Genomic DNA, 71,821 nt, shown 5'->3' on the forward strand with positions numbered 1-71,821 from the left:
AATCCTTCATTCCCAAATAAAAGCAAGGCAGAGACCACTATTTATTCAATAAACAGGATACATTTGATTAACCATAGAAACAATTTGGCAGAACCATGATTTATGTAAAAAGTTATTGAAAGCACAACTAAATTTAAATTAAAAAGAACACATCATCACCACGGTTAATATTTTTCTGTAGCCTAGTTTTGAAAACCATTAGTAGTAATAAACTTTCCTCCCATAAAATTTCTGCCATTTTAATTTCCAATTAGAACTTGCAAAAGATATATACGTGGCAGTAAAAGTAAAGAAATTAAGTCTCAGCCCATGCTGCAGCCTGACACAATGATGCCCCAATGCTCATAAATCAGTTTCTGTTTGTTGTGAACCTCTTAAATCCACACTGGTAAGAGGTGTAGAGGTATTTGTCTCCCATGAAAACATTCTCCCACACCCTTTGTAATTAAAAGTAATCTTAAATTTCATCTAGTTCCATGAGAAAGAGCTTTCATACAGTAATTTGAGTTGGACTCCAGAACGATGGAATGCGAGTTGAAAGTTTAATGAATTTACTCTATAAATCTTATTCTCTGTTTTTCTTGTCAGTTGTATCAGGGCATTACACATATTTTTCCTTGCATTGCTAGCTGGGGAATTTTTTTAAGAGAACCTCAGCGCGTGTTTTTGTGCGGAGCCGCGTCTGCTGATGTTGGGTTTATTAATCCTGCAGCATGATTGCTGCTTTTGGGGATCAGGGCTGGATGCCATTCTTCCCATGAAACAAGACTGGGAAAGCTCCTCTTGGTTAAGTGATTTCATGAGTGTTGTTTTAGTTTATTGGCTCTGTAGCCTGATAGCACAGCAGAGCGTTGGTTGTGCTTTCAGCTGAGTTATTTATCCAGTGGGATTTACTGAGAGCAGGCCTTGAGCTCTTCCAGCTTCTAGAAAAGGCTTGAGAATGGAAACCTGCTCAGAAGGAGGTGCTGGATATTCTTTCTTTGCTCCTGGAAATCAGGAGGTGACCTCAATTGTGCTGGCAGGTGAGGGATGCTCAGGATAAAATACACCCAGAGCTGCAAGGGATACAAGGGATGGAGGGACAGACACAGGGAATGGCTTCCCAGAGGGATGGATGGATGGATGATGGATGGATGGATGGATGGATGATGGATGGATGGATGGATGATGATGGATGGATGGATGGATGGAAGGATGATGGATGGATGGATGGATGGATGGATGGATGGATGGATGGATGGATGGATGATGGATGGATGGATGGATGATGGATGGATGGATGATGGATGGATGGATGGATGATGGATGGATGATGGATGGATGGATGGATGGATGGATGATGGATGGATGATGGATGGATGGATGATGGATGGATGGATGGATGGATGGATGATGGATGGATGGATGGATGGATGGATGATGGATGGATGGATGGATGATGGATGGATGGATGGATGGATGGATGGATGGATGGATGGATGGATGATGGATGGATGGATGATGGATGATGGATGATGGATGATGGATGGATGGATAGATGATGGATGATGGATGGATGGATGGATGGATGGATGGATGGATGGATGGATGGGATATTGGGAAGGAATTGTTCCCTGTGAGGGTGAGGCTCTGGCACAGTTGTGGCTGCCCCTAGATCCCTGGCAGTGCCCAAGACCAAGCTGGACAGAGTTTGGAGCACCTGGGACAGTGGGAGTGTCCCTGCCATGGCAGAGGTGGCTCTGGTTGAGATTTAAGGTCTCTTCCAACACAAACCATTCTGGGGTTTAGGATTCTTTTCTGCTCAGACTTGCCATGTGCTTTTCTTTAAGGATTTCATTTTTGCTCTCGAAGTTGTCCTCACGTGTTTCCTTCCAGGTGCCCTGGAATTGGTGTTAAAATGAATAAAGGAACAACAGGAATGGTGACAGGATGGAGCAGGGAAGGGGAGCAGAGGGGTGAGGACAAGAAGAAGGTGGGAAAGATTGCCAAAGGAGTTTGGCAATTAGGCCTGAGCAGTGACCTCACCATTCTCCCACGCAGAACAATTTTCTGAAACAAGACAGATTTATAAGGATTATGGGAAAGTTTATTTTGCACTACCTACTGCATTTTGTTCTATGTATGTATATAAACAGAGCTGAGAGTTCCTTAAACATCTTTACAGAACTTAATTCAGCAGTGGCCAGAAAGATTAAAAGTATACAGGAGGACTTTGTGTAAATAAAAGAAAATGTTAAAAGGAAAGGGGATGAGCAAGGGAAAAGCCAGAGGGGGAGGAGAGAGTGCTGCTCCCTGTTACCCCATGTGTTACAGGGAATACAGATGAGTTGGAATCCTCTCTGTGGGAGAACTGGAAAGTGGATGAAGGAGATTTTCTGTTACCAGAAGCTGTCCCTTTTCTGGTGGTATCTGCAGGAGTGTGGAGGGAGGGTAAAAATCCACCTTTCTGCTATGACAGAAGCACAAACCATTTGTACCAGCACAGGTACCCCATAAAAAGTTACAGAGGGAAGTTAAATTTGAGCTTTCCATCACCTCAGCTGCTTCTTGAGTTTTTCAGGATCAAAATATGGAATATTAATTAATAATACATTGAATTCCCACATGCTGCTGGCTAAAGCAAGTAGAAGTGGCTCTTCTATGTTGACAGCTTGCAGAAGGAACTCCGAGCTTTGCATTTTTTAATAAAAAAAGTGATCACAAGTGATCAAAAAGAACATGTCAAAACACACAACCATAAAGGGCAATTGTGTGGTTAAACAGAGAGAGTCCCTGTTTTGTGCTGGCCTTTTGTGGGAGTGCTCCTGCTCCTCCAGCTCCCTGCAGCATGGATCGACAGCTTTATTTTCCTCCTTCATCTTTCACTTTGGAAGACCACAGTCTGTCACCTGTCAACAGCATCTTTATTATATTGGAGAAGCCAGGAGGAAAAAAACATGCCTTGAGGTGTTTCCATATCAGCAGCGTGGTCTTTGTAGCCAAAAATATGTTGAAATATCCCAGGTTTTTCTTAGTGCTGCTTTCCCTGTTCCATCTCCAGCAAGCTGCCTTCAGATGGGAGCAGCCTCTAAGTTTCATGATCTTGGAGGTCTTTTCCAGCCTTAGTGGTTCTATGACTCCCCAGGTTTGGATTTCTGCAGAGTTGCCCCCCACAAATAGAATGAGGCAAGTGCTGGAAGGTGGAACTCACCTGCTCTGGCACAAAGTTCTTCCAGATGTTTGTGCCACATCCAGTCCATCAGTGCAGCTGAATCTGGCAGTCACTAGAAAAAATGGGATGTATTTTGGGTTTGCAGGCAGAAACTTTACCAAATAATCCATTTTCTTGAAGGCTGCTGTACCCCAAATGTATAAAAATGGATTTGGGAAGTGCAGCCATGGAGAGCTGCTTTTCCATGCAGAACTGACAGTCACAAATGCTCTGTTGCTTTTTCCCAGGTGTTTTGCTCTGACAAGCTAAATTCTCCTCCTTTTCCATCCAAAAAAAAGGGTGGAAAAGTGCAGTAAGGTCCTGGTGAGGTTGGCCAACCAATTCACAGATCAAACTCCACTCAGATGTCCAGCAGTTCCATCTGTGCCATAAACAACTTGAGCAGCACTCAGTCCAAACCCACTATTTAGATTTCTTTTTAGTAATAAAAAATTAAAAAAAGAAAAAGAAAAAGCAGCAAATTGTGATGATTAATGTGGATGTCCCAGGGAAAGCAATGGGTATAAAGGCCTCTTCATTTTTGACAGGTGCATTGTGCATTCTGGGCTCCCAGCCAAGACACATTGTCATCAAATGTTAATCAAATCTGCAAATAATATACAAAGTATTAAATTGTGCTTATTCTTAGAGTAATTCGAGACATAAATTTATCAAGCTGTGCTATATGTTAAGGTCCCTTAAAATGAAGAAAATCAGGGCTATGAGGCAGATAAAGAGATTGTGACAACAAAGGGCTTTCAGTGAGCCCTGGTGCAGAGGAATGAAAACTGTGTGTGCCTGTTCAGAAAATGTTCTGCTGTAAACAAGTAAATCCACGAGTAAAGAGAAGCAGGCTGGGAGAGAACATGTGAAATCTCTCTACAGCTGCACACTGAAAATAGTAATTTCAGCTTTCTGCAGGTGGCTGTGCCCTTCCTCACCAGGACTGTGGCTACAGGTCCCACCCCCAGCAGTCGTTCTGCACCTGAGAAAAACACGTGCATGAGAATTAGAAACTCGGTTTTCAGGCTGCAGGACCTTGTGCAGCTGTGTTTTGTGTGCTTTTGGCTGCTCACCCTGCTTCCTGCCAGGATCCTGGTGCAGTTCTTTGGGATGCTCTTAATCTTCCTCTTTGGAACTCAGGTCTGTCTGTGTCTGTGTGACAGCATTCAGAAATCTTCTGGCTTTGGAAGCTCTTTAATGATTGTTTAAATTAAATGGTCTTTACTATGCAATTAAGAAATAGTCAAAATTAAATATAATGAGTGAATGAAATGCAGAGTGTGAAGATGCTCTAGGTCAGCCTGCAGCCACAGGAGGCCTTTCTGGCTGATCCAAGCTCTGTGCTGCTCTTCCCAAGCCTCCCAGCACAGGGATTTTCAATTGTATTTCCTTTCCCTGGAGAATCCTTCCCATTTTTTTTTTTGCTCTAAGCCTACCCAGAAGGGATTTTCCTGGATTAAGCTTTTTCCCCACTGGTGCCAGTGGGATGAATGGGTGGATAAGAGTGTAACTGTGGAAATGCAGGTGAGAACCAAACCCTCCCACAGAAGCTCTGCAGCGAGGCCATCAGCTCTCTAACGAGTCATTTCTTTTCTCTGATGAGTTTTGCAGGATGGAGTTGTCCTGTTTATATCCAGCAGGGAAATAAAGAGGGGCAGGCAAAGCCCTGAGCCCTGATCCTGCTCTGCAGTGCTGCCCTCCCTCCCTTCCCTGCCACATTCAGCACAGGGCAGCTCTCCCAGCCTCTCTGCACTCAAGAATGTAATTGCTTCAGTGCCTATCCCCTTAGCAAAGCAGAAATACAGCAAGCCAAACTCTTCCTCCTCAAGAATGTGCCTTGCCAATGGCCTTTGTCAGGGCCAGGTTGTTATCAGGGTAATGCCTGGTGTTTACTTTTCAGTGCCAGTAAATAAATCTCAGTCCTGCTTGACCCTTCGCTCTCTGGCCTCCCCCGAGCTGAAAACAAAAATGCTGTTCTGGATACAATCAACCAGTTTGGTTCAAGTCCTGCTTTTCAGGATCTGAGTCTGAAACTGGTGGTCTCTGAGTCTCTTAATGCCATTAAAGCTCAGATTTCAAAGATGTGTGCCTTGGAGCTTTTGGGTTTGATTTAAAGATAAGCCACTCAAGCTATGTTGATCAAGGGAGTGTCTTTATGTGAATTTTCCTTTTCAAATAAATCCAGGCCAAGATTTATCGGATCCTTCTAAAGGCATTTGTTACTGGAAAACATTCCTGCCTGCTTCCAGCTCATCTTTTTTCTTCCTTTAAGGAAGGATCCTGAGCTGGCCCTTTCCTTTCTCACAGCACCAGGAGCTCTGAGTGGATTTTAGGCAGTCCATAAAACAATGACATGTTCTCATATGCTGGGGCTCTGTGTGATTTGTGAAGCCTCCGTGACCATTCCTCACTTTCCTATTCCTTTTTTTAAAAAATTTCATTTAAATTTATGAGAGTCTTTCCACATCCAGCAAAGCAGTGGAAAGAGCCAGGAAAGTGAGACCTGGTGGGAATTAAAGGCTTCTCATCCACCAGCACGATGGGAATCAGGTGGAGCTGTGTCACCAAAGTGCCACAAGTTCCCCACGTACAGATAAAATTGTCACCTCTGAGCACCTGCAAATCACCCCTGCCTGAGCTGCTCTGAGCAGCACCAGGGTTGAAAAATTCTGCAGGAATGACCTGAGTGTGTGAAACATCTCAGACATTTATTTTCACTTTTTTATAGCATGTACTGTTTACATTTTCTGGTTATTTTGACTCTTCTCCACAAATTTCTACAAAATCAAGTTCAAGCCTTTCAGAATAGCAGCAGATTGTGTTATTTTGGTAGAAAATGTGCTTATTTGCAAATATTTTAGAGATTGTCCTAATAGCTGTAAAATATAGCTGTAAAATATTCCAAATATAGGTGCTAACATGGGCAGTGGAAAGGGTTCTGAGGAATTGCTGGATCTGAGGGCAAAGATGTCACTGCTGGGCTGTTGTTACATGGGCAGGACTGAATCTGTTTCCTCTTCTCATTATTCACTTGGTCATTTTCTTCTTTATCCCTATTTTTGCTCTTAGTTGGGTTTACGCTGCTGTTTTGCATTCTTTCATGTTTAAAACAATTCATATATTACATCATATATAATATAATATAATATAATATAATATAATATAATATAATATAATATAAATATAATATACTATAATATACTATTATATACTATACTATATTTAATGTATATACATAATATATACATATACACAATGTATAATATATAATGTATATGTATATATACACATAATATATCATATAATATAACAAATATAATATACTATTACACACTATACTATACTATACTATACTATATTTAATGTATATACATAATATATACATATACACAATGTATAATATATGTATAATATAAAATGTATATGTACTAATATAATATAATATAATAAATATAATATGATATAATATAATATAATAAATATAATATGATATAATATAATATAATATAATATAATATAATATAATATAATATAGTATCCTACTATAATATACTATTACACACTATACTATACTATATATAATGTAAATACATAATATATACATATACATGATGTATATATATAATATATATGTATAATATACAATGTATATGTATATATACACATTATTTATATAATATAATATAATATAATATAATATAATATAATATAATATAATATAATATAAAACACTATACTATACGATATATAATGTATATACATAATATATGCATATACATGATATATATGTATAATACAGAATGTATATGTATATATACACATAATATATAGTATAATAAATCTAATAAATATAATACTATTATACACTATACTATACTAAACTATACTATATATAATGTATATACATAATATATACACATCACAATATATACATTACTCTGTGTGTTGGCACAGCAGAGCCCTTGCTGGCCCCTCAAGCCCATGTCCCCAACAGGTGACAGTGACACAGCCGTGTCCCCTCAGTGTGTGCCATGTGCTCCCTGCCCCAGCAGGGTTTGTTCCTGCCCCTCTGTCCCTGATGGCCTCAGGGTGAGCTCAGGTGCTCCCTGCTCTCCAAACTGGGGTTTGCTCTTAACCAGGCCTCTGACCAAATGGGGGAAAGATGGAAATATCCAGAGAAATTCCATGGTTTGTGACCTTTCAGTGGAAAGTATTTCCAAAGCAAGCCATAAACACTTCATTTCTCTAGCAGTGGATATGGTTTCAGGCTAAGGGGGTTTCTGCAAAAGAGATTTTGGTCACAACCAGGCAGTAAGGGGCACTCCAGTTAGACACTGCCAGAAGGAATCTCTTCTCCCTGACCCTCCTGCCAGAGGAAATGCTGCTTTGTGCCTGCTCAGGAGCTGGGATGGGGCTGAGAGCAACGTGGGCAGGGTCCTGTCCTGGGGCAGGGCAGGACAGTGATCCCTGGGGTGATAGAGACATTCCCAGCCCCAAACCCCAGATAAAATCCAGCCTGATCTCATCCCCTTCCCTTCTGTCTCTGCCAGCCCCTAGACCTTCACCCCCCCCAAATGGGATGCTGTTTTCTAGCATGATATCTGATTTTGGGGGAAGATTTCTGAGCAATAGTGCAGCTACCTTTCATGATGAGCTGTTCCAGTATGTCATTACCCTCACAGCTACGAGATTACATCTCAATACAAGGTCGAATATGTCTAGTTGCAAGTTCCAGTCATTAGATCTCATTAAGCAAGGTTGAAAAGTCCCCCACTATCAGATCCCTTTTTGAAGTTCCTCTGTGTAGTAATAAAATTGTCTCTTAATTTTTTGGGAGACAGTCTTTGGAAAGAGGCCTAAACATAGCACTGAGCATAATAAAATGAAGTTTAAATTGGCAGAGAAACTAAAAAAAAAAAAAAGACAGCAAACCACCAACCACCCAAACCCAACCCTGAAGCCCATCCCTTCCCTCCAAGAACTTTAAGGAACTGAATTAAAAATGAAAGCTGGGAAATTTCAGGTTTGTGGTTGCACCCACCCACCTGGGCTGTCTGTGCTGCAGCTGCAGAGATACCCAGAGGTGGCCTGAGAAGTGGGTTTTAAATTTCCCAAATAAAGCTGCAGCTCTCTTATCTCACATGCCATGTGCCCTGAGTTCTGGTGGGGAGAACGCTGCCTTGGTTTGTGGGTTTCAGCTCTGTGGCTAATGTTAATTTAAAATAGATCTCTGTGGTTTCATACTTCTCCATTTGTGGTGTGGTTATCTGAAAAACACAATTCTGTCTCTCCAGGAAGACAGAGGATGGGAAAACAAAGCCTGAAAATGCTGTGCTGAAAGAGCTGCTGCCTTCAGACACCTCACAGAGCTCAAGGCTGGCTCTCCACGGCTTTAATGCTCCCTCATCCCTCCCAGCCAGAGCAGGGGTCTGTTCCTCCAGTTCCCCAGCTGGATTCCAGTTTGGATAATTACCCTCAGCCCACTGAAGTTTCTTCCTGCAGTTTCAACTGAATGTTGTTTTTTTGCTTCCTCCTTTGAAAAGAAACCCATTGTTAGCATAATTGGCACTGAGGTGGCAGCAGTGGTGGGGAGAGGGATCTGGTTATCTACCAGAAGGTGTTATTTAATATAATTAACTGGAGCATGGATCTGCTGCCTCCCTCTCTGGGTTCAGCTCCCAGCCCAGGCCCAGGCTCTGCTCCTCATTTTAAAGCTGGTTCTTCAGGAACTGGAGCAGTTTTCCAGCATACAGGTCTGATCCTGTACTGTGCCAGGCAGCCCCAGCTCTGAGTGATGGAATGGGAGCAGAGGTAACTCAGCATCTCCCAGAGGAGGGATTTGAATGGGAGATGAGTTGAGGGTATGGTTTTGGGATCAACGTTTGGTTCATGACACTGGGGTTAAGGGCCTAAAATAATTCTGCTATGAGCAGGTTTAGAGTTCAGCTACCTTAGAGCTAAATGTTGAAAACATGCCTCAGAGTAGGGATCCACCCTCATCAGTCTGTCTGAGACCTGACCACAAGTAACCAATGTCTGGAATAACCCCTCAATAACAGCCCCTGCACTGACCAGAATTCCAAATGGAGTCGTGTTAGACCAGCAGCAGCACTTCTGTGCTTCCCTCCTCATCCCTCTGATTCCCTGAATAACCCCAAGTGGCTCATTCATCCTTTTGGCTTTCATTTCTCTTTCCATCCTGTGCCACAGGGGCTGTTTCACCTGTGGCTGGATTTCACCAGCAGCAGAGTGACCAGAGCAAGAGAACCCTACCAGTATTTATACAAACTGTGCTGGATCTTCAGAAAGACTGTTTCACTTTCCATAATTTCCTCTGAATAACTTCCTGTTTAGGTGTCTGATTTAGTTCAAGCCCCTGATTTTATATCAGAAGCTCAGTGGCTATTTGTAATTGATTTGTCCACCTGAAGTGACATTGTCCCTACACCAGTGGAATGTCCCTCCTGATGGCCAGGCTCACCTTAGAGTCAGTGACAGTGGCAGCAATAACATCCTGACTCAAACAGTGAGCTAAAAACCGGTATTTATAGGATATTTTCATAAATACATTTTATTCCTACCAAAGCCTGGTATTGCTAGCAGGATCTGCAGAGAAGGATCCTCAGGAGATGCCACCCACAGATCTGCATGGGGTGAGCAAACCCCAGAGGGGGAGGAGGTTCTGGTTTGATATCCAGCCAAGAGCTGCTCCAGAAACAAGGCTAATAACAGTCTGCTGGGGATGGGCTTTTACTTGTGATGTCTTTGGTTCTCCCTGGCACTTCATGCAGAACCAGGAAATGGAGAAAGGTGCATCCAACATCAAACAGCTTTCAAGTAGGCATTTTTGCCTAATATCCTAAGGAAATGAGTCTCGTGTGATCACACTGCCTCTGGGGGTGTTTGTGTGTGTGTCTAAAAGCTTTTGAATTCACTGGCCAATTCCAGCCAGGTTTAGCAGAAGGGTGAAGATCTCAAAGAGGGATCTGTTCCTACAAGCTGGGGGAAAACAGGTGGCAGGGGAAGGAATGGGAGAGCCCCTGTTAGCACCTCACTGGGAGAGGAGGCCAAGCTCACCTTCCATCAAACCAGAGATTCACACAGGGAAAGGGGGTGAGGAAAGATTGGGAGTCAGACAAGTGGAAAACAAGCCTGTGTTAGTTTTGCTCATTATGGATGTGCTCTGTGAAATCCCAGAATTTATATTATTTATATTATTGTTATATTTGCTGCACTGTGCATCTTCAGGAATTCTGTGGAGCTGGATCACAACACCTCCCTGGGGAAGATGCTGGTTGCTCTGAGGAGGCAAAAATCCTGTGGGGAGCCTACAAATGCCCAAACCCTAATCTGGATAAGGATTGGTTCCATGTGAGATCCCCCAAATCACAGCAAAGCTGTTTATCCAAGGCTTTATATAAAATGCTCAATTTTTAGTCCTTGCTTTGCTGCCTCCAGGGAGATGCAGCCCTTAATCATAGGAGAACATATGGCATTTTAAAGGGCCCAAAGGCTTTTTGAATTATGTTTATAGAGACCAAAGCCTTTGAGCACAAATGTTTGATTCTAATAATCTGTCTGGCAGTGTCACTAATAAAGATTTATATGCAGAGTTTATCAGGGATGCCTAAGCTAACACTCTTCCCATAGGGAAAATCCTCTGGAGCAGAAATCTGCTGGACTGAAATTGAGAAGTACTTGCTGCTAGGATTTACCATCCAAAAGAAAAACATCCTAGGAACTCCTTCTTATTTCCTGGGTGAGCAGCTTTTGCAGTTGGTTTTGTAGATGGGGGCCAGATTCAGGCATGTCCAAGGAAAGAAAGCTTGGAGATGTATTTGAAATGTCAAGGAATGGGTAGAAAATACTCAGATATTTCTTGGACTTACTCAGACATTTCCTGGGTAACTCTGCACCCTCTTGGAGCAGAGTTCCTTCACACAGGCTCAGCATGAAATAAAACCATATATTGATAAAAGACGCCCATTGCCATGGTTGTGTTTAACAATTTCAGTCAGTGTGCAGTGCCTCAGGGCACTGAAGTGTAAAGCCCTGGGTTAAAGATGTAAGTGTTGGCAAAGTGAGTGGCAAATGGAGTTTGCAATTTTCTGGCTTAACTCATCCAGCTGCTCTCCTGAGAGCTGCTTTAATGAGCTTCCTTGAGTCACTGCCACAATGGGCAGATTTCAGAACCTGCCACTTCCTTAGAGGGAAAAATATTTGCTGCAGAATATTAGATTGGCCCATTCTGATTCAACTTTCAGCAAGTCCTGTGCTGAAATCACAGACGTGCCTCAGCTGGAGAGTTCACTTCCTTGTGGTCCTGCAGGTACACACAGGAACACATTGGGCTCCATTCATGCCTGTGGCAGCCACTTCTTTCTCTCTCTTTTTTTTTTTTTTTTTTTTTAAATGAGAAGTTAAATACCGAAAATGATGCTTGTGACATAGTGGGTGGGATTCCCACAGGGAAAATGCAGCAGGCAGGTTGGATTTCTCCTCAGAGTCTAACAGATATGGCATTCACACTTGTTAGAGTTGGAAAATCAGTACTGAGTAATGTCCATGGGGCTGCACAATCCGCTGTCAGTGTGGTGGCCACATGTGAGGAAGGAGTTTTGCAAAGCTGTACTCCCCAAACTTTAACTGAAGAGCAGCTTGGCCTTGATATCCAAAACACTTGGATGTGTAATTAATGCTAATTTTCTTTAAAAGGTCACATTTCTATCAAAAGAGTTTAATGCTAAGTGTACACTGCAATTCTTGCTGGGATTAAACCCTGGAGCTGGTGCCTCATTTCCTTTGGTGTAGCTGTGATTTTATGGTTTTCCTTCACCCTAAAAAAAAGCAAATAGCATCTGCCAGGGGATGCTTTTCACAAGGATACTGCAATTGGCTGAGAAATAGAATAAGAGGCCCCAAAGGAAAAAATGCAAAGTTGTCTCAGTTCTGCTCTCCACATTTGTAAAAAAATTGCCACAACAGTTCTGTTGAATGTATTGAACACCTATGGATGGGCAGTTCCCATCTATTGGCCTCTTTTCTATTTCCAACATTCAAGTAACTCTAATAAGGCAGATGAATGCAGAAAAGAAAAAGAGGAAAAAAAGAAAACAAGGCATAGGAAGTGATGAAGTTGGCAGTTAGATGTAATAGAAACAATGCCAGTTTTATTAAATGCCTTTCCAATAAGAAAACTCTTTTTTGGGGTGTTTCAGTGTCTGTAATAGGCCAGAGTAATCCCTCACCCTACAGAGTCATCTGAAAAACATCCCTACCTCTGTATAAAACAGTTTATCCCTGCTGCTCCAGGAAACAAGGGTGGAGCATGCAGAAAAGGAACATCTATAAATCACATCTTTGATGCCAGATGAATGAGATGTGAGCTATGAATCATGTGGAAGGATGAGCAGGCTCTGCCTTCCATTATCACAACTGACCAACATCTTTGTTTGCATCAACTGCTCTCATTCCATCAACACATTTTAAATTTAAAAGTCTGGAAATGTCACACTTTGAGGTTTCTGTGAAATACTTGAGGAGGAACCCAAAGGCTGAGCATTTTGTTGATGTCTGGAGGAAATTTATCCTGGAGTATCCCTTGGTTGGGAATGAGTGGTTGAGGGAAGGGTAAAGTAAGTAAATACTTCATCTCTTTCATTTTTCATCCAGGCATGCTTGGAATCCTCCCTCATCAATAGAGGTTTTGCTGGATGCTGGCAATGCCCCTCAGGCAATGCACAAGATTAATAGGACTCCCTATCTAATTACAGCTTTACTGACGGATATTACTGAGGCCCCAGCAATGCAAGTTCCCTACATTGCACTTTTCCCCCTGTCCAGAGCTCACAGAAACAAAAAGAGGCACAAAACCAAGTGCACTAAGGGAACAAGGCATGGCTTAAGTCTGTACCTGCTGCAGGAGAGGGCATTTTGCTCCTCAAGCATGCAGCTTTAGAGGTAACTTGTTTTTAAACAACCATCCAGGTTTGTGTGAGAATTGGATGGTTTGAGGCTGTAATAATAATGAGGAACAAAAGGATATTTTTGGCAGTTTGTGCATATGGCAAATCTTAGCAGATAATGCCCCATCAGAGATGCTCACAGGCAGAATTTCACTCCTTGCTTTAGCTGGGGCTTTTCTTATTTTCCTTAAAAATTGGGTAAAAACTTCAGGAATTAAACACAAAACCAAACATCCTCTAAATTTACCCCCAAACAAAACAAAACAGCCCCTTCTCCCTTTCAGATATCCGAATTAGGGGTAGGAAAATGCCATCTCTGCTCAGATTTGCAGCCTTGGCAGGTCCTGCTGATTGAAGTGTGAGATTTAATGGGATTTTGGGTCCTGAATCCAAAGGTAGAAATAAAAAAGGGGAAAATAGCAATAGAAATAGAAAATAGAATACAGAGGTTTGTTATGCTCTGCCATTTCCATCCCTGAAGGGCTGTGATCTCACAGGTTTATTATCTCCTTAATGCACAGGCAGTTTTGGGATGGCTGTTGTTGTGGGGGATGTATTTCCCTTCTAGGAACACACTAGAAATTTAAATTCTTTCAGCCAACTATCAAATCTCTGTAGGTGGTTTCCTTTCTAGGAAACAGCTTTCTTCTGACAACATGACAAGAAACAATGACTCAAGACTCCTTCCCACATTAAAAGGGTCCTAGAGGAACTTCTGATTGTTGTGGAAATGCCCATTCAAGGTTCCAGGATCATTTTTGCGGACTGGTTTCATGGAATTAATTTTCATTTTACATCTTTTCTTGCATAATTAATTGGGTTGAGGCAATGAGTGGAATTTACTGCTGGGAAGGGTTTCCACAGGCTGTGACAGGGACCCTGCCCAGGACCCTCCCAGCTCAGGGCTGTGTGTGGCTCTGCTGCCCAAGGAGAGAGCAAAGCCTCGCTCCACTGGACTTCTCACTTACTCTTTTCCTCCCCTTTCTGTGTGTTGTCTTCTAATAATCCCTTCTCTCTGAATTCATGGCCTGCAGCGCAGACATTAGATAAATAAAGCTCACACGGGCCCCGAGCCAGCCAGGATTGCATAAATACCCCGAGCTCTGGAGCACGGAGCTTTGCTGGCTGAGACACTGCAAGAGCTGCCTGGTACTGGTGTGGGGCTTCCTGACAACTGGAATGGCCAGGCAGGAGGAGGGAGGGGGTGATGGACCCTGTGGGATGTTCCTGTTTGTTCCTATTTGTTCCTATTTGCCTTTGCAGCAGCTAAAATTCCCTCCTCCCCAATTACAGCAATTTCACCATTATAAGCCGCACCATTTCAACTAAAATTTTGGACTGAACCCGAAGTGCGGCTTATAATCAGGTGTGGCTGATATATGGACAAAGAATGAAAAGTTGCTGTTTTAGTTTGGAGGACAGGTGTCTGCTGAGAAAGGCAGGAGCTTCTCTTTGAAATGGAGAATGTAAACCCCCTCCCTCCAAATTATTGTAATTTTGAAATCAAGGGGCTCTCAGGCAAAGATATGGGAATAGGAATAACAGTTCTGTACTAGGGAAATTAAAATAGAAATACAGTACTACAAAGAACAAACCCCAAACCCTGACACAGTCAGAGTACAGCCTGACACCCGTCAGGCAGGGTGTTGGCAGCAGTCCCATCCCATGGTGGCTGCATCCTCCTGCAGTGACAGATGTGGCTCAGCTGGAGCAGTGCTCCTGTACAAGGTGCAGTTTCCCTCCGGAGCTCCAGTGGGGATGTGGAGAAATCCGGTTTCCCTCTGGAGTCCAGTGGAGAAAGGGGCTCCCTTAGTGTCCCAAAACCTCTGTTTTTATCTTGGTAAGAAATGTTGGGCTCTTCCCCCTGGCTGGAGCAACTCCCAATGGGATGCAGTAATTTTATCAGTGCCACAGTGGGACTCAATGGCCATGAGCAGAAAATGACTGGCTGGAGGAAGGATGGGTTGTGAAAAGATAAAGAACACTGCCCTGCCTGGTTTCAATGGATGCCCATTAGCAGAATATCTCCCACAGAGGTAAGGATCACTGCCCCCACCCTGAACAGATGGTGATAGAACAGATACCTTTTATCACACTCTGTATTGTAATGTGCAGCTTATAATCAGGTGCGGATTATAATCGTGAAATTACTGTACATCTGGGCCTCTCTGAGGGGGATGCAGATTTCACCAATTCCCAGTTTCTGAAAAGCAGAAGTGCAAGGTCTCAGGAAGTAACAGAGCCCTAAAGCTCCATCCTCTCCCACCCTGGGGCACTCAGGCTTTCAGGGGCAGCTGTGGGATTTAAATGGGACAGGGATGAGAGAGGGAAGGGGAGAATTGAACTGCCTGGCACCACAGCCTGGGCTGGAGATGGGAAACCAGTTTGTCCAGCTTTGGCTTCACAAGGAGGTTCAGAGATGCCTTTTCTTGTAGTAAAACCCACACACACCACGAATCCCCCAGGCACACCCTGGGGCTGAGGGGAGAGAGCTGCTGCTCCACGTGCATCCCCTTCTTTCCAAGGGCTGCAGGTGAATTCTCTTCCCAGTTTATTCCAATCACTTCACCACCTTGTGCACGATTGCTCCAGGTCTTCCTGGTTTTCCCTGAGCTAGCACCATGAAATTTCTTTCATTTCAGAGGTCTGCCAGCATTAAAGTGCTCTCAGATGTTGTTATATTAATACATAATACATCATCCATGCCCCAGGGCTTTAGATGATCATGCTGGGGTGGATTTGCTGGGATGGGATTTGATTGGGCTGGGTTTACTGGGACAGGTTTGCTTGTGGATCTTGTAACTCCCAGCTAGAACACACCTCAAGGAGCTCAGGTATGGCCAGGCTCAATTGCCTCAAGGCTCCTTTCCAGCCTGTTTTCTGTTTGGAAACAGTTATTTGGAAACACTTGAATTGTGCTGTGTCTCCCCAAAAGGATGTTGAGGACCTGGCACCTTTATAAAGAGCTTTGTGCTGTTCTTCCTCTCTCTGCTGAGTGTGACAAGGCTCTGGTGCCTGTGGACCATGGTTCTGTAAAACATTTTGAAATGCCAATAAATCAGAGGCATGGTTTGGAAGCTGCCAGCTGGAATTTGCTACTTGAGCTTACACAAGTTGGGCATATCTGCTTACTCCTGTTTTATTTGCCTAGGTGAAGTGAGAGCAGTGCAGGGAGCGTGGCTGGGGGTTTTATTGGAAAATTTGGGAAAGAGGAATCTGGAAGGAGCCGTGCTCAGTTTGTCTCCTCATCCTCACTGCTAAAACACTCAGGTCATTTTATATCACGTTGTAGGGAGCTTGTAGGCAACCCTAATGATACTGGCATGGTGCTGGCTGGAAATGCCATCCTCCAGATCCACACAAAAGTGGCTCTTGCACTTTTTGGTTGTTTATTGGCTTCCAGCTGAAACCTGAACCCGAGCCTGTGAGCTCTGGAGGGCATTAAGGATCTCCAACAGCTTTTTGCAAATGTGAGGGTATTAAACCCAAAGGCTTGGCTGAATTCCAAATGAGCAAATCTTATTCTGAAACCTTTAGGTTTCCCCTCTACTTAAGGGAATTTAAGATGTTTTGCACTTCTTAGATCTCACATGATTGTAAGCGACTTGCCCAGGTCACACAGGAAATCTGCTGGGGAAAGGACCTATAGCTCAGTTTTCCTGACTTCCCAGAGAGCTCCTGGCCAGATTGAGGGATGTGCTGTGTGAGCAAGGGCTGGGGTTCATAAGTGATTCCCAAAGGGAACTTTGGGATTCTCAGGAAGGCACCTGTGAGAATCTGCAGCGGTGGAAGAGCTGTGAGCCACGCTCAGCCTCCCTCTCTTCCAAAGGGGAAACAAAAATCCCCTGTCCTCTTTACCTGGCAGCCTGTTTGCATGGAACTCGAAGAATTTAATCTCTGAGGCTGCTGAGTTTGGCCATTTCAGAGTGTGAGCCTGGGAATGCACCCAGGTTAAATAGGAAGCTGTGGTGCAGCGGGCACGGGGACGCTGCTGCTGCTGCATCCAAGAGTCAGAGCAGTGCCAGGGGTGAATCCCAGCAATTCCTGACAAGGCAGTCCCAAAGAGCAGACCCGGGCTGAATCCCAGCAATTCCTGACAAGGCAGTCCCAAAGAGCAGACCCAGGCTGAATCCCAGCAATTCCTGACAAGGCAGTCCCAAAGAGCAGACCCAGAGTCTCTCCCTGGGACAATGACACACGGGTGGCACCTTTGTCAAAGTCCTGATGCTGTGTGGGAAGTCTCTGGTTATGGTTCTGAGCTCTGCATTTCCACTCTGGCTTCTGGCTTGTCCAAAAACGCCTGGTTTGGCTAAACCCAAATCCTCAGAGGCTTCAAATCAGGCAGAGCTGCCTTTGACACTTTGAGCAGATCCAAGTCTTGCTGCTGCTGCTGTGTTTAAGAGGCAGGTGCCAAGAGCCTGTGCTGGCCCAGGAGCAGGGAGCAGATCCCTCTGGGAAGGGCTGCCCAGGGAGCTCCTGGGGAGTGGGAGTTTGTCTGAGCAGCCTGGAGCATCCCTGGCCACAGTGCTGTCAGTGGGCTCTGTACCTGTTGGGCTTTGTTTGCAGCCCTGCTAATTGCTTTGATTTGTAAAGTGAGGGGCTCAGCAAAGCAGGAGGAACACAGATGAAAACCAGACCTTGATGAAGTGTCTCATTAAGTCAAAAGGCAGAAATTTCGGGCATTAGCCACCCCCCAAGGCTGGTTATAATGTTGTGGCCAAGAGGGAATAAACAGATGGTCAGAGCACACCTTGGAGCAGATTGAGGTTTGTGCTGCTGGTGCTTTATTGGGGTGGAATTGCACAGGCACAGTGCAGGAGGGGATCCAGGCTCTTCTCCTGCCTCTCTCAGCCCTCTGCCTTTTCCTTCCCATGTGCTGAGCTCATTGTGAAGGAAATAAAAAGAGGTTCAACCTGAACCAGAGCAAAAAATCTTTTTCCAAGGGGAGCAGAGCTCAGAATGGGTCATCCTGCAGGCAGTGAGCATTGCCACATTTCTCTTTGCTTCCAGCTTTAGTCATTCCAAAGAGCAAATCAACCTGAGCAGAATGGACCTGGTGGAGTTTGGGTGCCTGGAGCTGACACCTAATGAGAGGCACTGGGATTCTCTTTGTTTTTGTTAACAGAAAGGAAAACAGAACAGCTACATATCATCCATCTGAAAAAAAAGCTGTAATTACCACTCCCAGAAATTATTTCTTATTTAATGAAATGTCTCTTTAGGCTGAACAAAGGAATTTCCAGAGAGGAGAGCACTGAAGGGCGGGACAGAGAGCACAGGCAAGAACACAGTTCAATTACAGGGAATAAAATCCTCTTGACATTCTGACACAGTTTATGGGAGCTCTCATTAGAACCCTTGCCAGGCCAGAGCAAAATCTGCTTTTTTCTACAGGTCTTCTGTATCTATTTATACTGACCCAGCCCTGGGAGCCACCATCCCCAGAGGCACGAGGGATGTGCAGCTTGAGAGGGCTCTGCTTGCTTTTCCCCCAGCAAAATTCCTGATCAGTTCTCAGAGCAGGGATGCTGCCAAGCCCAGGAACACCCTCTGTCCCTCTGGAAGGGAAACTGGCTGTGGATGAGCAGCTCTGGCACTGGGAAGGAGGGTGGAAGTAAAACAGAATTGTTAAGCTGGAAAAGACCTCTAAGGTCATTGAGTCCAAGTAGGGAGCAGGGAGCATTTTGGAGGTGTCTCCCTCCCCCTGGAGAGGACCAGGACACAGGGGACACAGGGCTGGGGTGGTGTTAGCCAGGAGGAGACACCCCAAAGCTCAGCTGGAGGGAGAGAAAAGCTGCAAAAGGGGAGAGGGAACCACAGGGTGCTGCAGGAGGTGAATCCATGTGGGAACCCCAGCCCTGTGTGTGACAGAGATTTATTGATCCCATCATGGTGGGGAAGGAGCTTTCCCCAACTTCAGGTGAAACTTAGCATCTCTCTTTTTCTCTCTTCTTTTACATTTAATTTATTGTTTTTACTTAAGGTCCTCTTTTGGAAAACTGTGGTGGTCTCTCTTTTATTGCTTGGATTAATTGACTACTGTGCACTGTAACTTACAGTAAAGTCAGGCTGGGTAGGAAATAACAGAGGATTTAACCTGTGGCACTGCTATAAAAGCAGCCTTGTCAAGTGTGAGGTAAATAATGCAGCTGTGGAAATCACCTTTCTCCAGTTTATGCTGGAGAAAAAAAAAATCTCCTGTATTTAAGTAAGATATTTAAGTGAGACCCTAAACCTTTGGTGTTAAGAGTCACAGGCAGGTTCAGGGATGGAACATGGGATCATTCTAAAAAAGGGATTTTTTTTTTGTCAGCAGGAACCCATAGACTTAATGAGGCTCAGGAAACTTCTGAAATCTATGGTTAAAGAGCAGATTCCAAACTACCCCTGCCCTCAGGCTGGTTTGAGAAGCTCTTTGCTCTGAGGATTGTTGCCTGCTGGCAATCACCCCAACATAATTAAACAGTTTATTCTGTCATGTTTTGATAAATTCCAACCTTCACCCGCTGGCTTACCTTGGGAAGGCTTGGTCTGTGTGCTGCCTAATGTTTGTGGTACACAGGGATTTGTTATGCTGCTCATTAATTCTTTCACATTAAATGGACTTGGGAAGGAAAAATATTGATGGAGAAATAAAGAGCAACTTTCTCACTGAGGGCTGCAGCACGTTCTGCCTGGAATCCTGATTCACACCAAGCCAAGTTTTTCCAGTCTCGTGAAACCATAGGTTTTCCTGCTACAAATTGATAAAACATACCTGTTTGCATTTAAAAACTGATATCCAGGTGCAGCACATTGCTGTGAAAAAAGCAGAGCATGACCTCAGCAGGATTCAGCTTTGGTTTTGGTAATGCCTCTTTGGCATTTGTTAGCCAAGGCAAATGCAAATCACATGCTGGAATGATTAAAGGGTTCAGCCCTCGCCTTAGCTAATGTTTTGACTCTGCAAAGTAGGTATAACTTGCACTTGATCCTCAGTTAAAAACAGTTTCCAGCAGCAATTCTGTGTAGAAGGATGCCAAAAATGAGTGGGAACTGAATATCCCATTGCTTACAGGCTGCTGGTTGGAGCCAGCCTTGGGGTGCCATGCTGGGGGTGACCACGGGGGATATTCACTCAACTGTAATTAACTTAATCAGCCACTGGGTATCAGTATTGTCTCACATCCATATATATAAAAAAAAAGGGGATTTTTATGGAGCTGAACATCTCTGTTTGGAGGCATTGCTGAGGGCTGGCCCTGCCTTGAGGGACGAGAGGGGGTGGTCACAGGGACAATCCCTGCAGGTGTGAGACACCTCTGACACACAGTGACCCCAAAGCAGCCCTGCACAGAGCCTGGCACTGGAGGAGAGGTGAGCAGCAGCACAGGGATGGGTGCAGGGTATTGCCAGGAATTGCATCCCAGGGAATTGCTCTGATCCTGCTCCTGCTCCTGCCTGACAGACTGGGAAGCTGCACACACTGCAGGCTGGGATGAGCTCTGCTCTCAGGAAAAGAGCTGTGCAGTGTTTGTGTGCATGGCTGAGTGTCAGGTGGGATTTGGGGATGTTTGTTAATCCCAGGCATGGGCTGTGCTGGGAATGAGGAGCTGTCTGTGCCAGTGTGGAGGTGCTGAGTGCCCTGAGTGCAGAGGAAGGAATGGCAGGACCCAAACCATGCTGGGATTCTTTGCTTCCATGGGACCATTTTCCAGCTTGTTCCTTGTGTTGGTGCCACCCTCCCTTCCTGCTGTTGGTGTTTCATGGGGTGCTCCAGCCAGCAGCACAAAGGCAAAGGTGGTGCCCAGATGCTCCATGGACACACCTGGGACCACCCAAGGTGCAGGTTTAGCCCTCAGCCTGCTGTGGGCTGGGTTTGGAGGCTGCAGCTCCCTGGGTCATGGATCCAGGAGAAAAGAGCTGCTGGGAAAAGCCCACCTGGGTGAGGTGTGCCCCACTGCCAGGGCTTCATCAGCAGGGAGTGCTGCAAAGGCTTGGACAGGTTTTTCCCTTGGGCCCCTCACTTCTTCCCCAGGGATAAAACTCCAGCCCTGGTGGGATTTCTGCCTGAGCTCCCATTCAGTTCTGGCTCCAGGTAACAGTTACTTCCCTCACTGCTGCCTTCCAGGCTCGCTTCCCTTGCCAAAATGCTAATTTAGCCCTTCAGCTATGTTTAAAAATAAAAGATCCTCCACTTCTCAGGGTATTAAAAGGCCAAAAGGAATATAAAAAGTTCACCAGACTGGTCAGTTCACTCCCTGCTGTGTCTTCCTGGGGCGTTGCAGCAAAAACACAGGCACCAAATCCAAAGCAAACAGCTCCTCCTCCCTGCTCAGCCTCCCCTGGAGCCTCTGGCTCCCAGCTCTGTGCCCATCTCCCCCCAGCCCCTGCCTCTCCACTCTGCCCTGCCCACCTTCCCAGCCTCTGGTGGCATCTCCTGTACCCTCCAGCCACACTGAGAGCTGCTTTTCCAACACCTCACTCATTCCTGTTCTTGCATTCTCCTGGCCCAAAAAATTCCCACAGCTTCAGGGCTGTTCAGGCACAAACCCAACAAGGATCTTCCCCCTCTAGTCCCTTCTGGAGTAGGATAATACATCCACATCCTGCCTGCTGTTCCTGCCATTCCCAGGCACCCCACAAAGAGTCCCCACTGCAGTCCTCTGCTGGACTTTATTTCTTGGAAGCTGCAGAGGGATCTGTTTAAAAATCCAGACTGGATTGTGGCCATGCACTGGGTTTCACAGAAGCTCTGCAAGGTTGGTAAAAGCTGGAGGATCACAATATTTATATTTATTCCTATTTGGTTAAAGCCTCATGTTATAGTACAGGGAATTTGGAGAACTAGGGCAGAAAAAAGGTGATTTGGAAGTTGGAAATTTTAGTGTTTTCCTGACTTTAATGCTGGTTGTGACTTAAATACAGGGATGCTCTGATTTAAAAAGTGCTGTGGGTTGGGATTGGAGTCCCTAGATGAGATGCTTTTGTTCCTCAGGCTTTTCATTTCTCACAAATTGAGGAGTGCAGCTCTCTCCCTCCCCCAAAGGTACAGAGGTGCCACTTGGAAGCAGCCATGGAGAAGGAGAGCTCTTGTTTGGATTATTTCAGTTTGGGGCAGTGCCTGTTTCAGTTTAGAGCTGCTCCCTGTGTGCAGACAGAGCTCATTGGTGTTCTTCCAAATGAGCTGTCACTTCCCAGAGCTGATTAATCACCAGGAGCCACCAGCCCTGGTATCAATGCACAGCTTCAAAAGCTGAGTCAGGCAAACACGGGCACTCCATCCCAGCCCCAGGTCAGCCACACACTGCTGCTCCTGCTGCCAGCCCCTCCAGCCTGCAGCAACTCAGCAAAAGGCATTTTATTGACTGGGACCAGCAAGGATCAAACACTGCACAGGGATCAAACAGTGCCCAACAACCATGGGATGGAACAAAGTGCAGTGGGGACATGGAAATGAGAAAGGGGAAATGTGGTTCCAAAAGTAAAATCCCAACACAAGCCCAGTAACCATTGTTCTGCAAAGATGTTTTTTAATGTTGAGTCTTTGAGTTCAACCAGTTTGCACTCCAGCACATGGCTTTTCTCCATTAATGCTTATCCTGTTCTCATCAGTTTTGCTTTTCTTTTTTTTCCCATCAAATATCTTTCTTTCCTCAACAAGAAAGACCCTAATCATTTCAGGGTGCTTGCCACCTACTATCAGTGGTTATTTTGGGGATAGCTCAGCAAAGCTTTCAAATGTCTGAAGTGCATTAAAATAAATTGTTGGCATTCCAGCCCAAACCTCAGGAGGCAGGAATCTGCCATGAGAGCATGGAGGGAAGCACTGTTATAATAAAGGATACATGTAATGAGGTTTGAAGTGCCTGAAATTCAGAGTCTGCTCCATATTACGAAACATTCGCTGGTTTAACAAAATCAGTTTCAAATTGATCTAATTAAACTCCTAGACAGCTTTAGTGTAGACAGCTTCATATTGGTGTTATCCATTTCTAAACCAGTTTAGCTGGGATGGGTTAGGGACAAAATGCCCAGGAACTCCTCAGATGGGAGCTGGTTGTCATTAACAGATCTAAGTTCACTTTTCAGGTTTGCTCTCTGTATCTTGCTTCTTTAGCTTCTTGTAAATCTGATGTTTGTGCTTCTTTAACTCTGAACTCTTGGTGACTTTGGGCACCATCACCTGGCCTGGGATTGGAGCACACAGCTCCAGGGAGGAGGAGGAGGAGGAAGAAGAGGAGGAGGAGGAGGATGGCCATCCCAGTCATGCAGTCAGGAGCAAACCAGGAGTGTAAGAGGCTCCTGTGAAACCCATGTAGATTCTGATCTCTTTTATAAACTGGGATTTGAAATGGCTCAAGGCTGAACATTCAGTGTCCTGAGCTGAGGCTCGTGGTTCTGGTGGAGTTTCCAGGCTGGAATCTACAACTGAGTTGGATCCATGGTGGATTCACAGCTGCAGGTCCACGAGCAGCACAGGGCTGGTAAAACCTTCCCACAGAACTTCAGTGTCTGGCTGTCTCCAATCTAGAAAGACTTTGTGTTCCCAGGTGGGAATTCCCAGTCCCAGGAATTGCTGCTGGCCTTTGGACAGGGAGCATCCCCACCTGGCACAACCCAGCAGCCTCAAACTCCCCGGAGCTGCAGGGTGGGACTGAGGGATGGGACTGAAAGAATCCCTTCTAGTGGGAAAGAGAAGCTCAGTGATTCCCTTCTGGTGGGACAGAGAGGCTCAGTGTTGAGCTTGCTTCGTTTTCTTTGCAGGGTGATGCCAATTCTGAACTCACCCATGGATTTTGCAGAGGTTAATGCAGCCCCCGAGAGCGTGGAACAAAACTGTCTGTCAAACAAAACTGGCTTTTGGGGCAGGGAGGCAGAGTGCATAAAAGTACATTTTATTCTGTTGACCATTAATTGTATAAATAAACCAGCACTAAGAATGTTTTTATATGCCACTCTGTTTTCTTATAAAATAGAGGGGTTCCTGAAGCTGTGTAGAAATTCCATAGTAAACAGAAAATCTGGCAAGTTGGAATACTGACAGAGGTTTGCAGCTCTGTGCATCACAGGAGCAGGAGAGGCTGCAGGTTTTCCACAAAAGGCAGAATAGAAACCTCCTGCAGCTCTGACCCTACCTGGCCTTTCTGGGGAAAGGAGCTGTCATTCCCAGGGCTGAGGGAATCCCTGCTCCCCCCGAGAGCTCAGGTGATGCTTGGTGGGGATTAGCACCTTGAACACGATGTTCTGGTGGTGAAATCCTTACAGAGGGCAGGAGAGGTTGTTCTGTGTGGAGAAATCAGTGCTCTGCTCACATCCATGGTGTCCAGTGGTGTCTGGTGCCCAGCAGCTCAGAGACATGGATGTGTTTTTTGGAAAACTTTTCGGGCACTTCTGAGTGGTTCTGACAGCGGCCGCCCGCCTGTGGCTAATGAAAGGTTTTCACATTCCTTTCCATGTGCTTTGAAATGCCAGAGGAAATGTCCCAGGGACTCAAATTATAGGTGTTACTTGGGAGTAACTGCTGCATTATTGTTGAACACCTGGAATTGGCAGCAGGCAGGCTGGAAAAAAGGGAATTGGATACTCAGCCAGCCCTTCTAGTCTGGCTTTGTTCATCTGCAGCAGGATCATTCAGATGAACCTTGTCCCATTGCCTCCCTCTGTCCTGATTCTGCCCCTCAAACATTCCTGTTCCCTGCTGAAACACCAGAGAATTTAGTTCAGTGTCAAAGCATCCATTCCACAAAGTTAAGCCATGGCTGGATTTGGATGGGAATCTGCAGATCTTAGGGATGTTCCCAGAGGATAAAGTGCATCTTCCTTCCACAGAGACAGGCAGCTGCAGTCACCTGTTATTTATTTCATGTATTCAACATCTTGGCAGTAAAACCCTTGGAACTGGGTTTGCCAAAGATATTTCTTTTCCTTCCAACTTATCCTGTCCTCTTAACCTGCCTGAGGAGAGCAGGGCAGGGCAGCCCTTCATCCCACTGCTCTGCAACATCTCAAAATCAGGGAGATTTCACTGGTTTCACACGTCCTGCTGCTCTCTGGGTGCTGGCAGGGAGAGGGGTTGAGGGTTTTTTCCCCCATTGAGTGGTGCAGAAAGGATAATTCCTGTCTAAGGGCCTTACAAGGTGCAAGGTCACATCAACTGCTTGGAAACTACTCTGTGCCAGATCTGGTTAGGCTGGTTCAAATCTGTTTCTAGATAAGGCTGAAAATTCCCAATATTCAGTTACTGCAGTCACAACTCCTCCCTGAATTTGGTCTAAGGCACATTTTGGTGAGGTTGTTTCCAGGCACAAGGCTCAAATACTAACAAATATCAAATATATCAAATTATATCCTTTTTCTTAGCTTCTTCACCTGATTTATGACAAGGATTTCTATGGGCTTCCATGGTTTGATCCAGAAAAGTGGGAATTAATATGTAAATGATGTGTAGCTGTGCTTTGCTCAGTTCTGGACTGGAATTATCAAAGTTTTACTTAACCTTTGTTTTGGAAGTGTTGCCTTTACTACCCCCTGCACCAATGCAATATTAACAGGCTGTGAGTCCTCGGTGTCTCACAGCTACCACTGAAAATTTATCTCTATGGCAAAGTCTCTGGAGGTTTTAGGAGTTTTTGGTCTTTTGATGCTTTTTATTGTTTCTCTCCAGCTTGAGTAGGAGCTTCCAAAGACTGACCTAGTAGTAATTTCATTAAGGTGTGTGTGCCATGTGAGATACAACTTTATTTCCTGCAAAGAGAAATAAAGTTGAAATATTATATCTAAAAATATTATATCTAAAATATATTATAAATATTCTATCTAAAACCTTGTGCTGGTTTTTAGGGAGCATTTAGTGCAAGTGATGAGTGGAAAGTGCATCAGATGGAGAGCCAGTGTTGGAGGAACAAGCACACAGGGCTGTGCTTGCAGCTCACACAAAAAACAGGGAAGAACTTGTCAAAAGTAGCTCCTTGGGTGTGCCAAGGTGGAAATCTGGAGCTAAGATCCAGGGATCTGAAAGGTGGGGTGTGTGGATGCTGTGTCAGCTCTGGTCCCTGAGCTTGGCTGCTGATCTCCTTCCAGGCAGGATTTGTCACCACTCCTGGGAGCAGGGAACCAAACAGCACCAAGCTCATTCTGCAGATGGGATGGGGATGGCTCTGTGTGAGCAGCAGCAGCTCCACTTCCAGGTTTTTCATGCCTTGCTGCCCCCTTTGGAGCTGGAGATCCAAGCTGGAGAGAAATTGGGCTGTGGGAGAGCTGGAGGGAGAGCACAGACACAGCAGTGAGATATGGAACAGCCAGCTGGGATAAATGCTGCCTTGGGTCTCTTGTGAATTCAGACTCCCAACCCAAAATAAAAAAATTGGGTCTTGGGAAGAGGTGTCTGGGTGACATTTTGGGTTGTGTTTATGAACCAGTGGGGGTAGAAAATCTGCTAAAGGCCTGAGAGGCTTTAATGGCTTGGATGATGATTTACAGCTGGTTTATTCCATGATTTATAAACTGCTCCTTATCACAGAGGCAGGATACAAATACTGAATTTAATAAAGAAGCACAATTCTCATTTCTTTCTCAGAAACATATAGACAGAAAGGTCATTCCGCAGTAAACAGCAGCCTCTGCCCTCTCTAACCAGCCCCTGACACAGAGATTTGAGGCTGCAGAGCATGGCCAGCACTGCCTGGGCACATCTCTTCCCATTTAATTTCCATAATACAGCCCTTCCCTCTGGCTGTAATACACAGCCTGGCACCCTAATCCTGCTCCCCTGTCTGTGACAGGCACCTCAAAATACCACAGAGAGCCCCAAAGGAAAGGATCAGGGTTTCTGCAGGGGGCACACACATCATTCCAGCTGGGACAGACCCCAGTGGGCTCCTCATCCTCCCCTGGGCTCTGTGGGCTCATCCCTGTCCGGGTGTTTCACCATCCCAGCTCTCAGTCAAATCAACAAACCCCTAAATGAGTGAGGAAAGGGAGCTCTGCTCACAGCTGGAGCTGCCCCTGATCCCTGCAGTGCCCAAGGCCAGGCTGGACAGGGCTGGGAGCACTGGGACAGTGCAAGGTGTCCCTGCAGGCAGGGCTGGGATGAGCTGAGCTTTAACTCCCTCCTAACCCAAACCAGCCTGGGATTCTGTGATCAGGGGAAGGACATGGCCAAGGCCACCCTGACCTCAGGCTCTGCCTGCTGGGCTTTGCTGCTTCCTCAGAGCTGAACCAAACTCTCTAGAACCCTTCCTCCCAGTGCTGAGAATGACAGAGAACTGGAATCTCCCAGTGCTGAGAATGTCAGAGAACTGGAATCTCCCAGTGCTGAGAATGTCAGAGAACTGCAATCTCCCAGAGCTGAGAATGTCAGAGAACTGGAATCTCCCAGTGCTGAGAATGTCACAGAACTGGAATCTCCCAGAGCTGAGAATGTCAGAGAACTGGAATCTCCCAGTGCTGAGAGTGTCAGAGAACTGGAATCTCCCAGAACTGAGAATGTCAGAGAACTGGAATCTCCCAGTGCTGAGAGTGTCAGAGAACTGGAATCTCCCAGAACTGAGAGTGTCAGAGAACTGGAATCTCCCAGTGCTGAGAGTGTCAGAGAACTGGAATCTCCCAGTGCTGAGAGTGTCAGAGAACTGGAATCTCCCAGAACTGAGAATGTCAGAGAACTGGAATCTCCCAGTGCTGAGAACTGTCAGAGAACTGGAATCTCCCAGAGCTGAGAATGTCAGAGAAAATCTGGAATCTCCCAGAACTGAGAATGTCAGAGAACTGGAATCTCCCAGTGCTGAGAATGTCACAGAACTGGAACCTCCCAGAGCTGCTGACTGATGCTCAGGGGATGGTGAGGGTTGGGAGGGAGGCTGCTGCTCCAGCACGAGCCTGGTTTGTGTGTGCAGGTCCCTCAGCCCAGTCTGCACTGGTTTGGGTGTTTAACTCCAGCAACATCAGCACCATCTGCTCATACCAAAAAAATTGCATTTCCACGTGGTACCTCCGTGCTGGGAAGCCAAAAGCAGTGTGTAAACAAGAATTAACTGGATCACCCCAGTGTAATGAGTCATTTTCATTAACCCTGCTTTCAGACTAACCCATTTTGCTTCAGAGATCTTCTCCAAACAAAGCCAGGAGAGGGCCAGGAGGAGCTCCCAGGATCCTGGTGCTCCCATCCCTGCTGGAAGTGTCACTGCCTGGCCCCTGTCCTGCTCTGCTGGGGTAGCCAAGAGGGGGAAAAGCTCTGCCTGTCCTAAATATCATTGTTGAGGATCTCCCTAGTGCTCTAACCTCCCCAGCTATATTGTGATTCCCCTGATTTCTCCTCCTGTCCTCAGTAATTGGGGTTTTTTTTTTGCAAGTAGAAATAGCCTGAGGCAGAACTGGAAAGCAAACAGGATCCCAGTGAATAAATCCATCTTCACAGGTCTTCTCTTTGTGTATGCCTTTATATCAGTTAGGTTCAAAGAAAGTATCTCCTTACTCTGCCTGCACTGTTTAGCATTTTTTATTAACAAAGTCCTCTTTTAGGCTGCAGTCCATTGAGGTTCATTAATCAACAATTGCCATGAAGTGAAAAATTCTCAAACTTCCAAAAATCTTTTTCTTGGAGTGAGTTAATACTAACAATGAAGTTTTCCTTGGCTAAGTGTCCCCTGCTTTGATGTGTCTGGGTGAGAAACTAAAAGCCACAAAGGTGTTATAAACTAGGCACCAATCACAGATTTAGACAGGCTGGTATGTGCTTTTAACCAATAAATATATATAGTATCACAAGAATTAGTGTTTGGTTTGTGTGAGAGAGAATTTTTGGCATTTGAATGATTTTCTTATCGGTTTTTCATTAGTTGAGCTATTTTTTTTTTAATTTTTAAAGAGCAGCAAATTCCCCTCAGTGTCCTGAGAATGGCACCGAGCGTGGTCACCCCAGCCCCATTCCTGGAGTAACACTGGTCCAGGTTATTTCTGGCAGCAGCCATAATACAGCTCTTCTTAATTTTGGGAGCAGGCTGTTACTCAAACATGTGCCTGTGCAGCTTGGAAGGCTCTCAGTGCCTCTGGAAGCCCTGGCACAGGAGCTGTGCTGGCAGCAGGAGCTGTGACCCCGCTCAAAGGTCCAGACCTGGCAGGAGGAGCAGCCACAGCCCTTCAGAGCTGATGCTGCTCAGGAAAAATCCCTTCTTTATAAAATCACAGGCAGGGGAAAGGCTGGGGGATTGCTCTGGAGGGTGTAAAGTCCCTAAACCTGCCTTCCCAAACACAGCCTGGCTCCTGGGGGCAGTGAAAGGAATAGGAAGACTCCCCCAGCTCTGCTGCTGTCCCAAGGTCAGGGGGAGGCAGAGCATTCCACAATGCCAAGATTGCAGAAGAATGAGGCTGCAAACCACAGGCTCCAGCAGTCCCTCAGCCCAAGGGAGGCACAGCTTTTGTCCCTCACTTTGTTCCTTGGGTTTGCCTTGACTGCTGCGATTGTTCGGGCAGCGGGAAGTTATTGCTCACGTCATCTCTGCACGGCAATATTGTTATTTTTTAACCTGCTATAAAAAGCCAGCAGAAACAAGAGGAGCTGCTCTGGCCTCCCTAAATAAGAATCCGTGTTTACCATTGATCACAGTTACCAGTGGCTCTGAGGTGGATCCAATCAGGCCTCTTTGTTGCTGTTTTTGTGTGCCTCTATTTCTGTTGCTCGCATTTCCAATCCCTGTGTTTTTCTAGCAGTTAAAGGCTGCGTTTTGCACGCATAGCACATTCTATAAAACCTTAAAAAAAAAAAAAAAAAAGGAAAAATTGGCAGTGTGAATTCTCTCTCCAGTGGGGCTGGAAGGATTTTAAAGTCTCCTGGAGGAAAGAAAGGCCATGGCAGCTCTCTGCACAGAAATTCTGCACTGAGCAGCGCTGATCAAATAGCTGATGTGTGTGTTTGATACGCACACACACACAGGGAGCACCAGCCCTCGCAGGAACGACAGGTTTATGAACCAGAGCTGGTTCCTTATCTCACATCAGCTCATATTCCAGCAGAGTAAATATTTCAGTGCAGCAGCAGAGCTCTAAAAGCTGCAGGGTGACGTGGGTGAGGTCCCAGGTCTGGAGTGCAGGATGGGGGCTCTGCTGGAGCTCTGCTGGTTCCTCATTGCCTGGAGCTGTGAGCATCTCCATGGACATGGGGCTGTCCCCTTGGAGAGCCACAGGATCCTGCTGGGAAACAGAGGATGCTTGTTCCTTTGGTGGGGCCAGCTTGGGGAAAAGAAGTGAAAATGAATGGGAGTGTCACCCAGTGGTGTCCTGTCACTTGGAAACTTCCCAGAGACAGTGATGGAATGGTTTGGGTGGGAAGGGACCTCAAAGCTCACCTAGCTCCAAGCAGGGCAGGGATGCAGGGATTCCCTGGCTCAGCCTGGCCTGAGACACAGGTAACACTCATTTGGTGCTCTGGACCAATTTATCCATTCCAATTTAGTAATATTTAAAATAATAATAGAGAAGAAGTGGCAATTCTTCCATAGTTGGCAGGGTAGTACCAGCATTGTCCTTGTTTTTATATCATTTTAACAAGGTTGTTTTTCCACCCTGTCTCCACTCTGTGGCTTTGCTTTCCCTGAAGAGAGTAAACAACTCTGTGCAGGAAGGTGCCCCAATTTCCACTGTTAATAATCTGGGACTTGAATAAGTGAGAAATGCTGTTTACAAATAATAATAATAATAATAAAGTTAGATCAGTACAAAAAATCAGAAACTCTGTTTGGCTTTGCAAACAAAAGTAGCCCAAAAATAAACAGGCCTATCCAGCAGAAAGGAGACTGGGAGGGGAAGTGGATGCCAACTGAAGAGGCAGATGTAAAGAGCATTTCCTATTTGGTTTAGCAACTGCAGACTTTTGTCTCCAGTCTGCCTGCATTTCCTCCAATGATTCATCATAAATGTGCATTTATAAATAAACTCCACCTTGGCCTGGTACATTGATTGCAGGCTGGTTACTTAGGGAAATTAAGAAAAAAAGGAATCATACTCCCCAGTTTTGAATGATACCTGTGTGGCAATATAATTTTAAAGAACTGTTTCCAGGCTGTTTATTTTATTTATGTTGAGGGATCGTGACTGTGAGAGATGGGACCTGTGGTTTCCTCATTTCATGAGAGTAACAATTCATTAAAGAGTTCATTTAAGGCAGATCCATGGAAAGCTGTCTCTGTGCATGTCCAGGGGTTTGGGAGCTGCTGGGATGGTGGAGCTGAGGGAAGTGGGGAATCTTTGGGGTCATTCACCAGGGCCATGGGGACCCACAGTGCTGCAGGAGGCTCCAGCCCCCAGGATTTATCCCTGTGCATTCCTTAGGTTTGTTCAGAACACCCAGAGCAGCAGCCAAGGCAGACCCCAGTGTGAGGCAATTTTAACAAAGCCAAGCTTTGAGTTATTTCCCCTTCCTTGAGCCTGGTCCTGCAGGCTGACCTCCACAGAATCACCTGGAAAATCCCTGTCTGAGTGGTTCTGGTGAGGGACTGAGGGGCCAGGTCCCTGCCAAGCCAGCCCAAGCAGACACCCCTCACCCCTGGCTCCTGCTCCCCTTGGAGCCCTGCACACTCCTGCCCTGGACACTTCCCCTCTTTGCTGCCTCCCCAGCCCCACACCAGGGAGTCACAGAGTCCCTGGGGCTGGAAAAGCCCTCTGAGATCATCCCAGCACTGCCAAGGCCACCTCAAACCCACATCTGTTCAATCCTCCAGGAATGCTGAGGATCCACCAATCCTCCCCCCCTGCCCTGGGAGCTGGGCCACTGCCTGATCCCTGCTCAGCACAGGAATTTTTCCTGATACCCAACCTGAAGCTCCCCTGGTGCAACTTGAGGCCATTTCCCATTTCTTTCTGTTCTGTTGATTTTAGCCTTAAGAGTTTAGCTTTTATATTTCTCATCTATTTGTAATGCTGCAATTCTTTAGTGTCTAACTCTGAATTCCCTACAGAGTGTTGGCTCCTGCTCTCCCATTTTGGTCAGACACAATTCCTCTCTGGGCCTGGGAATCAAGGACACCCTAGGCATGGCTATCCCTTGTTACCTGGGGAGAAGATGCTGCTGGATGGAATGAGATGAGCTTTAAGGTCCCTTCCCACCCAATAATTCTGTATTTGAATCTCTCTCTGTTGGAATAGAAGTGGAGGAGCAGTTAAATAAACCCTATTTAATTTTTTTTAAGAACAAGATCTAGTTGATAGTAAATTTTCCTAATTTTTTTTTACCAGACCCTGAGCATGTGCAGAGCACTCCTGAACTTCTCCTGACTTGTGGAGCCACAGCAAAATCTGCAAAGCAAAGGGCTGCTCTCTCTGCAGCCACTGTAAAGGTGCAGCACAGAGAAAACAAAGGCAAGGCAGTCCCAGGCTCTGCACAGCACATGATTCCCTAATAAAAAATGTTTGGCCTCTTCTCAGGAATAACATGGCCATGCTTGTAGCTCCAAAAGAAGCCCTGAATGATATTAATACATTCATTAGAACAAGTTCAAAGAAAATCATCTTAATTAGCTTGCCTGGCTGAAACTGAGGTTCATTAATCTAAAGTAGATTAACCTGATGGTAATGCCATGAAAGCTGGCTGGGATATTAATGAAATATATGCAGTGCAGGGAGCCCAAATGTCCTGCCAGTGGTGGGCTGATAAAACCTCCCGTGCATGTTTGGAGGAATTCCTGTCCCTTTTCCAGCCCCCAGCTCAGCTTTAGGGACACACCATGGAGGGGAGAGAGAATTCCATGGGGAAACTGGGGAAAACAACTCACTGGAGCCTTTTGTGCAGGAACTTGCCGGAGCAGAGCGTGCACGTGCACGTCTGGAGCAGGCAGGGATCTGCCCCTGCACCAGCACTCAGCTTTTTACAAGTCAAACCCTGGACTCCCAAAATCTGACCTGTTTTTCAGCTCTGGGCTGGTGCACAGTGTGCAGCAAGGCTCTAAAAGCTTCCAGAAACTCAGCTCAGACCCAGCGGGCTTAAAATGGCCTTCTCCTCTCCCCAGGCTCCAGTATTCTTAATCTGAACTCTTTTTAGTCTTTGACACATCATTAAAGTGACAGTTCAAGAACAGCTCCGAGATCAAAGGGCTGCAGAGCTTCTCTCGTGTTGCAAACGCTTTCAGCAGCTCTTTCTCCAGCCTGTTCCTGAGCTGCCTCCCTCCAGCCAGCAGGAATCTCTCCCGCTCCCTTCCCAGGGCTCTGCCCCTCTGCTGCCTCACCCCAAAGGTCAGCCAGCCTCAAAGCTCCAAGGCTCACATTTAAGTGTATCACAGGTTTAGATGTGTGCCAGATTTAGGTGTACCCCAGATTTAGGTGTATCCCAAATTTAGGTGTTTCCCAAATTTAGGGGTATCCCAAATTCAGATGTATCCCAAATTTAGGTGTATCCCAGATTTAGGTGTATCCCAAATTCAGGTCTATTCACAAACTTAGGTGTATCCCAAATTTAAATGTATCATAGATTTAGTTGTACCCCACATTTAGGTCTATCACAGATTTAGGTGTATCACAGATTCAGGTGTCTTACAAATTTAGGTGTATCACAGTTTTAGATGTATCATAGATTTAGGTGTACCCCAAATTTAAGTGTATCCCAGATTTAGATGTGTCCCAGATTTAAGTGTATCCCAAATTTAGATGTATCCCAGATTTAGGTGTGTCCCAGATTTAGGTGTACTCCAAATTTAGGTTGTATCCCAGATTTAGGTGTATAACAAAATTTAGGTGTATCCCAAATTTAGGTGTATCCCAGATTTATGTGTATCCCAGATTTAGGTGTACCCCAAATTCAGGTCTATTCTCAATCTTAGGTGTATCACAAATTTAGATGTATCATAGATTTAGGTGTACCCCACATTTAGGTGTATCACAGATTCAGGTGGCTTACAAATTTAGGTGTATCACAGTTTTAGATGTATCATAGATTTAGGTGTACCCCAAATTTAGTTGTATCCCAAATTTAGATGTGTCCCAGATTTATGTGTATCCCAGATTTAGGTGTATCCCAAATTCAGGTCTATTCATAAACTTAGGTGTATCACAAATTTAGATGTATCCCAAATTCAGGTCTATTCTCAATCTTAGATGTATCACAAATTTAGATGTATCATAGATTTAGATGTACCCCAAATTTAGGTGTATTACAGATTCAGGTGTATTACAAATTTAGGTGTATCACAGTTTTAGATATATCCCAAATTTAGGTGTATTACAAATCCAGGTGTATCCCAAATTTAGATGTATCACAGATTTAGGTGTATCACAGATTTAGGAGTATTCCACAATTAGGTGTATCACAGTTTTAGATATATCCCAAATTTAGGTGTATTACAAATTCAAGTGTATCACAAATTTAGGTGTATTCCACATTTAGGTGTATTACAAATTCAGGTGTATCACAGATTTAGGTGTATTCATAGTATTAGGTGTATTACAGTTTTAGATATATCCCAAATTTAGATGTATATAGATTTAGATGTATTCCACATTTAGGTGTATTACAAATTCAGGTGTATCACAGATTTAGGTCTATCACAGATTCAGGTGTATTACAGATATAGGTATGTCACAGATTTAGATGTATCCCAAATTTAGATGTATCCCAAATTTAGATGTTTCCCAAATTTAGATGTGTCCCAAACTTAGGTGTATTCACAGATTTAGGTGTATTTGTGCTGCCAAAACAACTTCAGGTTTGGGCACGGCCATATACAAATATATACAAATCCAAAATGCAAACAAGGGAGGGTTTGCAAAATCAGCTCTGCTGCAGAGTGCCAGGAGAAGGCACAGGATGGAGGGTGGGATGGGGAGCTGGGAGATCAGGGCTGCTCTCCCAGCTCTTCCCTTGGTGCAGATCTCCTGGAGAGCTCCTGGGTTTTCCATGGGTACAAGTGCCCAGGAGCAGCAGATTCTGTGCTGTGATGTGCTGCTGAGAGAAGGGAGCTCAGGAAATGCTGATTTTCTCTTTACAAACCCCCACCTCTACCTAAGAGTTGAGTAAATCGTGCACCTTTGGTGGTGTGTATTTATAGAAAGCTCTGTGATCCAAAAGTGAAAGGAAATCCATATGGACACGGGGCTGCTCTCAGGACAAGATCTGAGGACCTTCCTTCCTCTGCAGAGGAAGTGGAATTTCAGCTCACAGAATCACATAACACCTTGAGCTGGAAGGGACCCACAGGATCATCCAAAGCTGAGCCCTGAGCTGGGCTGAGCTCACTCCCTGCCTCTCCCTAAAGCTGAATATTCAGTGACTAAGTGTCTTTGCCTTGTTTCCCCGTGAAAGGCTCGGCTGGCCCACAGCTTATTTACAAGGTACCATGGGGTGATGCATCATAAAGACACTTTTGAAGAATTTCTGTTATTAAAAACTGCCCGTGGAAAGAATTAGGTCAGGTGTTTACAAGTCAAAGCTTTGGGGATAATTAGGTGGAAGGCAGCAACTGTAGAAAAGAGAGTTATTTTCCAGCCCTCCAAGAAGTGTGGAGTAATGCCTGTGTTACAGGAACCAGGTTCCCACCTCCTTAGTGCAGGATCTGTTACAGCCACTGCTTTGGGCACGGGGAAGAAAGCAGGGCTTAGAAAAGCCTCCAAAAATCCAGAACCCCCTGAGCAGAGCTGTTGGTGTCGGGGTGTTGTATAAACAGCCATCCAAGCCCTCTTAAGGGGGCTGCTTGTAAATACAAGCTGTAGCTGCTACTGCTGCACAGCCAGGCTGAATTCTATACCACCTTTGAGGGAAGAGAGTTGTTTTCTTTTTAAAAAAAAAAAAAAAGGGCACTTGTTGGTGGTGGCAGTGTGTGTGAGAGGAGGGAGGACAGGGCGCTGGCTGTTTGTGCACTTCAAGCAGAGCGACCTCCTTGAACCTCACCGTGCACAATGATGCTTTCCATGGAAAGTCTGGCTCTATTACCTTTGGCAAGGCTTGAGGGAATATTTTTGGAAGCTTTAAAATCCTCTGTGGAACATGCTTCATTTTTTTTGTTCATATACAGTATCTTTATATTTATTCAGTGAAAAAAAAAAAAAAGAAAAAATTATTTCTGTTTTGCTGCCTCACCCTGACCCTTCAGCTCTTCTCCAGCAGTGCCCAGGGTGTTGGGAAGGCTGGGACAAGGAAAAGATCAGGCCTAAACCATCAGCCCCTGCCATATTGTACTGGTTAAAGCTCAGTTGCTCCCCTCTCCTGAAAGTTTGTTTAAAGTGGTAAGAATAGAACCTGTTCAAAGTGAGCCCTCCCAGGGCCTGGTTCCCATTTGCATTTAAGCCTTTCTGTGGAGCTGGAGCTGGGTAAAGGGGCCCTGGGCCCTAAATGGGAATCAGACTCCACAGCTGCATTTTCCAGGGTCCTTCCTTTCTGCCAGCAAAGCCAGGAACCAGCTCTTGAATGGGAAAGGGACAATTGAAGACAAAAAATTTTTAAATCAAGATTGGCAGAACCAGAGGGTGGATGAGGTGTTTACCTGTGCACACTGTCCTGGCTGGATCCCCAGGATCTCACCCTGGATCCCCTTGCACAGGGGCTGAGGTGTAAAACACGGATCTTAAACCCAGTTTTACCTTTAGGGTTGCATTTTGTAGCAGGAGGAAACAGAATCTGGAATGTGGAATGAGCACTTCAGCATCCTAAGAGGAGTTTTTACAGCTTTTAATATTAGCAAATTTAGGAAATCGATGTGATTTGCTGTCTGTGCCTCTCCTGGTTCAGCTGGGATGGCAGGAGGAGGAGGAGGTGCCCAGGTGCCACCAGCCTGAGCATCCCAAAGCTGGAGGGGCTGGACAGGACAGCGAGGAGCCACACACCAGCTCTGCACTCAGGATTTGTTTCCATGGGTTTTGATGACAGCAGATGCAGGCAAAGACAGGACTTAGAGCAGCTGCTTTAGAATTAGTGATTCTTTCATGTTTTAGTCTATTTGGCAGTGGTTTGGGCAGCAAGGGGAGCGTTTGTGTCCCGTGCAGCAGAGAGGAGCACAGAGCTGGAGGAGCCAGACTCGGATCCCACAGCCCTGGCCCCGGGGCTGGCTGCGAGTCCCTGCACGCTCCCTTCTCCCTGGACAGCCCTCCCTGCTCCAGGGGGCTCAGCACAGCCTCCCAGCCTGGCACCCAGCTGCTTCCCAGCCACACTCCTGGCTGAGAGGAGCTGCAGCTGCCTCTCCTGTGCCCTGTGCCACCTGGAGCTGTCCAGAGGAGAGCTTGGCCTCGTGCTCAGTGTTTACAGCCTGCTGTGGGCGAGTCTGGTCTTGGCTGTGGCTTGGAGCCGTGGGGGTGAAGGTGACTGGAAGTCTCCTGAGCACAGACCTCAAATCTGCAGCTGCTGGCTGTGTGTAGGTGATGGCAGGAGCTGGAGGTGATCCCTGTGTGGGTGATGTGGCTCTGCTCTTGTCCTCAGGGCAGCATCACAGGGTGGGCTAAACATTGAGTTTCCACTCATCCCTGCCTGTCACAGGGCACAATCACTGTCTGACAGGTGTGAGTCTGGTACCTCCTACACATGGAATGGTTTGGGTTGAAAGGGACCTTAAAGATCCTCTTGTTCCACCCCACCACCACGGGCAGGGATGCCACCCACTAGACCAGGTGGCATCCTGGGATGGAAATTCTACCTAACCCTTATAATCCTTTCTATAATTGTCTTGATATCTATCCTGAATCTGCTCCTTGCTGTGGTTATCTTTGTCCTTCCTGTCCTGGACATGGAGGAGGGAGAACCCAAATTTGATGACCCTGCTGCTGTGCCAGGTTGGAGTTTGCAGGTTAAAATCCCTGGAGTGATGCCGTGATAAAATCTGGCAATAATGACAGAAATCCCTCTTGCTTCACCAAGTTCCAGGCCCAAAAGAATGTGTGAGGATGAGTTAAACCCCAGGGAACTGGGATCTCTAGTAAAAACAAACACGAGCAGCCTCTTCACTATTGCAACTCTGCTATCAAAACCCCTTTTCAGAAAATGTTTAGTTAAAGATTTAGTTTGGAACAAACATTGTTAAAGCATGACCATCGGGCTGCTTATTGGAGCCAGATGTTGATTCTAAGGAGATTTGGGTCCATTCAGGGATTTTGCATGCCCTCATCAACTAGGGTGAGCAGTAGGGTTTGGAAAGCTCTGACTCAGATCCTCAACTTGCCCAAAAATGCAGAACCCCACTGGAAGTGCCTCACCCTGTGCCATTACAGGGCAGTGTTCCGTAATGGCCAGCATCCTTTTTGTTTTTCTGGTTTTTTTCTAAGGAGTTACTGGCCTCTCCCAATCTGTCCTTGATTTTTCTGTTAATCCCACATAGTTGTTGAACAATCTTTTAGGAACACTTCTCCCTGAAGGCTGACTTTCTTCACAATTAAGAAATGAGTAGCTGTTGACCTGATCCTGCGAGCTGCCTGGGTGTGACCAGCCCACGTTTTCCAGTGGAATGGTGCCCTCGGAAGATGTTCCAAAATCTGACCCCTGTTTCCAAACCCAAGGCCAGCAGAGCTGCACATTGCATGAAGCCTTGCCCAAATTCATGTGCTGAAAAAAAAAAAAAAATTAAACTCAATCAAAGCTTTGCAGGGCTGATTTTAATAACTTTAAGAGCCGCTTCTTTGATTTTTACAGCTTGAATGTTGTTTAGTGGCTGCTCTGTGGAAGGAAATCTCACTGGAGATGCTCAGCAGGAGAAAAACAAACATGGGACAGGGCCAAAGTGTGCTCCACATCCTCCAGACCAGGCTGACCTGGCTTTGTGGGGCTTGATGGAAATGGAGATTGGAGCAGAGCAGGGCACTGCAGGCTCCTTGGGAAGAGGCCACTCCATGGCCATTGTCCCTCCATGGCCATTGTCCCTCCATGGCCATTGTCCCTCCATGGCCATTGTCCCTACCTGTGCAGGCAGGGATGTGCCAGCCTGAGACCCTCAGGGCTGTTGGATCACATCTGTGCCAGGGAGGTGTTTGAGCAGCAGTCCCACTGCTGGGGACACGTGTGACACACAGGGAGGGACCCAGGGGCTTCCCTGCACCCCTGGGGAATCAGCCTGGCTCTGGCAGGGCTGGGCTGTCCCTGCTGTGCCCTGCTCTGTCCCTGTCCCTGCTCTGTCCTGCTCTGTCCCTGTTCTGTCCCTGCTCTGTCCCTGCTCTGTCCCTGTCGTTGCTCTGTCCCTGTCCCTTCTCTGTCCCTGCTCTGTCCCTGTCCCTGTTCTGTCCCTGTCCCTGCTCTGTCCCTGCTCTGTCCCTGCTCTGTCCCTGCTCTGTCCCTGTCCCTGCTCTGTCCCTGCTCTGTCCCTGCTCTGTCCCTGTCCCTGCTCTGTCCCTGCTCTGTCCCTGCTCTGTCCCTGTCCCTGTTCTGTCCCTGCTCTGTCCCTGCTCTGTCCCTGTCCCTGTTCTGTCCCTGTCCCTGCTCTGTCCCTGCTCTGTCCTTCTCTGTCCCTGCTCTGCTGGGAGGAGGAAGGAGCCAGCAGGATGTGCAGATAGGACCAGACTCCCCTGGAGCTGGATGAGGTGACTCAGCAGGGGTTTAGTGCAGGAAGGGTTCTGATGTGTCAAACCACATTGGTTTTTTCCATCCTGGACTTCCTTGAGTTTAGAAGGGAAGATGAGAATATGGGGAAAAAACACAGAACAGCAGGGCAGGTCCTCACAGCCTCTTCTGCTGCAAATTTGGGGCACAGATCTGCCCTCACAGGCAAACCACATGTGGCAGTGGAAGGAACTGGGGGATTTGCTTCAGGAGTTCCCTCTGTAGGTAAAGCAGCTCTCCAGGACATCTCCCATCCTCCTTTTGCAGGACAGGAGGGCAGCTGTGTCCCCAGAGCCCACAGCTCCATGCAGGCAGGTGTGGATTTTGTGCTGCTGAAAGACACCAAAGCATTTACAGAAAACATCCCAGCATGGCTGAGGTGAAAAAAAATAACTTACTGTGACATGGAAATGGAATTTCCATCATCAGAAAAACATGAGCTTGCCTCTAGGAGCACATCAGCTCTCGGAATGTCACTGTCCCTCTTTCCCAGGCTGTGCCTGAGCTCAGGGGGTGTGAGAGGTGTGCAGCCCGGTGTCCAGGCAGAGCTGGGTGGCTGCTGCCCTTTCCTGGCAGCTCTGGCTCCCTGGAGCTCAGCCTGGCAGCAGTGCCCGGACAGCTCTGCTCAGTGGGACCATTGTCCAGCGCTCATCAGACTTTCCACTGCCTCGACATTCTGTGACGTGACTCAGAGTTGTAAACATTGGCACCAGCTGCTCTTCTCACTGAAACCATAAACCCATTAAGGGAAATTTGTTTTCTAAAAATAATCTGATCAATGAAAGGACTCTCTCAGCGTCCCCAGCCCCTCTTCCCCGCCTCCCTCGTAATGACTTCCTCATAAATCCACTCCGAGGAGGAGGAGGAGGAGGATGCCTCGTGCCAGTCTCCATTGACCAGCCCCAGTCCTCATGTGGAGATATTTCAGGGCTAGCTCAGGGCCTCATTAAGAGATATTTTATTTAGTTATTTATTTATTCACCCATCTTTGGGGTGAGCAGGAAGGGAAGGTGTGACTGCAGCAGTTTCTGTAGGAAGAGGAGAACACAGCCCAGGTGCTTGGGAAGATTTGTAATTTCTGTGTCAGATTTACAGTATCAGTGTGGATGGTCAGCACTGGGGAGTGATGGTCAGCCCTGGGGAGTGATGGTCAGCACTGGGGAGTGATGGTCAGCCCTGGGGAGTGATGGTCAGCACTGGGGAGTGATGGTCAGCACTGGGGAGTGATGGTCAGCACTGGGGAGTGATGGTCAGCCCTGGGGAGTGATGGTCAGCACTGGGGAGTGATGGTCAGCACTGGGGAGTGATGGTCAGCATTGGGGAGTGATGGTCAGCACTGGGGAGTGATGGTCAGCCCAGGGAAGTGATGGTCAGCCCAGGGAGGGCAGGCTGGGCTTTGGCTGAATGAAAGAATGAATCCTGTGGCCATAAACACCCTGCATCAGCTCTGCTGTGCCTTTGCTGTGTCACTAAAGGGAATCTCAATCCACCCCTCAGGGCTGCAGGGAATCAAGGGCTGCTCTCACATCATTTCAGGTGTCAGCACCATCTGGGTGGGGGCACCTTGCAGCTGTGTTTGTCACCCTGGCTGCTCTCCCTGTACCTGCTCCTCTGCTCTGGAGCTGCCTGGCAGGCACAGGAGGATTGCTTGGCTGACACCTCAGGATGCCAAACATTGCTGTGTGCATGCTGGATTTGGGAAAGGCAGCCACAGCCAATCTATAATTTGCTCTTTGCTTAGGTAATACTCCACTCTGCCCATGCAGTGTGGCAGGAGGCTCTGGGCAGATGGTGATTGTGCAAGAACCTGCTGGAAAATGAATGAATTCCACAGCAAGGGGCAGAGCATGGAGGAAAACTGGATGTGATTCTAAACGTGCTGCTCTCAGGTGGCTCCACCTTCATGGCAGGGGGTGGTGGAGTGGAAGGGGAGAGCTTTTCTGGTGTTTGTGGGGCTGGTGTGAGCAGATAAAATCCCTCAATATCTGTGTAGGTTTTCATGGTCCACCCAAACAGCCCAGCTCCACAGCCCTTGCCATGCTCACAGCTGTGCTCTTCCCAAAAAACATCACCAGGCCAATGACTAAGTGACTGCTGGAGTTCTGGGTCACAGATCTTATCTCTCACCTTCCTAAAGCACTGCTGTAATTTCTGAGCAACCCATTTATGGTCCAGTCTGCTCTAGATAGAAGGAAAGGGCAAAGTGCATTTGGCAGCAGCAGCTTTTGTGTTGGGTGGGAATGCAGGAAAGGTGCCCTGCCCTGCTGATCTGCCTCCAGGGGTAGCACTTGGAGACCCCAGTGTCCCCCAGTGTCCCCTGGTGTCCCCTGGTGTCAGCTGGACGTGGCTGTGATGCTCCTGTGCAGCCCTGATCTCCCTCAGTGGTTTGTCACAGAGTAGAGCTAAGGGAGAACATTCCAGACAAGTTGGTACAAGGCATCTCAGCCCTCCTGATGCCATCTCCTCTCCAAACCTGTCCCTAACTTCTTCTGAAGGAGCAGAATCTTTTTAAATAAATGGGAAGGGATCCCCTTGAGCCAGAATGGTGCAGTCAGCTGGTGCTGGCTGCCAAGCAGAGCCACTCCTGCTCTGCTCTGCTCTGTCCCACAAAGGTCACTTGGTGCTTTCATTCACAAAGTACCAAATTTCATTACTTCTGCTGCTGCCCCTGTGGTTTGCAAACTGCAAATGTGAACCTGTTTAATCTGGCTATTAAGTGGGGATTTTGAAACAACACAGACCCAAACTGCCAGCTGAGGGGAAAGGTGCCAGCACAACTGTGACCACAATGGGAAGGAGCCTATCCCAGAATTAACTCCTGGTGCCATGGACTGATCTTTCCACAGGGAGGGCTTGGAGCCTTCCTTTGGCTCAGCTGGTCCCTGGAAAGATCTCCCCTTTTATCTGATCCTGCTGCCCTGTATTTTGCTGCTTGAGACACTGGGGGTTTATTATTTTAATAGACCTGCCTGGGTTTGCCTAAGGCCAGTTTGAAGCGAGCCCTACCCCTGTAATTGGGGTCTGGGGTGGTTTGGGAGAGTTTTGTGCTTTGCTGCTTCTCAAGGAATGCCTGGAGCTCCCTCACATGACACTGAAGGCCTGAGCTGACCCCAGGGCTGTTCTGCTCCCCCTGTGCAGGCTGGGCTGTCCCACCAGCACCAGGGCTGCCTTGCCCAGGAGAGCACCAGGGAGCTGCCACAGGGGTGCTGCCCACTCCAAAACACATCCCAGAGTGACTGGGAGCACTGGGAGGAGTGGGCAGGGAGGGGGGCTGGGGATGGGCCAGGGTGGGAGGAATGGAGCATCAATTCATGGCAGAACAAGGCTGCATCCCCACACCCTGCCCCAGGTCTGCAGCTCAGCAAGGAGGAAGGAAAGAGGGAATATGGAAAGAGCAGAGTGGTTTCCAAGAGAGAGGTGGGAAAGGAAGGGATTTCTTCAGAAGGGAAGAGGATGAGCTGGGGGATAGGAGATAACCCAGCCTCTGGCTTGGTGGAATCCCAGAGGAGCAGGGAGCCCCTGGAGTGGGGCCCAAAGCAGCATCAGTGAGGTGCCCTCAGATCCCTTTTGTCATTTGTCATCTTGGAAATTCCCACTGAAACTCCTGGCCAGGTGTCCCCATGCCATCCTTTTGCATCCTGTGGGGTGACCCTCAGCACCCCCAAACCCATCTCCTGGGGGAGCCAGGGTGCACCTCAGAACCATAAAGGGATCATTTCCATGGGAGTGTTGGCACTGCATTGTCACTGTCCTGATCCCCCATCTCACCAAACATAATTAGTTTATTTTTAATGACTGCTGAGATTCTTGCACAATCAAATCAAAGGGCTTTAAGATAAAGTTTAAAAGTCGCTAAATTAAGAAACTGGGGCTTGTGACCAGCAGAGACCATAAAAAGCGTGCTGGGGGTAAAACCAGAAAGGAAATTAAAAACAACGAATATTTTTAATTTTTATTCTGCTGCTGCTGCTAGGGATGGTGGAAATCATAACAGGAGAATTTGAACCGGTGGATTTTAACACATCATACCGGGAGGGGTCTGGACACTGCGGGAGCTGGCTGCCAGCGCCGGGAGCAGCCTGGCTCCTGCCAGGGAGCAGCTCCCAGCCCTGCCCCTGCCTCGTTTGATGCCACAGCGAGATTTCGGTGCCTGTGCCTCCAACAGGCGCAGCCCTTTCTTTTCTAAACATGTGTGCTTTGAAAGGGAAAAGCTCGCTGCCAGCATGTCTGACTCCTTCGTCCTGACAACATCCGACCATCCATGTTATCAAGCCTTGCTGGGACCTATCAAGAGACATAGTTAAACAAGCTGCTGTTTATCTGGGGGAAGCTGTATTAATTGCACTGTGGGATAAAGAACTGGCCGGCACCAGGCAAATCTCTCTGGCATGGGAAAGGGACGGCCGCCCCCGCTAACAATGGGCTGGGCAGAGAAAGTCGCTCCGTGCTGGAGCCCCTTTTGCTTTGCAGACTTCAGGATTTTATTATTTTATTATTTTTTTTCCATAGCTGCAAGCGCTGTGTTTTGTTTGCCCGTTTTTACAATGAGGCTCGGCCATGGCTGTGCTGCAGGAAATGGAGCTGGGCTGAGGAGCCGGCCTGGCTCGGGGGCTGCGACCCCTCCATCCTGTCCTGGGCCCTGCTTTGTGCCACAGCTCACCCTGACCCTGCCCAGGCTCCCTTCCAGCCAGGCATCCCAAAGGCTGCAGCTCCATGAGCTCCCAGAATCCACAGCTGGAAAGGATCTGGGGGATCATCATGGGGTGGTGGGTAGGGAACCTTCCACTGGAGCAGAAAATGGGTTTGGGGTTTGCTCCCTATTGGGTTTGGCCTGGTCATGGGGCAGGTTCAGTGGTCCAGGCACTGTTTTTCCCAAGGGAACATGGCCAGCACTGCTGTTACCCATCCTTTGCAGACTTTGCAGCTCAAGCCCATCAAATAATCCAACAGTGAGGAGTGACTGAGAGCACAGAACTCAGCATTGTTTGTGTGCTTGTGCTCCTCATCAGCTACCCAGCATGGAAATGTTTGCAAATCTCCTCCTTTCACAGGGTTAAACATGGAAATTGGTACTCAAAGTGTGTGGTTTGCTGGTGCAAAAACCCCATCTAATCCTTCAGCCAGTTGCAAGCTCAGAGCCATTGATTAATGCTCCAAACAATAATGGCCAAGAGGCAGCAATGACCCACCCAGCCCAGCCAAAGGGAGAATTTCTCCCTGGTTCTGTTTGGGCATGATTCCCTTATCAGATGAAGGGAGCTGTGTTGGGCTGTGGGATGGGGAAAAGAGGGAATTTCATCCACACTGTGCAGTGACCAAGCCCTGCTGTCCTCTCCTGAAGAAGCAGATTGTCATGGAGGGGCAGCTTTTGTCTGATGATGCTTCACTCGAAGCAAGATGTAAGAAAAGGGAAACTACCAAATGAATCACATCCCTTTTCTAATCTTATTTTCTCTTGGGGGTGGATTTGGGCATGCTCCAAAGCCACAGCCTAATTTAAATCAGGAGAAAGGTGGCTGGGAAGAGCAGAGAAGCAAGAAAGCTGGGAAAAATGGACAGAAATATTTGTCCCTCCATCAATGAATATCTGTCCTGCTGGGAAACGGCCACATCTGGTGATAGAAAACAGAGGTTGCTTCTAGACACTAATCGCTGCTTTTTATCTGGGGTTCACGAGCCATTTTAAATCCTGTGCTGGGATGTGACTGGGGCTTAGGAGGGGGAATGGCTCCTGCCTTCCCCGAGTCTGCTGCCCTTCCTAGGGGATGCTGACAAATGTCTTGGGGAGATAGCGAGCAGCTTGCAGGAAGGAGCCTCTTCAAAGTCCTCTCTCCCTTATCTCCCCGCTGGAGTTGTTTTGACAGCGGCCAGTTAGAGACAGGAGCCCTTGCTGGGATGAAGTCAAGATTGAAAAAAAAAAAATAAAATAAAAAACAAACCCAAGAGGCTGCATCGGCAGCACAGGCCATAACTCTGGTGTGCAGCAGGCAGATGGAGTCTGTGGGATTGCTGCTAGGCCAGGGGAGCCCAGCCAGTCTAAATAGTGCTGGAGGTAACGTGGAAGGTCACTGCTGGTGCACTCCAGTGCTGCCAGAGCCCCGAGTGTGTGGCAGCTCACAACGGGCTCCTGCTGGGCTTGGGAAAGGGCAGGAGCAGCCCCTGCTTTTCCTTGGCCTGCTGGGCTGGGGAGTGGATCAGGGAGCTCACCTGGCTCAGGGATCTCACCTGGTTCAGGATCTCACCTGGTTCAGGATCTCACCTGGCTCAGGATCTCACCTGGCTCAGGATCTCACCTGGTTCAGGGATCTCATCTGGCTCAGGGATCTCACCTGGTTCAGGATCTCACCTGGTTCAGGATCTCATCTGGCTCAGGGATCTCACCTGGCTCAGGGATCTCACCTGGCTCAGGGATCTCACCTGGCTCTGAGATCTCACCTGGCTCAGGGAGCTCACCTGGTTCCTGGGGAACAGCTCAGGGCTCTCACCAGCTTCCTCAATGAAGTTTTCAGGACTCTCACCAGGTTTTTCAGTGAAGTTTTGAGAGCTCTCACCAGATTTTTCAGTGAAGTTTCAGGGCTCTCACCAGGTTTTTCAGTGAAGTTTTCAGAGCTCTCACCAGGTTTTCAGTGACGTTTTCAGGGGTCTCCCCAGGTTTTCCAGTGGAGTTCTCAGAGCTCTCACCTGGTTCCTTGGAGAATGGCTCAGGATTCTCACCAGGTTTTCCAGTGAACTTCTCAGGGCTCTTACCTGGCCCAGGGCCCTCACCAGGTTCCTCAGTGAAGTTTTCAGGGCTCTCACCTGGTTCCTTGGTGAATGGCTGAGGGATCTCACCAGGTTTTCCAGTGAAGTTCTCAGAGCTCTCACCTGGTTCCTTGGAGAATGGCTCAGGATTCTCACCAGGTTTTCCAGTGAAGTTCTCAGGGCTCTTACCTGGCCCAGGGTTCTCACCAGGTTCCTCAGTGAAGTTTTCAGAGCTCTCACCTGGTTCCTTGGTGAATGGCTGAGGGATCTCACCAGGTTTTTCAGTGAACTCCTCAGGACTCTCATCATGTTTTTCAGTGAACTCCTCAGTGCTCTCACCAGGTTCCTCAATGAAGTTCTCAGGGTTCTCACCTGACTCTGGGTGAACAGCTCAGGCTCTCCCCTGCATTCCTCCCTCCATTCCCTTTGCAGCCCTGTGTTTTCCTGCCCTGTGTTTTCCAGCCCTGTGTGTGTCCCTGGCTCGCCCCTGCACCGTTCCACTCACTCAGAGGTCTCACCCTGGCTTCTTGCCCACCTCCTGTGCCAAGTGCCCTGTGCCTGACCCCCCCAAGCTGCTCCTGCAATCCCTGGCAGCCAGATCCTGGGATGGAGGGGGCTCTGGGGCTGTGCCCTCAGCTCCTCAGGGCTGGGAGGGAGCTGGGTTCGTGGCCACTCCATCCCCCTTGTAGCCATGGAGGTGCCCCCACTTGGCTTGCAGCCAGGTAAATGTGCCCCCAAATCAGATTCTGGCTTTGCAATGAAATTTGCTGCCACAGCCATGCTGGAGAGCAAAGCCAACACATGCCAGCCCTGAAGAAATGCAGCTTTGATAGATGCTCACCAGAAGAAGTTCATTCTGGTGGCTGCTGCCATCTCACACAGGTGAAAAGCACCCTGGCACCTTTTGCACCCTGTCAGGCAGCAGTGGGGTCCCACTGGGTTTTCTCATCTGTCCACTCATTTCCATTTATTGGTGCAGCTCAAGAACCAAAGCTGTGTCTCTCTTTTTAAAGGCTTTGGCAATATTTTGGGCCCCTTGAGCTGTGCAATCACAGCTCCATGACACAGGGAGATAAGCTAAGTATGTAGGAACACAGACAGGATCTGGGATGTGGCCCAGCTAGTCCTCTACCCTCTCTCTGACAGTAGCCAGCAGGAAATGAATGAGAAATTTTTGCAAAAAAGGGCTGGAAAGATGATAAGGCTCTCTCCCCAGATGCTGCCTCGTGGACTGTTTCACTAAAGATCCTTTGTAATGGATTAAAAAAACAGTTTCCAAAATCCCTGTCATTTTTCACTTGGTTCCCTAAATCACAGAATCCTGGAATATTTTGGGTTGGAAGAGACCATAAAGCCCACCTCATCCCACCCACTGCCACCTTCATCTATCCTGGGTTGTTCCAAGCCCCATCCAGGCTGGCCTTGGACACTTCCAGGGATGGGCTGAGGAACCCCCAGACTTTGGCATTCAGTGCCTCTGGGTGACTTCCAGCCATCAGCACACACCAGAAACCCAAGGTTTGCATTTGCAGTGGAAAAGGGTTTTTGGCCAGTTTCAAGCAGCACTGGAGCATCCTTGATGTGTCTATAAATAAGGAATTATTATTTCAGGGACCCTTTGCATTGGTGGTTGCCAGGGCAATGAATGGTTGGGTCTCTGCTGGGGCCAGACTGAGCATTATTGTCCAACATTCATCCAAACAACTTCCAGTCGTGGTGCAGTCACTTAAAGACCCAGCAGATGGTCTAAAGTAAATTCTGCTTCAAGCTGTGCACCCTGGCAAGGTGCCACGTTCCAATATTGATGCTGGATATGTGAAGACTACTGGATTTCTCTGTTTAAAAAAAAAAAAAAAGTTAGTTAATTGTCTGTACCAAGCCTGTGTAATTAATGGCACATGGATCCACCCTCATGCACAGGGAGAAATGGGAGTGAATCTGTTCTGCCACGACTTCCCAAAGTGCTCTAAGTGCATGTAAAAGCTGTAATCAGGGGCTGTAATGGCTTCCTAGTTGGAGGCTGCTCCATAGCCTATGAAAATATGCTGTGTGGAAATAAACCATTTGTGCATCAGGCTGAATTAAAACCAAATGCTTGAACTTCTAATTAATTTTTTTTTTTGAGTTGGGGAAAGGAAAAGCTTAATTACCACCAAAGCCCTCCCTTTTTCTCTCTTTCTTTTATCATTTTTTCCCTTGTGCTGCTGTTCATAATTTATTTTTGGGGACACTTCACATTCCTGGCCAAGCAGCCCCAAAAGCCAGGTTGGCTTTGCAGGGCTACCTGCCCATGTGGTCCTCGTTGGCTCTGCTTTCAAAGTTTACTGCAAACACATGGATGGCTGCCTACACATTCCAGATGCTCAGAAAGCTTTAGGAAAATGGTGGGGGAGGAAAAAAAGAGGGAGAAGTGCGTGGGGTGGAGGGGGAATAAACAGAGTGAAGGAGATCCCGTTCCTGGCAGACAGAGATGCTCCCTCCATGGGTTTGCTGTTCCTCCCTATCTTGCACCCTGTATAATAGAGGGCTTTTTTTGAACTTTAACATTTGGACTCCTCAACAGACTGTTCTTTAGTGTGGTTTGGGAAGGACAAAAGAAGACTTTTGTTGATTTGGCATAAATTATACAGTGGGTATTTTTGGCAGAAATGTTGGAGTTTGATGCTTTTTTGTTGGTTTGGCAAAATATACCTTGAAATCACAAAAATATGCTTCTAATTACAGAATGTATGTTGCAGTGATGTGGGACAGTGAAGTAAGGAACCTTTCAGTATTTATATTAACTGAATCAAAAAATTAACCTCTTCCTGTTGAATGTTTACAGCTGGAACCCAGTCAAGGAATCTGAGGCTGGAGCTAGTAATGCCTAATACATTTCTGCCTCAACAGCAGAGATAAGTAATTAATTATTCAGATTTTAAGCATTCAGCAGGCCAGTCCGTGCAATTAGGGCTTAGATTTTCCTGAGAACTGTCAGGTACCCTGGGCCCCACATTTCAGCTGTGTGGTGATGTTTTATGAAACCCTCCACGAAGAGAAATCTTGCAGGGAAATAAAAGAGCAAGACTGCAATGAAAACAGGGTTTTGTTCAGGCTGAAAGCTCCTCCTGCCACGTTTGTCACTTGAGCATTTCAGCAGCCTGCTGGAGTTCACAGGCAAGAAAGAGCAAAGCTGTGTGCACTGCCCAGTGATCCTCCATGCAGCATCACCCAGCTCTGCTGGGTCTCCATCCCTGTTAGATCCCATCTCTGCTGAATGATCCCATCCCTCCTGGATCCCCATCCCTGCTGGATCCCATCCCTGCTGGATCCCCCATTCCTGCTGGATCCTCATCCCTGTTAGATCCCATCCCTTTTAGATCCCCCATCCCTGCAGGATCCCCATCCCTTCTGGATCCTCATCCCTGCTGGATCCCCATCTCTGCTGGATCCCCCATCCCTGCAGCATCACCCATCCCTGTTAGATCCCATCCCTGCTGGATTTCCATCCCTGCTGGATCCTCATCCCTGTTAGATCCCATCCCTGCTGAATGATCCCATCCCTGCTGGATCCCCCATCTCTGCTGGATCCCCCATCTCTGCTGGATCCTCATCCCTGTCAGATCCCCACTCCTGCTGAATGATCCCATCCCTGCTGGATCCCCCATCCCTGCTGGATCCCCCATCCCTCCTAGATCCCCCATCCCTGCTGGATCCTCATCCCTGTTAGATCCCATCCCTGCTGAATGATCCCATCCCTGCTGGATCCCCCATCTCTGCTGGATCCCCCATCTCTGCTGGATCCTCATCCCTGTCAGATCCCCACTCCTGCTGAATGATCCCATCCCTGCTGGATCCCCCATCCCTGCTGGATCCCCATCCCTGTTAGATCCCATCCCTGTTAGATCCCCATCCCTGCTGGATCCTCATCCCTGTTAGATCCCCATCCCTGCTGGATCCCCATCCCTGTTAGATCCCATCCCTGTTAGATCCCCCATCCCTGTTAGATCCCATCCCTGTTAGATCCCATCCCTGTTAGATCCCATCCCTGCTGGATTTCCATCCCTCCTGGATTCCCATCCCTGTTAGATCCCATCCCTGCTGGATCCCCATCCCTGCTGGATTCCCATCCCTGTTAGATCCCATCCCTGTTAGATCCCCATCCCTGCTGGATCCCATCCCTGTTAGATCCCCATCCCTCCTGGATCCCCCATCCCTGCAGGATCCCCATCCCTGCAGGATCCCCATCCCTTCCCCTCCTTCCAGGGCAGGGTGGCAGAGTGCTGACTCTGCCTCTCCAGCCGTGATAAGATCGTTCTGCAGAGGAGTCAATGACCCTAATTAAGAGCCTATGTAATGTTTTGCCTGAAGAGCTTCCTGTGCGTGGCTCTCCCAACATGCCTGTCTTGTTCAGAGATGCTCTTTCTGGAATTACCATTAAATTGCAGCACTGGGTAATTGCTCAGAAGGGTTGTAAATCCAACTTAACCCTTCCCAGGTTCTGGAATGCGAGCATTTCCAAAGGCTTGGATCTGAGTGCACTCTTTATATAGCAAAAAAGACTTTTCTGGGAGCTTTTTTTTTTTTTTTTTTTAATGCATATATATTTCTCCTGAAGGGTTTTTTATTAACCCGGGCAGCAAGTACTGAGTGCAAGAACAACTGACTAATTTAGAGCACCCTAGACAGCTCTGAAGGAGATTGCAAAGGTTTGCTTGACAAAACAGGCACCAAACATGTCAACTTTTGGGAATGTTACAGAGAGACTATTATGGCTCCAGGCCCTTCCAACACCAGCAGTAGGAAACTACCTCGCCCTGCAGCCTATGGGCAGCAAAAAAGCAAAAACAATGAGTGTGAAACCCACTCTGGCTCTCTATGTGCAGCCTCAGCTTCAGCAAATCCTATCAGCTCTCACGTCATAAAATATAGAAAGGAATAAATGTTTTCCCCTTCCCGTTTCTTTAGGAATGGTTATACAATTCCTGTGGTAAAATCTGCTTGGCTGTGCTTGTTGCTAAGATAATATGATCATGTTTTGAACAGGGGGGAAGCAGTCTTTTTATTGCTGTATATAATGGCTTTTCCTGTTTCTTCCTCATTATAGTTGTGCTTTTTCTTTTCTTTCTTTTTTTTTCCCCTCATGTTTCTCAGTCCTTCTGAGAGATACCAAGAAAAGACTCAGTTTTCTGAGGTGCTTGATGGCAGTAAGGATAACAGTCTGTGGAAAAGCAGAAGGGTGCACACAGATTGATTATTGACACTCTGGAAAAATTGGTCCCCTCAGAACTCAGGAGAAGTTGGTGGCTGTGGTCATTTTTCTGCTATTGTTTTCCTTTTATTATTTAAAAAAAAAGGAGCCCCAGTTTTGTGCATGATGTTCCCTGGTGATGGTTCAGTTGGGGAAAGGTTGGATTCTCCCAAAATCTCTGGTTCCCCATTCTCAGGCAGGTTTTTGTATGACATTGGGCAGGGGATGGCATCTCTCCAGGCATCTCTTCCCTACCTAAACTGTGGAGATAAGGAAATTACAGGATGCTGAAAGAACTGGGTGAGCTGCTGTTTTGATGTGCTGTGTATAGGGCAGGGACTATTTATTCCTAATAATTATCCATCTCCCTTTTAAAGTCTCAGTTCCCTTAAGGTCCTTCCTGGATACTCTTAATTTTGTTCTCAAATTAATACGATGAGCAGTCTTGCAGGGGAGGCAAAGGGATGAAGTGGAAATGTGGAGCAGAGGTTTTGGAGGTGAATTTTGCTCAGGTACCACCAGCCAAGGCTTTCCACACCAAGGACAGGTTGATCCCCTCTCCCTGTTCCAGGTTCACATCATTTCCATCAGGGTGAGTGATTGATGGCAACTCTCTGAACAGGAGAGAGGCCCCTCATTGCTTTCTCCTCTTGGGATGATTTCTCACAGAGATCTGAAAACAAAATAGTGATCCATTTCCCATTCTTTGAAGAGAGACCTGTAACTTCCTTGGATAAAATAATGTATAAAACAATGTTTGGGAAAACTTCCAGGGGGCTCATTTGGGTTTGACAGAGGAACCCTCTGCATTTGAGTCCTGATGGGAAGATAAGATAATTCTCCAGCACTGTTTAGTTATCACAGGGTACAAACAGCCATCCTCTCCTCATCTCCTGAGAATGCAGTGCTCTTTGGGAAAGAGTGCAGGGACAATCAGAACAACTGGAATAAACTCCCCAGGAGATCATGGACCGTCCCCATCCCTGCTTAGGGCTGGCAGCAGGGCTGTGGATCTCAAGGCTGCTATTCACGTCTCCAGGGCCATTTGCTGAGGTCTCCAGATGATTTCAGTGTTTTAAAGAACCCAGACTTTAATTATATGCACAGTCATGGCCATCAGCTCTTTCCCTGACCTCTGTCAGCTCCCAGAAGCTGGGAGTGCCGTGGCTGAGCTGTGCTGGGGGAAGAGCTGGGAGGTCTTGGACAATCCAGGAGGGGGGAAGGAGAATTGAAGGATTGAGGAGCCTTTGGGGACACAGCCCCATGTGTGCTGTGTGGAGGGAGGATGGCAACACCACAGCAGGAGCAGGGACAGCCTGTGGCTTCTCCCTCGTGGCTCTTTGGGCTGGAGGGGAGGGGAGGGAGCCCTGCTGGAGCTGGTCCAGCCTGGGAGGGATCAGGCACCTGCTTTGTTTGATCCCCTGGGTCTGAAGGGAAAGCCAGCAGGGACAGGGATGTGTCCTACCCTTATCTAGAACCTTTACTAATCAGCCTGCAAGTACCTCAGGGGGAGGTCAGAGGTGTTATCCTCATTTAACGGGAGGGGAACTATTTGTCATTTTGCTCTTGACATTTCTCTCACTGCTCTGTTGTTTCCAAGCCCTGTAAGAGCAGAGAGATCCCTTCCCCTCGGATTTATCTGCAGGGAAGGATGCTGGAGCTGTGACAGCGCTGGTTGGAGACCTGTGAGTGAGCAGAGCAGTGGTTAAGTCAGCCAGAGGAATGTTTTGCCAGTTTGTCTCTGTTATTTTTTGTTTGTTTGTGTATTCAGCAGAGCACTCTGTTATCTTCCGCCCGTTCCGACGCCATGCTTTTCCTGTTTAAAATTCCGACTTCTGATTTTCCCTTTGGGTTTTTGTCCTGTTATTTTTTTTGTCTTTTATGCTTCCCCAATTGTTCTAGTTTTATGTTCCCGGCACCAATTACCAAATGATATCTAATGAAAGCATTTGAGGACACAGTGATTTGGTGCCTCTCTCCTTCTGACGTGTTCCCTGTGCAACACTTGGTTTCCTCTCTTGTTTCCAGCTCAATATTTCCCTGTCTCATCAGCTAAATTATACCTGGTGATCCCTCTTTGCAAAGGGGGAAGAGTTGGGAAAGGGGCTCAACCTGGAAAAAAGAGCTCAAGGAGGAACTTTGTGGCTCTGCACAACTCCCTGCCAGGAGGGGACAGATTTGGGATCTGCTCCAGGGAGCAGCCTCAGCTTGTGCCAGGCAAGTTTTAGATTGGATATTGGGAAAAATTTCTCCACACAAAGGGTTTCCCTCTGGCACAGGCTGCCAGAGATGGTGGAGTCACCATCCCTGAAGTGTGGATGTGGCACTTGAGGATGTGGGTTGGGGCTGAGCACGGGGGTGGAGGTGGTTGAAGGTTGGACTGGATGATCTCAGAAGTCTTTTCAACCTCAGCCATTCCATGATTCTTAAACTAGAGACAAAGCTGGAGGGGAAACTCCAGTTCCTTCCTGGCCACTCTGGCTGCTGTTGGGTGCATTGGATGGGTTTGAAGTTTTTCTGGCTGAGACTGAGGAGATGCTGAGACCTGGGCCCTGCAGGTGTCACCTGGTGCCTCTCAGGGCTCATCTCTGCACAGAAAAGAGGAGCCTCTGTAAAGGGACAAAACACCCCCAAACATTGTGAAACAAGATGGTCTTTAAGGTCCTTTCCAACCCAAACCATTCCATGAGCAAATCTTAAATTTTTAATCACCACTTTATGACTCATTTCACTCAACGTTCTTTTTTTGTATAGAAAAGGGTTTCAAACAGGAAATATTCAGGACATTTATTGTTGGGGATAGAGAGGTTGAACTCAGAGGGTTGTTCAGAATCTCTGATGCTGGCTGTGGGTGCACAGCACTCAGAAGTTTTGTGGAAATCCAGAGGCAGTAATGGTGCACCTTTGATCATTTGGTTGATTCCTGTGACAAATTTGGGCTGTTTTGTCAGCAATTGTACAAAAGAGCTACAAGATAGTGTGAAAGAAGTGAAAAACCAGCAGTCTGCAAATGGGATGAAACAGGAGCAATATTCAGTGAGGACTGGAGTGCTGTGGGTCCATCACAAAGACAAGAGCAGGGGTTGGATCCCTGTGCCATGAATCCCAGCAGGAATGCTGAGGAAGCAGCTCTGTGCCTCTCTCACACACTCACAAACACACTCAGTATTTTGTAAAGATGTTCCTTTGTCCCTCTCTGCATGGGAAAATGTGCTTTCCACCCAAACATAAATTACTGTGCAAACTGCAGCCTGTGATTCAGGAGGCTGCGTTTTTAGTGGCAAACTCTGCAGATCCTTTTGGCACCAGCTCTGAGCAAACTCACCAGAAAAAAAAAAAAAGATTTTGGGTGAGCAACGAAGAGGCAAACAACCTGAATTCATTATAATGAACTTTTTTTGGAAGTCCTGAAGAAGGTTTTCATGGCAGGGACTATTTTAAAATGCATTTTGGGAATACAGAACTGAGAAAAAAAAAAACAGTAAAACCCAAGCTCAAGTCTATCAACAACAGAAGAAATCAAAATTTACTCATGCTTGTTCCCAGTTCATTAATTAATGAGGGAGCAAAAATCTGAAGGAATCCAAATCCCCTCGCCCAGACAATCCCAGATTTTGCAAGTTCCCTTAAAGTCTCCCATTCCAGCATAGTCCCTGATTTGTGGCATTCAGCTTTTTATAGTTTTGCTTATCCTAGCATTTAAGGTATTTTCAAACTTTCATACACTTTAATTTGTTACATTTGGAACGAGAGGCCGGGTTTAGCACATAAAAAGGGTATTTTCCTTGGAGATGGGAGCAACAGTTCAGTGAGGAGGAACTTCTGACCGTGGCACCCTGCCATGCCCCAGGTGGAGCAGAGCACAGCAATTCCCAGGGTGCAGCAATGCCACCAAAAGGACAGGGAACACCTGGGATCCTCCAGAGAGCCCAAAAACCCAGATCTGCCCAGGCCCTGGGACACACCAGGCTGGGAATGGTTTCCAGTTGTTTCCAGTTGTTTCCTCCACAGGATGGAGGAGAGAGCACAAAGATCTTGCAGGATAAATGGAGATTTCACTGGGGGAATAGCTGAGCTGGTTGATCAATCAGAGTTTGATGATTTTGGAGATCTTTTCCAGCCTGAAGGATTCCGTGGCCTCAGGCAGGTCTGACTGAAGCAGCAGTGGGTGGAATGGGCAAAGGAAGGTGGGAATGGTCTTGGGATCCTGGAGCCATCCCTGGAGGGTCTGGCACTGGGACATGGCCTTTGCAGAAAACTGAATGAACTTTTTAAACATCTCCCCCATTTCCTGTTGATTCTGTGGCAGCTCAGACCCTGTGCCAGGGAATTCTGTTTGGATTTCCCCCTCTGTGCCATCCCAGTATGATGGAAAGGATCAATCTGCTGGTTTGGACAAGAGAATTGTTTCAGAGGGATAAATCCCAAGGAAGTTTGGGTGGTGCAGGGAAGCAGCACCATTTCCCCCTCTGCCAGGGAGGGTCATGGCTTCAGTGCCACTTTTCTGCCATGGAAAATCCAGCAGGGAAAGGCTCCAGACTTGGGCAACACACAAAATTCATTGCACAGTTCTGTGCTTCTGTGGATTCATCCCACACTTCTTTAGGCATTTCTCTGCATGGGATGCCTGAAGTAGAACTTGGCTCCCTCTGTAGTGGAGGAATGCAGGTGAACACCTCCAGGGATTAATTAAGATCTTAGGGAGTAATTAAGGTCTTAAGCAGTGCCCACTGGAGATGCAAAGAGCTCTGCATGTGCTGTGGAGGGAGCCTGAGGTGACCAGAGAGAGAGGGTTGTGAAATGTCTGAGCAGGGTGGGTTCAGCCTTGGCTCAGCACTCACTGCATGCTCTGAGTTCTGCAGATGCTACCAGGGACCATAATTTTTATCCATCCCATTCAGGATCCCTCTGGCAAGTGTGAAAACAGGAAACATTACACACAGATGAACTTCCACACACTTTGTTCCCTCTATCTCAGAATGTTCCTTTGTGCTTGTGGTATCATTTTGGATGGAAAGTTCTCCTTGACATTTAATTATTATCAGGATTAGTCATTAGCACTGTCGTCATCACCAGGAGTTTGGCCACTGATGGACCAGGCCTTGGAGCCAGGGTCAGGTCAGCACTCCCCTTGTCTCTGTAGGATGGTGGATGTGCCTGGGATGCAGCCTGTGACAATTACTGTGTGGGAACAGCTTTACCTGAGGGAATTCATCAATCCCCAAACTCCTTTCAGGGAACTTGATGACATTATGGAGTGTCCAAGATCCCATCCTGACTGAAGGATGAGGGATGCTGGATCCAGGATCCATCTCTGTGCTTGCTGAGCTGTTGCAATGGGAATTTGTTGCCCAGCTCTTTGTTGGCAAACACAAAATCCAGCAACAACATTCACCTTGGAAGGAATGCTGAAAAAACTGTGTGATTTCCCAGATACTCCCCATTCCCACAAGTGCTTGCTCACATGTGATTTAGGCTGTTATCACATTGATAACACCCAGAGGAGCATCTCAGCCCCCAGCTGTGCACATCTGGCTGGCACAGCAGTGCCCTGGGCTTGGATGTGGAGCCTCTTTCCCTGCTCTGGCTGAGCCCCAGAGCTCTGCCCCCACAACCAGACCCTTTGCAGAGCCAGCAGCTTCTCCTGGGCTGGGCAGGGACGTGCCCCATGCCCAGGCAAGCTTCCAGCAGGTTCCTTTGGGAATCTGCTGCTCCTGGCTCCCCCCACATCTCTTTCCGCTGCCCCAGGCGCTGACTTTCCCGACTGAGATATCCGAGATTGGATGGATTATCTACAGGCTCTTTCCAGACTGCTGTTTGTTTGGAGAAATCATGCTGGAGATAAGATGGTAAAATGCAGATAATTAAGTTTCCTTGATACGAGTGTAATTGTGAATTGAGATTTAAATAGCCTGCTTTGAATCCTGCCCTACGTGCCTGTCTTGGGATTTGCTTTGGGTCTCTGCTGGAGAGACCAGGGGGAGAGTCCTGCATTGTTGACATTTGCTCTACAAAAACATTTCCAGCTCTTCTTAGGGCTTTTTTCAGAGAAAGAAACCAGTTCAACCACTTCCCCACGAACATGAAGTTCTTTACTCAGCCCCAGAACAGGCTCCCTGGGCTGGCTGCAATTCATTCCCTTGCCTTGCTCTCATTAACACCTCTCACCGGGGAAATTTGGGAAATTTGGGAAGTTTCATCTCAAACAGAGGGCAAATTGAACCGTGAGGAGACCCTCCTTAACAATGTGCAAAGCCCTTACACAGGGACCTGAAAGAAAATAGAAAAGCTTTCCAAACCTGTCAATTATGGCAGCCGTGAAATGCAGTAACCTTTCCAAACAGCCCTGATTGATGTGGGATCCTGTTTACTCTGGTGCCCAGCAATAAAGGCTCTGTCACGACAGCGGTGAGGTCTGGGATGCTGTGGGGATGGATTGGGATGTGGGGATTGGGGTTTGTGAGCCCAGGGAGGTGCTGGCAGCTCAGGACCTGCTCCTTTCCTGTCCGTGTCGTCAGCCCCAGACACAGTCTGGGGGAAATGAATAAGCAACTGAAAAGAGAGTTCAAAGCACACAAGTCTGGGTGATCAACCAGTAGCAATTATCCCCAATCTGCCGGAAACCGAGCTGTCTCGGGCTAATTTGAGCTTTCTGAAGATATTAGACTGCTGGTTTGAATCATGTTCCTGAATCTGGGTAAGAGGCACATGAATCATGGAATGGTTTGGGTGGGAAGGGACCTTGGAGCTCATCTCATTGGGACACCTTCCACTGTCCCAGGCTGCTCCAAGCCCTCCAGCCTAGCCCAGGGAATGCTAAAAACTGAATCAATGTGATTTCCCAGGGTAAATCACTGCAGCCTGTGCTGGGCTTGGTGCTGGCCTGACCTTCATCCCCAAGAGCTGAGAGCAGGGCAGAGGCTGTGCCATCATTCCAGCCTCACATCAGCAGAGCTCTGGGGCTACCCACAGGACACACCATGGCCAGAGCTGACACCCAGCAAACATCTTGAACTGCTTGGAAGGTCAGGGGAGCTTTTCCTAGGAAAGACATCACCCCATGCTCAGCTTTCTCCTCCATTTCAGCCTGATTGGGGACAGATTGGAGAGGAGGCAGAGCAGTGCTGGTAACTCGGGGTGGTTGTTGGGACAGAAGGGTTTTCTTCACTGCCATCAAACCCCTGTGTGTGTGTGTGTGAGGGTAAAATCCCGTGTGAGGGTAAAATCCCATGTGAGGGTAAAATCCCATGTGAGGCTGCCAGGCTGCAACTTTGAAATCCGAGCGGGCTCCTCCGGGCGATGTTTACGCTGCACCGTGATTTGTGTGTGTGAGAGAGGCTCCACTTCTGTTCCAGCAACATTGCAAGGATGGGAGTAATGCCCTGGGACAGCCTCTCCCTGCTCACAGACCTGGCTGCTCTGGAGTGTTTGTCCTGGCCGAGCAGCACGGAGCCAACGTGTCCAGGTTGGATGGGAAACCACCCCAAAAAGCAGCTCCTGCCCCAAAGTCACACATCAAACCCCTCTGGTGGGCACTGCCCTGCCAGAGCCTTGAGTAGTGAAGGCTTTGGATCCTTTCCTGCTCATCTCTCTCCCAAAAGTGTCACCATGTCCCTCGAGCACTCCAACACAGAGCACACCACGCCATCGGGGTGTTGGGAGGTCTTGGGGCAGGAATGCTGCTGGAATTCCTGCACCCCTGAAATATCCTCATGGGAAAAGAGAGCCCCCTCGATCCAAAGGACCCATTATCTCCAGCAGAGCTTTATGGTGCTATAAAGCAATTTCTGCCCTTTCCAAAATGACACATCAGTTGTGAAATGGAAGTTCTGGAATGGTGTAAGAGACCTGAAAACACAGAACAACCATCCTGACGCCACCAACAATTTTGCTAATGGTCAGTTGTGCAAGCAGGAGAGAGGCAAAATTACATCTGACTCCAAATCCGAGCCATCTCCAAATCTCTGCCTCCCCCACCTGCTTGAAAGAGCATCGTTAAGTGGGTGTTTAAATAGATTTAATTGGAATTATTTCAACTTGCTTGAAAAAAATCACCCTGTGAGAGCTCCAGATCCCAGCGGAATTGTATCCTGAGGAGAGGAAAAGAGCAGAAATTCCAAGAATGCCATTAAAGGTTTGGGAGCTCTCTGATATGGGGAAGGGATTCGGGCACACTGTGAGATGGGAGCACAGCTCAAAATCCTTTTCAGTTTGGGCTCAGCCCTGGGAGTCAGCTCCCAGCCAGCAGTGACTGCCTTCCCATTCCTCTTCCACTCACAGTAATGGATTTGAGGGCTTCCAAGTGTCCTGCACTATTGATTGGAGATTTTAATGAGCTTTAAATTACCGGAGGGATTTATGGGTCAGGTGCCTTTGGTGCAGGAATTGTTCACAGGGGTTCAGGAGCTGCTCCCAAAGCCACACAGGCAGGGCTGGGAGCCTCTGGCTGCCAAGTGCCCGAGTGCCCTTGCCTTGCCCTACTTATCTGAAGAGGCTGTCAGCATGTTCTATAACCAGTGGAAACCACTTTAGAGCTGGAGCCAGACACCGAGGTGCCGGGGTCCACATTTCATTTCTGTGCCTGGGAAAGTTGGGAAGCAGATACGGCCAGAGCCCTCTCCCAGCAGCATTTCTGTGCCTATCTCCTTCTCAGCCCCGAGCTGGCATGTCTGCAGACTGACACAGGCCCTGTTATTTGTAGATATTAAGGTTTTTTTCCCTAGGAAAGAGAAAAGTGTGACGGTCAGAAATTGAAGCTGTGGCAGTTTTTAGTGCAATCTGAGAATTTTAATTGGATGTTTGCAGAGAATTTCAGCTCTGCTGCGGGAAGCGTGTCTCAGCACACTCTAAACCCCAAAATCCAGCTCAACTTCTGCTTGAAATTCATCCCATTAGCAGCCATTTGGGTGTAATGACATCCAGGAAGCATATTGGAAAGCTGTTCCAGGCTGGTTCCTTTCAGACTGTGTAATTAAACCGGTTGTTCATTAAGAAGTGGCGCTAACAAAGCTTGGTTTTGTTGGGATTTGTAGTCCCTGGCCCTATAATAATCCCATCTGGGACATTTCCCATGGCTTGCCCATCACAGGCAGTGGAAGGTGCTGGTCACTGCTCCAGTTTTTCCCCAGTGTTCACCTTTTTGGGGGAACAAATCCCTGTCTTGTCCCACCCCAGGGCAGCTGCTGTGAAATTTGGGGTCTTAAGGTCTCTGCTCCTCTCAGTGCTGGAAATTTGGCTCAGCAGGTGAAGAGGAGGGACCAAGGGGCTCAGGTTCCCTATAGATATTCCCAGTTATTCATGGGCTGTCTGGGAGCAGCTTGTCCTCCTCCCTCTGTGCTGATCTGAGAGTTCTTGGCTGGGATTAGTGGGATTCAGAACAGGAACCCACCAGGAATGTGGTGTGAGCAAAGGATCCTACACAGATACAGAGATCTCACCTAAAGAAGGAAAAAAGAGCTTTGAGTCCTGAATGCTCTGTAATTCCAGACATTTGGATTTCCTTTATCAGGGATATTATTTTAAAGGAAGGGGAGTGTTTTCCTAGGGACAGGTTATGCTCCTTAAAAAACACTTCAGATATTATTACTTTACCCAGATTCTTGGTGAGGAATAAACAGAGTTTAAAAACAGCCAGAGCTGTTAAAATTTATGGTATCAAAATATATTCTGTCAAAATATTTATACCATAAACTGGGATCATTAACTGTCCCCTTATCCTGCTCCTGGGAAAGGAGGGAGAGGAATCTGAGATGTCTGATGTGTGAATTCCTTCATTTATCTCTGCTTTATTGCCTGGCAGAGCAACAACAAGTGTTTTCAGAGTTTGAATGGATATGGATCAGAAGGAATTCCTGTTGTTGAGCAGTGTTTCTGTGGGCTACAGGGGTGTTTTCCAAGTGACATATTTCCAGAGGCACCTCCACACATACTTCACATCCCAGCCCACATGCCAGCACATGTTATTAGCCTGCAATTACTCTCCAGGAGTTGAGCAAGCAGATTCTGCTCCCATCGAGCTGTGTGGCAGCAGGAAGGGACTCCTGGGGCTTTTGTGTGTGGAAATAGAGGCTGGAATATGGATGTGCTGAGCCCCTGATGTTCTGGTCTCCTTGGTTCTGAGCAAAGCTGTAAAGCCAGGGACAGATCCTCAAGGCCAGCACATCTGTGAAATCTCCTCTCCAGTTTTTTGTCCTACAGCATTTAATTAGAAGGGCTGTGCTCTGTGTTTTAGAAGCCCCCACTGTGTGATGCTGATCTGTCAAACACAGGTGGAGATGCTCTGATGGAGGGACAGACACCCTGAGCTCTGCAGCAGAGGGACCACTGACCTTTAATTCCCACTGCCACCACCACACATGAATTTTTTGCCACCAGAAAAAACCAAACAGTACCTCAGTCTTCCGTAAAAATTAATTTTCCTGCTTCCTGCAATGATTACTTTCTTTCTTAACACTTATCTATTAATTGCTTTTGGATGGAAAGCAGCAGATGGACAGGGGTGCATTACAGCCATGATTTAAGGCCCAGGGTTACAGTGTCACCTTCTTTTATTATTTCACAGGAGTTGGGGTCTAACGTAGAGATTGTTAATATTTGCATTGGTTTGCCTGGGAAAAAAGGCATCTCTGGAGTTTATTTTTCTTGGCAGAGGCAGCCTGTACATACAATGCATCTTTAGTTTTTGTAAGCAGTTGAAAAGCAGCCTGGAAAGGGTGATGCTGAGTCCTTGGTGAAGGGCTGAGAGCCCCAGCAGGGATTTGCTCTGGACCCCATTTCCAAAGGGTGTGCTGTGTTCCCAAACCTCTGCCAACCCCAACTCACAAGATCCCCTTAAAACTCCAGTAAATTCATTTTCTTTTTAATTGTAACGAGGGAATTCTTTCCCTGCCTTCTACCTTTGGCATTATTTGGGTTCCTGGGGTTTTTGCTTTTCTCTGGAACCATCAAAGCCAGAAAATGACTCCTGAAAAAAGGGAAAAGTGGAGATTCTGGTACATTCACAGATCCCCCAGGACTGAGGCCTTACAAACCCCATCAGCTCTGAGGATATGTTTGTAAGAGTTGGCAGTGGCCAGGTTTTCATGTCCAAGTGTTTGTGCAAGTGAAAGCCCAGATTTTCATCCGTCTGAAAATTATATGGTGCGATAAGGAAACCAAGTGCATGAAAAATATGGCCAAGCAAAAGCAGCTCCAGCTTCAGAGCTGTGAAAGCATGTGAAAATGTGTTCCATTAAGTGAGTGAAATGATGGGTTTTATGTCATGCAGGGGGGTTTTTATCCCTTTCTATTTTTTAGGGACATAAATATGTGAGGAGACATAGGGGGTGTGCAGTGTGCAAGGGAGGTACCTGCCAATAAACAGAACTTCTCTAAATATCTCAGAGCAGTGAGTGATCAAGGCAAGTTTCTCCATGTTATTAAATAAAGAAATAAAAAAAAAATCTGCTGTTTTTGTATGAAGTCCTGTAGATTTTAAGGGATTATTCAGGGCTGCTGCAGTGCTATGTTCCTGTGGTGACAGTGACAGCAGCAACTGTCCCTCCAGAAAGTGCCATCACTGGAGGGAATAACCCCAGGAATACTGGGAGAGGGGCTTTTTGTTAAAGACAAAGGTAGGTGGAGTGTTAGGGACAGACAACTCCTACACAGAGCTGATGGAAAATGCTCTCCAGGCCAAGGGCAGCAGGCCTGGCTCCTCACTATCTGTGTGACCCTTTGCACCAGCCCTGGGGGGATAAATGAAGCCACTGAGGTTTGATAGTGTGCTGCAAACATTTTGTTCCTATTTTTTGCAACGTGTGAGCCTTTAAAGAGCAGTGTGGGGTGCAGGGCAGTGGAAATCCGTCCCCACAAGAGCAGAGCCGTGGGTCCCAAATGGCAGCTGGTGACCCCGAGGCCATGGGAAGGAGCTGGAGCTCATCTGGAGATGTCTGCAAGGGGCTCCTGATGCTACAGCACAGGAGATGTGGGAGCCATCAGGAATGAGTTATTCCCTTGGCAGCAGCTGTGCCATGAACAATTCCCAGTGCAGGGCTGGGGAAGGGACATGAGCAGCCTGTGCCCCTCCTCTTATCCCCTTATCCACCTGCAGGCATCTCCTTGTGCCCTGGGGTGGCCCTGCTTGCTGCTTTGCCATGAGAATAAGCCTGGGACAGGCTGGGGATGAGCCTGGGAGGAGCAGGTGAGGATGGGGACTCACCAAGCCACTGGCAGCCCCTGTGCTCCCTCTCCTCCCATGCTGGGAGAGGAAATCCTGGGGGTCACTGAGACAGGAGCCAAGACAGGCTCCAGAGCCCAAATCAGCCTGGCCTGGTGACACAGCCCCCAAAGCCAGCTGGCAGCCATCCCTGCCAGTCCCAGAGCCCCTCTGCAGAGCTGTGGGAGCAGGTTTGGCTGGCACGGGGGGAAGGAGCAGAGAAACATGCTGGGATTTCACTGTTGCTGCTGTGCAAAGCCAAACTCTGGGGGTTTTTTTCCCCTCAGAAATATATATGATGCTTCAGGCACTCAGAGTGTGAGTGTCCTGGGGCAGCAGATGTGTCAGGAGTGAGGGATGGCACAGCAGCAGTGCCAAACCGTGGTTGTGAAATCCAAACCCACGTGAGCTGAGTGTCACTGCTGTGAGAGGGAGCTCAGGTTCAGGAACCTACCAGAGCTGGGGGCTGCAGCCCAAGGATTCCCAGACAGAGCTGGGGGCTGCAGCCCAAGGATATCCCAGGCAGAGCTCAGGGTTCCAGCCCAAGGATTTCCCAGGCAGAGCTGGGGGCTGCAGCCCAAGGATGTCCAGCAGCCCTGAGCTGTTCCAGCCCAAGGATGTCCCATCCAGAGCTCAGGGGCTCCATCCCAAGGATGTCCCAGCAGCCCTGAGCTGTTCCAGCCCAAGGATGTCCCATCCAGAGTTCAGGGGCTCCATCCCAAGGATGTCCCATCCAGAGTTCAGGGGCTCCATCCCAAGGATGTCCCATCCAGAGCTCAGGGGCTCCATCCCAAGGATGTCCCATTCAGAATTCAGGGGCTCCATCCCAAGGATGTCCCATCCAGAATTCAGGGGCTCCATCCCAAGGATGTCCCAGCAGCCCTGAGCTGTTCCAGCCCAGGTTTCACCTTGCCCACGTTTCTGAACCGCTCCTGCTTTCAGCAATTGATCCAAGCCTGGCTTGTTTTCAGCTGAGGCTGTGTCTGGGTTAGAGGAACCATAAAAAATGTCAAGCACGTGAAAAACAAAGAGTCTCAGGGAAGCTGTAGCTGTGTTGGGTAAGAGGAGCTCTCCAGGCAGGAGATGAACTGGGGCTGTGCTGGGGCTGCAGCATCAGCTCACCGTGACCATGGGCAGGGTGAAACCCCCAGGCACATCCTGCTGAGGAACCCCCAAAATGTGTGGGCAGGGTCCCTGCAGGGTGGATGGTTTGTAAAAGGCTTCTCCTGCACGGGGATGTTCCTCCCTCTGGGTTTGTGGGATGTTGGTGTTAAGAGGAAAGCAAATCTCCTCGACAAGATCTGGTTGTGGGCTGAGCTCCCATTTCTCTCATGGAGAGGCTTTGTGGTACCAGGACAGCCCTTTGCAGGCTGATACATTTTCTGAAAGGATGTCTGAGCACAGATAAGAGTGTTTCCAAAGCTATTTGTGTCCCAGCCAAAGAACTCTGGAATGGGAGCAGACCTGCATTTTATCTCCCAGTGGGAAATGAGTAAAATTAGTTTTCTGGAGGGACAGGGTGAGGCTGGATGTTTAGTAGCCCAACCCCTAAGTTACAGATGGAGATAGCTGGAAGCTGAACTTTACTGGCCAGACTTTGTGTTTCCCCTGTCCTAAAGCATCCCAAAGTGAACCAGAGAAGTTTCAAACACGAGGGGGGTAAGCACAGGTCACAAAGAAAGGTTTGGACTGCCCAGGGATGCAGCAGGTGGGAACTGAGTCACTGCAATATGAAAAATCCTCTGAACATTTAGCCAGGGTTTTCAGTGGATTAAAACCAGATTTTAATGAAGGATTTGTCTCTTTTTCCTGTTTTGATTTTCCCTTCTCAGCACAAGAGGGATGTGTGGCAGTGCAGGGTTCTAGCTCACACAAAACCTTTTATATAAATATGGGATAAACCAACCAACCTCCAAAAGAAAATCTTTCTTTTCAGAAGCCCTGCAGGGAACTGTGTGTCCAGATCTCTGATTTGAGCTTCTGATTCCAGCTTGGAGAGCTGAGTCATGTGAAGGCTGCAAATCTGATTCTCCATCTGTGACCAGACTTCCAGGCTTCAGTGGCAGGCAGGGTTTGCTCTTCTCCCAAATACATCTGCTTGTCTCAAGTGAAATCTAATTTGGCACTTTTGTGAGATTTGGCCATTGTTAATTACACCCTCAATTAATGGCATAATGATCTCTGAGAGCTGCTGAACTTGAGCTCGCTGCCGAGTCAGGGCTTGGCTTGGAAAAACGTTGTGAGATGCCATTCTTGGAGAGGATGTTTCACTGGGCACTTCATTTAGGACAAGTCCTAATGTGCATTTGGCTCACAGAAGAACTAATGGTTGCACAGACTATTCAAACATGACCCCAGAGATTACAGGTTGGCAACGTGTGCTGAGCACAACCATCTCCTTCTGCAAAATGAAACATAATCACCCACCCCAAAGCAGGGAAACATCGAGTTAGCAGAAAGTTTGCCCTCCTGTTATTCACTCTGATTTGTTACTCTAAAAAAAAATGCCTCTTCCTTGATTTTTCTAGTGGGATCATACAAAGCAAAGTCCTCCTACTCCCCTTGGAAAAGCAGGAAAGCATATTAAGAGCACTGATAAAAGGTAAACAAACCAGGAGACACAAAGTTTCTTGATATGCTCTAATTGAGCTGGTTTCCTTACTTCTGCTTTGAAAAGGAACAGCCATGAGGCATTCTTGAGAGAGCCAAGTGAACTGCTGTTATCTCAGAAAGGTCTCCTCAATGTCTCGCTCGTGGGGGCTCCAAGTCTGCTCTGGCCATTGCCTGGAAGTCTAAGAAAAGAAGTCTACTGGCCTCAGTGATAAAACTCCCATTTTTAGGCCTTGGGAAGGATGGGGTTGTTGACAGTTCATTCCTGTGAAAATTCAGCGCGGGGATTGTAAATGGAAGGAATATATGGCAGCACTAATGCAAAAGGTATGTGATTAGATAGTCGTGGCTGCTATCTGCCCCAGCGTCCTGCTGATAGGCAGCTCTCTCCTGGTGCTAAATGGGAGCCAGCAGAGTTGCCAGACTGACGCCAGGCCCTTCATCAGCTGCTCCCAGATAAGGGGGAGGCTGAGATCTTCACGTAACGCCGCGTTTCCCCAGTGGGTGAACTTGAGCATTCCTGGCTGCATCTTTCACAGGCATCTTGAGGGGCCAGAGCAGGGATAATTTATAGTTTCATACTGCAAGGAGTCCAAGGATTCAGTGTGAGGGATCCTCACACAGCTCCTGGTGCTGGAGCCTCCTCCTGAGCAGCTCTAGACATGACGGCAGCAGGGAACCTGGGATGGTGCTGCTGCTCCAGGCTCAACCTGCCTGGGATAACCCACCTCAAACCTGCTCACAGCAAGGATAAAAACAGATTAAAATGGCCTGCAGTGAAGGATTACTGCTCCAAGAGGCACCACAGGGTCCCTGATGGGGGTCAGCACCCCCAGGCACTGCTGGGCTGAGCCCCCCAAGGCCACTGCAAGGTGGATTCAGAATGGACAAGGTGGAATTCCAGGCTGCTCCAGTTTGAGCTCTGAGCTCTGTGGTGGGAGTGGAGCAGGTTCTTGCTCACCTGCAGTGCTGGCAGGGTTTGGTTCACAGACCCAAAGGGATGCCCTTCCACAGGCATCCCCCTCACATGACACCCAAAACACACAAACCTCTGTGTGGCCACTGCTGGGGGCTGGAATGGAGTCACAGCCTGTCCCTGCCCTTTACTGGGGCTGTGGGAGATGCTCCTGGTGCTACAGCTGTCTCTGCAGATTCCCAGGGTTCTAGGTGGGCTCAGCAGAGTTTTTTCTGCCATTAACTCCCCTGCATGCTGTAGCTCATGTGAATGATCCTTCTAAAGTCTTTTAGCACTTGGCAGTGGGTGATGACCTTCATGGAACCTTTAAACCCTCCCTAGTGAAATGCAGTAACTGGTTCCAGTTAGCCCAGAACATGATTCAAAGGCTCCATCATTTACAGGATCAAATGCCAGCTGTTTCTAGGAACGTGCTCGGAGCCCTTGGTAGACCTGAAGGCTCCACAGACAATTGCATTTCCTCCTTAAGCCTTATCTTTTTCCACACCCTAGAAAAACCTTAGAGCTTATTCATTCATTAAAACAGAGGGGAACTTTCCTCTAATCTTTTCTGGGTGACTCACAGGCTGCCAGAGCTGCCATCAGAGGCGTGACCAGACCGCGGGGATGTTGACCCAAGTTTTCAGCTTGGGTGCCCCAAACAGCGTTCCCCTGGCAGAGTGGATTCCCACAGGTGTGCCCAGCAGTGGGTGACACCACAGTGGGAGCTCCTGGGGTTTGAAGGAGCCTTGTGCATGCTCCTGTTGGTCCCAATGGTCTGCAGACCCCACACGTGTGACACAGGCAGGCTGGAGAGCACAGCTCCCTCAGAGCCATGTGTGGGCTCCTGTTAGTCATTGTTTGCAAGGATTTGAGTGATGGCCAGCACTGATAGAAGTGTCTGCACAGCCCTGGAGATTCATAACTCTCGGCACAGAAGAGCCTCCTACAGAAAATCCTTAGCCTTAAATCCCTAAATCCAGGTGCCAGGCCTTTATTGGATGCCAGCCTGGACAGGACACAGAGTCAGATGTTGATGGAGCAGGTGTGAAATTCAGCTCACCTGAACTGATCTTCAAACAGGAAGGAAAAATAGGGGGGACATTTGCAGCAAATGCTGCACTCAGTAAATGACATCTCTGGGCTCATTGCTGTGCGTTCACTTGAGGATTGTTTTGTTCTTCTCTTCCTCTGTCTCTTTATAAAACTGTCTTGGTTTCCATGTCTTTGCCATGGAGTAGCTACACCAGGAATTTTGCAGTGAGGTGACTGTCAGGTTTCACACTGGGTTTGTTTCTGATTTCCTTGAGCTGCCAATTTAACGAGGTGTGTGAAGGCAGAGGGGGCTCTTGGGTGGGTACAGCCAAGGTGCAAGGCGTTGCTTAATGTAAAAAGGGAAGGAACATGATTTTGGGGATCTGATGGATGGCACCAGCTCTGACATCATGCATGGCTGGCTGGGTCTGGGCATCTCCTGCTCCAGCCAAAGAGCCAAAAGAGAAAGGAAAAAAATACAAAAGCATTTTTTGCACGCTTGCTGAGAGCTGCATTTCAGTGTGTGCTAAACCAGGCATTAGAAGCAAGTTTAGAATTTCCACTTTCATTCTGAAGGAGGTTCCAACCACCTCTATTAGGGACATCCTGTCAGATGCTGCTGCTGCAGGGAGCGTGGGCCCTTCATTTCTGGGAGCCAGTTTGGAAGCCAAGTTTAAACATGCAGACCACTGTTTATTCCAGTGAATCATGCATGCTTAGGACCTGATCCTGCGAGCTCCAGAACATCTCCTGGGAGATCTTGAGAGCTCTCCTTGATACTGCAATTATCCCTTTTCAACTGGAAGATGAAGGCAGCAACTGTGCTGCTTGGAGAATTGCAAGGGAGGGCTCAGTGGTTTGGGCTCTGCTGATGAAAAATCCCATTAGGGGCGAGCTCACCCCGTTAATTGCCCCTGTAGCATCTTGCAGCGTGGACAAACAAGTGGTGACATGAACACCAGAAGCAGCTGGACACACAGCCATGGTTGTTCCACTGTTTATATCACAGGAGAGTTTAAGGAGCTCACTTGAAGACCATCACCTTTTCCATCAGCAGAACCCACCCACGCAGGGGATGGGCACGGTCACATTTCCTCCCATCACATTGTCCATGTTCTGCCCAGTGGGAAGATCAGAGCTGCCAGTAGGAGGACACTCAGAAAAAGGGAAAAGTGACGATTTGAATCCATATTTACTTCAAATCATCACCTTTCCCTTTTTATTCAGGCAGGACAGATCTTGGTCTTAACCACTGGGCAAGATCAGATAAACCCAGCACAACTGGATAAACCCTCCTGTGTGAAGGAATGAAACTGGGGCTGCCCCTGGATCCCTGGGAATGTCCAAGGCCAGGTTGGACAGGGCTTGGAGCAGCCTGGGACAGTGGAAGATGTGCCTGCCCATGGGGACAAGATGAGCTTTAAGGTCCATTCCAACCCAAACCCTTCCAGGGTTCAACGATTCTGAGAGCACACCCCTGCTCACATGGGTTTATCTCTTTTACTGCACCTCCTGTTTGCTGCTTGGCAACTGGAATAATGTTATTGCACACAGACATTAAATGAGCTCTTACCTGCAGTTAGGGTTTATTTCTCATTCCAGGTGAGCAGATCCAAGCTCTGCCATTTTGAAGCTGCTCTCGGTGCCGTACGGAGCAGCTGCCAAACAGGAGGCAGCTCACAGGGCTGAGGGGATGAGTCACGTTCTTACACTCGACAGGATTAGACATTTCACTCCTTAATGCTTAAATGGCAGGTCATTAAAACAGCCCTGTGGTTTGGGGAGGATAGCAATTCCATAAGTTGCTTATTTTGGTGGCAAGTGAAAAGCTGGGTTTGACTCTAAATTGGTTCTCGGTGTCGTGGCAGAGCGGAGCAGCAGGGACGGGCTCCTCTGTGCTGCTGCCTCTGTTCCTGCTTTGTTGTGTCCAGCCAGGCCTCCCACTCTCCTGGTTTATAGCAGGCTCCTGCTGCAGCTCAGGAGCTGCAGTGCCCCAGGCAGGCACAGGAGAGCCCCTGCTCCAACGTCAAGGGATCAGGAAAAACAAGGGATATGGGAAACTCTGGGCAGAGATCAAGGCTGGAGGGAGACTGTTGTGTTTTACCTGGGGTTAGTGGTCACCACCCTTTCCAGAGAGAGGTTTCAGCCAGCCAGTGGTACCTCCTCAAACCTCTCAAGGCAGAATCTTTTTTTATTGTGATAATAAAAATAACTTGCCCCATGAGCAGCGGAAATACTGAAGCTCTGGTTTCCTCCCTGTTTTAATCTTGTGATGGGAATTCTGGGTGACTACAAAACTGCAGCTTCCAATCCCATCTTTTTCTGACACAGCATTTCCATCCTGCCAGTAAATTCTTTGGTGTCACATCTTGTGGGCTGCTCAGAGGCTGCTCTCCTCCCAGCTGGAGTGTTCATGGAGCCCCTCACCTGTGGCACAGCTAAATTAGGGCTTTAAAAACCCCTGCCACAGCTGGGGAATGTGTCCACATGGTCACATCCACTGAGAACAGCTGCACCAGCTTAGGAGACCAGGTTAAAACACAAGAAGTGTGTTCTGGGTAAGGCCATGCTGGGTAAGGTCTGGTTTCCCAGACTGAGCCCAGGAGGAGGCTGGACAGCAGCAGTGGGTGCAGCTGGAAAAGCTGGAAAGTTGGAAAGCCTTGGGAAGTGTCTGGAAGCAGCAGCACTTCAGGCTGGGCTCACCCAGGGTGCAAAACATCTGGAGCAGGTTGAGGTAAAGCACCATGAAAATCATTTTCACAGCCCAACATCCCCGTGGAGCTGAGATTGCCAGGCTGTGTCTCCAGCACGGTTGCTCCACTCCCAAGGAGCTGTGAGCAATTCCCAAACGCCTTTCACCTTCTAATGGAGTGGTTGAAGCTGAGGAGTGGATGATGAAACGTGTTTCTCTTTAATCTGCCTGGATTAGGAATGTTTCATTGCTCACTGGGAAGAAACTCCAGCAGGATAAGTGATGTTAACAGCAGCTAATCAGATGGTGCCCAAGCAAGTCCCTGCACATCAGGCAAAGCCTCATCCACAGGGAGAGAGGGGAACCTGCTCCCAGTCTGCCAGGGGAAGCACATGAACAAGGTGTTCTGAGGGCCAGCAGCAAGTACAGGTCACCATGGGGAGGGTTCCAGCCCTCATCCTGGGCAAACAGTGATTTCATTCCAGGACAGGCAGGGAAACAGAAAAAACCCACCTCAGTGTTGTATGGAAGGAAAACTGCCAGGCTTTATTGAGCCTGGAGATAATGGAAGAAAGTGAAACCTGTAGTTATTTGGGGATTTTGAGTGAAAGACCTGCTGTTTTCAAAATTACTGATTTTTTTTAGGCTCAAGTTTATTTTGGGCATTGGGTGGGGGGCACGTGCTGTGGTTTGTGAGTGCAAGGTGAACACTCAGCTTGTGTTGTTTCCTGTTT

Source organism: Catharus ustulatus, chromosome 12 (genome assembly GCF_009819885.2).
Source record: "Catharus ustulatus isolate bCatUst1 chromosome 12, bCatUst1.pri.v2, whole genome shotgun sequence".
Classification (NCBI taxonomy): Eukaryota; Metazoa; Chordata; class Aves; order Passeriformes; family Turdidae; genus Catharus; species Catharus ustulatus.